This window comes from Emys orbicularis, chromosome 14 (assembly GCF_028017835.1).
Source record: "Emys orbicularis isolate rEmyOrb1 chromosome 14, rEmyOrb1.hap1, whole genome shotgun sequence".
Lineage (NCBI taxonomy): Eukaryota > Metazoa > Chordata > Testudines > Emydidae > Emys > Emys orbicularis.
Genome location: NC_088696.1, coordinates 44,969,743 through 45,040,883, shown reverse-complemented (window position 1 = coordinate 45,040,883; position 71,141 = coordinate 44,969,743). Strand labels below are relative to the sequence as shown.

At 51.2% G+C, this 71,141-nt stretch overlaps 1 protein-coding gene across 1 annotated transcript; it reads right to left on the bottom strand.

Moving 5' to 3' along the window:
* Positions 1-48,092: 48,092 nt before the first annotated feature.
* Positions 48,093-62,488, bottom strand: LOC135888736 (C-signal-like). The gene is made up of 6 exons (XM_065416513.1): positions 62,243-62,488; positions 60,861-60,912; positions 60,014-60,201; positions 50,202-50,360; positions 49,357-49,476; positions 48,093-48,309 (listed from the first exon to the last, which is right to left on the bottom strand). The coding sequence occupies exons 1-6, from the start codon at positions 62,387-62,389 to the stop codon at positions 48,196-48,198; spliced, it is 780 nt and encodes a 259-aa protein (XP_065272585.1). The 5' UTR covers positions 62,390-62,488; the 3' UTR covers positions 48,093-48,195.
* Between the last annotated feature and the right edge of the window lie 8,653 nt (positions 62,489-71,141).

Genomic DNA, 71,141 nt, shown 5'->3' with positions numbered 1-71,141 from the left:
TTGACATTTGCTCAGTTTTGCTCAGATCTTGAGTACAATCAACTATAATTGAGTAATATTTGGCATGTTTCAAATTCGATAAAATTTCATTACGCACTCCATTAGAAATTAATTCTATTATCTCATTTTGTGTATTTTTAACCAAATAATGGGTGTGAATCTCTCCATCTTTCACTCTTGGTACTACTGAGCCATAACATTATCAAATTTTGCCAATAACTCAACCAATTTTAAGAAATTTCCATTGTTATTCTCATATAAAATATCCGAGGATCCACAGAATGCGAGGCACAGTTCGGCTAGGAAATTAATGATTGCCAGGAAACGTTCCAACACTGCTTGCCAACGTAGAATTTCTGAATTTAGTTGACGTTGCTGTACCGCATCGATTGTTGTACCGGTACGTAATCTGTTTGACAGCTCAATCCAATTTGTCAATGAGCGTAAATGATTTTTTGATGTTTCATGTTCTTTCAAATGCTGATGCAAATTTTGCCAGTCATTAAAACCTGCAGTTGCCAGAAGAATGTCCGAGTTACAGAACAGTTTGCAGCAAAAACAAAAAACTACATCTTTGGTCTGTGAATACACTAACCACGATCTATTAATTTGTTCCCCATTTTTCATTTTTTTCTTCATACTGGATGGCATAAATCGACGATTCGACTCATTAAATGGATATTCAAATGTAGGATCTAGTTTTGAAGGACCTTTTCTCACAATAATAATTCGCATTGTATCAGTAATTATTGTCGGCCATTTACTTGGATCCGATCCTATGTCAGTCTCTCCACCTTCCAATAATTGTTCTTCAGTTTTAGATTTGGATAACAGTTCTTCATTTCTGGACTCTTCAGCTGAAGTAGTAAATCTTTGGATGGATTGTGATTGTTCATCTTTATCAGTTAGTGAAGATAATCTTTGGTCAGATTGTTGTTCATCTTTGGTTCAATCGGTCTTCATCAGTTGATGAATAATCACCTTCAATGCATTGTTTAGAGCTTTCTCCTTGATTGTCGACTTTTTTAAAATACTTTTTTGAAGTACGAGATAGTTTTTCTAATTCTTTTTGCCGTTTCTCTCTTTGTTGCCGGTAAGCAGCATCAGAAAGTCGTTTTTGTTTTTGTCCCGGCATTTTAGCCCTATAACCACTGGCACCGACGCGAAACGGAAATTAGCGCAAATGGCGCCGATAGTGCAGCACAGTACACACACGTAATCGTGATTTGAGTGACCGTGTCACAACGTGACATGATATTTTTCACATCACACTCCTATTGCACTACTGTACTTGCCGTAGGTAAGGCGCTAGTCATTGGGGCGAGAGAGCTCCCCACGAGCTCGGATACACACTGGACCCAGCCCTGCTGGCGTTTTCCCAGCGCTGAGGCAGCCCAGCTGGGAGCCCGAGGGGCATGCAATGGAGAGAGCTCTGTGGCTGGAGGAGCCAAGGAAGAGGTGCTGGGCTTGCTGGACAGATGCTGCCCCTCTCTGCCAGGTCGCTCGCCCCCTGCGGAAGGGGAGACAGAAGGAGACTCCAGGCACTGGAGTGCTGTGAGGGGCTGGGGAGGGAGGCAGCAGCCTCTGGGGCTCCAGCAGGCAGAAGCCCCCAGGGGTCCTGGGGACCCTCCCGCCTGGCCCGACTCTTACCTTGCTGCGGATCTGGCCTGAGGTGGAGTCATCTCCGGTTACCGCCGCTCCCAGGGCCAGGGGTTGGGGCTGCTGCTGGATCCCAGCCCTGCTCATCCTTGGGCTTCACCTTGGCACTGGCATGAGCTGGGCTCAGCCCGGGCTGCCACTCCGCCCCCCTCTCCCCTCCCCTGGCAGGAGGCGGCGCAGAGAGGAGGAGGAGGAGGAGGAGGCAGAGGCGGGGACAACCTGAGGAGGAGCGGACCGCCCGGAAGCCATGTTCCCCCATCCTCTGCAGACGGAGCAGGGCCATGCTACCGGCTCCCGCCTGGGGGGTGGGCGCTGACCGCGGGAGAGTGGCGCGAAGAAGCCGAGGAGCGGCCCGTCCTCTGAAGCTGGGGCAGAGCCGCGCTACCGGCTCCCGCCGCTCTCCTGCTGTCAGCACCCACCCCCCAGGCGGAGCCAGTAGCGCGGCCCTGCCCCGGCTGCAGAGGACGGGCCGCTCCTCAGCTTGTTCGCGCCGCTCTCCCGCGGGCAGCAGCCACTCCCTCCCAGGCGGAGCCAGTAGCGCGGCCCTGCCCCGGGTGCAGAGGACGGGCCGCTCCTCAGCTTGTTCGTGCCGCTCTCCCGCGGGCAGCAGCCACTCCCCCCCAGGCGGAGCCGGTAGCGCGGCCCTGCCCCGGCTGCAGAGGACGGGCTGCTCCTCAGCTTGTTCGCGCCGCTCTCCCGCGGGCAGCAGCCACTCCCCCCCAGGCGGGAGCCGGTAGCGCGGCCCTGCCCCGGCTGCATAGGATGGGCCGCTTCTTGGCTTGCAGAGGCGGGGACAAGCCGAGGAGGAGCTGTCCATCCTCTGCAGCTGGGGCAGGGCCGCACTACCAGCTCCTGCCTGAGGGGGGGGGGGTGGCCGCTGCCCGCGGGACAGTGGCAGGGACACGCTCCCCACTTAGCCGGCTCCGTGCCCCGCCACACCCAGCAGCACAACAGGATCCAGCCCAGGACGCTGCTTGAGGTGAGGCCCCAGCATTTTGCTGACCCATACATTTTGCCGCCCTAGGCACCTGCTTGTTTAGCTGGTGCCTAGAGCCGCCCCTGGGCACCAGGCCAAACTTCCACTTGAGGTTTGATTCTGTTCCCACACTCTGAACTCCTATCTGACTGAAGCAGATCCGTCGAGTGGGGAGGTGTCCGATAGGAGATCCCTGCCTCTGCCGTCAGTGTGATTGGCAAAGATGTGGTTTATTTTCCAGGCCGCTCTGAACATGGTGACAAGGTGCCTGGCAGCAGAGCTCAAAGATGCTGGGATCTTGTGCACTGCCATCCATCCTGGCAGGGTGAAAACAGACATGGGGACAGAGAAGGTAGTGCCCAGCGAGGTGCCAGGCTGGCATGCTGACAGCGCCTCTTGGGAGGTGTATTCCTCATGGCTCGCTTCAAAACAAGCAGCCCCCACTCCAGCAGTCCCCTGGTCTCCCCGCAGTGAAGTGCCCTGGGAGGTTGCTTCCGTTCTCAATGCAGCACTGTGCCCTGTAAGGCCGATGGCAAGCGTGTGACCCAGTCCGAGCGACTGCTTTGAATTCAGCCTCCTTTAGTTGCAGGAGAGTCGAGTTTCGGGAGCAGATCAGCTGATGCTGGGGCGGGAGCACTGAGCCAAAGAGTCACCTACCCCACAGTCCAGGCAGCACACGGATACAGCATTCCCCAGGCAAGACCGGCCCATGACCCAATGGCGCTCAGGCAAGGAGCGTCCTCGGTTTACCCCCCCATTTGTAAAACATTTGAATACCTAGTTTTGTGTTGCATTGGGAGCTCATTTCACGACTTAGATGCATGATTTGCAGGCATGAGTTATCCCGGTCAGATAAGACTATACATTTGTTAAGAACAAAAGCAGCACCCCGAGCCTGGTGCCCCCGCCCCAGTCCAGCACCCCAGGCGGTCGCCTGCGTCGCCTGCCCCTAAATCCAGTCCTGCCTCCAGGCGAGCCCAGGAATCTCGCCTCAGCCTTCATCCCACAGGCCATTGCAGTAGCACACTGGGCTCCCGCTCCCGTTTTCCCCCCGGAGTCCTTTCCAATGGCAGGTCCTGCGCCCCGTACTCACAGGGCACAGTGCTCTGCTCCGGGAGCCGCCCAGTGAAATCCAGGGGCTGCGTGGGCAGCGAGACCCTACCAGTGTGAGGAGGGGGCGGCTCAGCTCTGGAATATCGAATCAAACTCCTCCCTGGTGCCTCTCCATGTCCAATGCCCTTACCCCAGACACGAGTCTGTCTGACACAGTGCTGGGCCCCGCTGGGCCTGGGCCCTCCTGACTCCTGGGCCTGCTCTAGAATGATGGGGCAGCAAAGGGGTGTGGCAGCAACCTAAACACCCTGTTGGGGAGGAGCAGCCAGAGCACCTGCGACTCTGGGTGGGGGAGGGAGTCTGTTATGGCAGGGCAAGCTGAGACGCACGGCTTGGGGCATGCACGAGAGGGATACACTGGGCCAGATCCTCTCCTGTGATGGGGCAGCCGTAGGATGATATCCCCAGCCCCAGGGGCGGCTCCTTGGGATAAAGCCACCATGCCTGCTCCTACCCCCTCCACCCTACAACTGGCCCAGGGCACATGGCTGAGGGAAGGGGAGTGTGGCTGTAACAGCCCCCGGTGCAGAGCAACCCCAGGACAGGGGAGGCCCCCCAGAGTTGCACTGAGAGATGGGCCCCACGTGTCTTTCCAGGCCACACCAACCTCAGGTCTCAGGTATTGACCTTTGTCACCCACAGGCCCCTCTGACCGTGGAGTGCAGCGTGCAGGGCATCCTGAGCGTGCTGACCGGCCTTTCGCAGGCAACCACTGGGGAGTTCCTGGACTGGGAAGGGAAGAGCCTGCCCTGGTGAGGGGGCTCCTGGCCAGCAAGCTCCAGCAGACCCGGTGCCCTGAACAGCGTCCCTGCCGTGTGCCACTCCCGAGCTAGTGGTCTGTCTTCCCTAGCCATGGGTAACCTCCAGCATCCCCTGCTCTGCTCTGGTCACGCTCAGCCTCTTGGCAAAGCTCTCTCTGCTCCCGCCCCATGAGGCGCCACGCGTCCTTATGAAATTTCTCCTTCTTCCCTGCTCCTGCTGTAGCCACCATTCTCCCCCCCACCTGCTTGCTACCCATTTCCTCTTGGATTAATTACCCTCATTAACTGTTTGTATCAGTGTAATGCCTCCGAGTCCCAGTCCTGGCCCAGGGCCCGGCTCTGCTGAGTGCTGCACAGTCACCGAACAGAGAGACGCCCCAAAGAGCTTCCAGTCTCTCTGTGAGACAAGAGACAGTGGGCGGGGGGTACAGACAGACCAATGGGGGGGCGTACTATTAACAATGACTCGCTATTGGCCAGCGTGACAGGCCGGGCTCTCAGCTCACCTGCAGCCTGCCCCTTGTTGAGTGCCTGGCTGCATCGCAGCACGGGAGAGTTTGAAGGGGGGATTGGAAGGAGGGACCGGTGCAGATGTTTGCAGGGAGCTCTTCCCACGCACGAGGGGCAGCATGAAGGTGAAAATTCACTAAGTGGGCCGGGAGGCTGACAGCACGGGCAGAGCAGAGGGGAGCGACCATAGGGCGGGTGGGGTCAGGCCATGACAGAGGGGGAGCCATGGAGGGGTGCAAAGAGAGGGGTGATGGGCTTAGAGTGCCGGGCTAGGAAAAGGAACTTTGCAGCAGATTCTGTCTGGATCTGAGCAGGGCGAGATTGCACTGGTCCCATTTCCATCTGTTAAACCAGGCCAAGGCCGAAACCGTTTCCTCCCCCACTTCTCCTCCTCGCTTTCCGCTCCTTGTCAGTTAATGACGCTCCCATCGGTTGCTGTCACCGCTAGGAGCAGGGAGTATCTTTGACCTGCAGCTTTCTCTTTCCAGCCTGTGTCCCATGCGGCTGGACCTTGCAGCTCCCCTAAATATCCGATGCGACTGCAAGTCACCGGCCCAGGAGCTTGTCACCCTGCCCCTCAGGTTCTGCAGTGCTCTGTCCACATCTCCCAGCAGACTCTCTCCAGCCGGCCAGGCTGGTCCCAGCCCATGAGCTTTGCTGTCCCTGCTTCACATCTCTTCACGTCCCAGCTCGCTCTGCATGGGCGCTCTCCCCTGTCTAACCATCACCCACCATTTCCCAGTGGCCCTGCCCACCTGCCTTCTCCCTTTTATTTCTGCCCGTTTGTAAAGCCGGCCAATTGCAGCTTCTAGGCACAACTGTGCCCAGCGACCCGCTGAGGAAGGTGACCCGGTGCCAGCTAAAACAAAGTCCCCTCCCAGCTCCCTCCTGCCTTCCCAGTCCCCGTCCCTCCCCTCCTCTCTGGACCTCAGCAGCTCCAAGTCACACCCTGGTCCTCTCAGGTCACACTCCCTGGCGCTCTCCCCTGCTCTTTCTGCAGCTCTATCAGCGGGGTGTGCCCCTGCCCCCCGAGACTCTCTCTCCTTCCCTTTTCCAAATGCTGGAGCCCTTTGGGGGCTCATCGTTTTCTCAAGCCCTAGGACAGCTCCAGTCCTCCCACCTGGCTCTCCATGGGCAGCAGGCTGGCTTTGGTGGGTGGTTATTGGGGTGTCCCTCTTTGGGGCCCAGCCCCCCCACCCAGCCAGTCAGATGTAACTGCCGAAGAGCACCAGGCCAGCACACTCGGCGCGTCCGTCCTCCCCTTTCCCACCCGCCCCCCTGTTCAGCGTCTCGGTCTTGTGCCTGGTGCTGCTTTCAGCAGGATGAAGCCCATAAATTCTGCCCACAGCAGTGGCCTCTCTAGCCCATCTAGTCATGTCTCTGTGGTTGCGAGGGAGGCTCGGTGCCCCCATGGCTGCGTGGGGCGTTGCTATGGTTACAGGTGGCTATGGCTCTTTTCAGAGCTGGAGGTGGGGAGGAAGCTTGGGTTGAGTGCCCCTCCCCCAACAAGCCTTCCCAGTCTTCCCGCTGCCCAGTGCTGCGTGGGGAGCCCCAGGCCGCGTCCCATGGGTTTGGGCCACGTGCTCGGTTCCACCTTCCTACCATTCCCCTGTACAGCGCCTCTGCCGCGGTGAGATAGCCACTGGGTGCCGGAGGTGTGGTGTCCCCGGGGGGGCGCTCTGCGGCGTTAGAAACACTTCCACTGGTTTGGGATTTGGCTTGAAGAGCTGAGCACAAGGAATCCCGAGCTCCCCAAGGCCAGACGTCTGTGAAGGGTTCAGAGAGCAACCGCGATGGGGCAGGGTGCAGCCAGGCGCTGGCAGTGGGGAGCCCTGGAGCCGACCCAGCAGGCAGCGTTTCTCCAGGGCACCAGGTCGGTCTGCCATGGGGAGAGAGTGTCTGGTCACTAAGTAAGTTATCCCACAGCCCACCTGCAATAAACCACTCTGGATAGGCCATGGGGCTGCCTAGGGGCAGGCTCAACATGCACCATGGCTTGAAAATGCACCATGTTATCACAGTGCAGGGCACCTGTATTCCCCCAGAGGGGACACCTCCACTAGCCTCCAGGTGCCTCGCTGTCACCGCTCTTGGTTGGGGCCACGTCTCTCTCCCCTCTGAGCGGGGTGTTTTCCGGCTGCACAGCTCCCTGCCTACATTTGCTATCCCCCAGCTAGGTAAATGCCCTGGTTAAGATACCCACAGATCTTCCTGCTGCACATTTATCCTTCAGGTGAAGCGTCAGAGAAAACAACACAAGATCCCACACGTGTGCTCACCAGAGACCACCCCAAATCCTACAAGGGCTGTGGTTAAAGATCTGTCCTCTCCCCACGTGTTCCCTAGGAACTCCCCCCAAAGTTCAGTCTGTCTGGTCCATTGTTTTAAAAGCGGCCTCGAAGCACATCCACTTCCCAGTGTTTGCATTCGTCCTGTTTCCTCAAAAGAAGATACGTCCCAGCCCATGATAATACAGAAGCATTTATATTTTTAACACGACAACCTCCTAAGATACTTGAGGTTAATTCAGTAAGGATTGGCATATCTGTCACACTAACATGCATACCGGCCGAGCAGAGAAGGGTGGGCTTCGCTCCCCATCTCCGGGACCCACCGGGGCACCACTAGGCTCTTTGGGGGGAAGTGAACTGAGGTGTGGAGCTGAGAGCCCACGACACGCAGGCAGGACAGAACGAGCCCCAGAGTTCACAAAGGGATGGAGGGTGTTTCCGCACTAGGGTTGGGACACGTTCCCAGTCCCTCAAGTGGCCATGCCCTCATGTCGGGGGAAGGGGAGGTGCTAAGGAGGCCACAAGTGTAGGTAGAACCTAACCCCCCCACACGTTATTTGTCTGGCTGGAGGGACAGAGAGGTGAGGGCTGGTGCATCTCACACCCACAGACCCTTCTGTGCAAGGGGAGTTGCAGATCTATGGGGAAGACGCCCTCCAGGAGAGACCAGCAGCAGCAGCAGCAGCTCCTTCTCCTCACCCCACAAGAGAACACTGGGCCCTACCCATCCCAGTGCTTAGCCTGTGGCCTCGGGAGCCCTGGCTGGGACCGAAGAGAGCTGCCTGGACTCCTGCTGCTGGCTCCGCTCCTTGCTGCCTGAGCTCGCGTCGGCCATACGTTCACCCAGCGGCATTTCCCCGTCCCGCTGTCTGCCCGTCATGGGAACATGTTTGAACACCGCATCGATCTGCCCCAAACGTCAGGTAATGTTCCAGACATCCATGGGCAGAGCCTCTTGTCCTGGGGCCAGTCGGCACATCGAGCTGGGGACACGGAGCTGCTGGCCTCCCTTGATGGCACCATTAAACCCTGCAGCATAAGGACAGCCCCTGCTCCCCCGCCCAGTGGAGGGTAGCCCTGGCACCCTGCATGAGGGAAGAGAAGTCAGTGCTCTCCCTGCTGGGAGCCCGAGGCCCGTAGGACCCGCCAGAGGAGAAAAGAGACGAAAGGTCCATTCATCCCTGCCTCCTGCTTACATCCTGCACCCTCAAAGGTGGGGGAGAGAGGGCACCAGCCACCCACCCACCCTTCAATGGAGGAGGGGAGGTACCTGGGGCAGGGGAGACCCCCAGACCCCCTGGCGTGATTGGGAGACTGGTGTATTGGGGGAATAGAGCCCCTGGCATGGCAGGGAGAAAGGGGACAGCAGGGATAGATGTACACAGAATCTCAGGTGTGTGGGGGGAGAAACTGGAGGATCCTGGTATAGGGAAAGGGAGGGTCACACAGAACCCCTGCCATGGGAGGTGTCATAGAATCATAGAATATTAGGGTTGGAAGGGACCTCAGGAGGTCATCTAGTCCAACCCCTTGCTCAAATCAGGACCAATCCCCCCGTCGGGGATTTCTTTTATCCCGGACGGCTCAGATTTCGTTGTCCGACCGCAAAGAGACAGGCAACGACCAGCAAAGATCCAACCATCAAGCTCTTTATTGTAGGCATGCAATACAATAGAGGACCACTACCCATCTCCATAGAACCAGCCCCCTCCCCTCTGCAGATGCAAACTATCTTTATTAGCCACTTCGCCACGTCATCACTTACGTCACGTCATCACTATATTTTCCCAGCTATATTTTCCCAGCATACAAGAGAGGAACAAAGAACAACTGTTATGTTTTGATAATCTTCATGGTTAGACAAAGAAATAGAAGTTACTTCAAAAAGCGTCTGCAAGCATTCTCCCCAGCCTCTGCAAGCATTCTCTTATCTAGCAAGGTCAAGCAACCAAGCGCCTGACTGTTTCAGCTAGTATATTTTTTCAGTAGGCTTCGCTGGTTGCTAAGCAGAGCAGGCCATCAAGGCAAACTCATCAGAGGTAAGAGGGGGATGGAGGGCATGGGGGAGTGGATATGGGGGTGCACACAGATGCCCTGCCATTGGGGATGTGAGGGGAATGGAGGGCATGGGGGAGTGGTTATGGGGGTGCACATAGAGCTCCTGCCGTGGGGGTGGGTCAGAGAGAGAAAGAGGACATGGGGGAGTGGTAATAGGGGTGCATGCAGAGCCCCTGCCATGGGGGGGGAGAGTCCCTGGTGGGGGGGAGATTGGGGGAGTTCCAGGGAGTCCCTGAAATAGAGGGGATGGGAGGGGGCTTGTGGGTGGACTGGCAGGGCACTAACTATCGTAACTTGCATCTGAAGAAGTGAGGTTCTTACCCACGAAAGCTTATGCTCCCAATACTTCTGTTAGTCTTAAAGGTGCCACAGGACCCTCTGTTGCTTTTTACAGATTCAGACTAACACGGCTACCCCTCTGATACTATCGTAACTTGGGCTTTCCTTGTTGGCCATATAAATGTCTGCTCCCTCTTTGACTCCTGCTAACTCCCTGTCCCTGAATCCTTGTCCACAGCGGTGCAAAGCTCTCTCTGCGTGCGTGCGTGTGTGTGTGTGTGTGTGACTGCTTTGTCACTCCCAGAGGTGGGAGCGATGGACCCCTGCTCGGCCTGCACTCTGCACAGGTGGCAGTGACGGCACAAGGTGACAGGCTGGGGGGAAGCCCTGGCCACAAGCGGTTTGTCTGACCATCCCTGGGGCTGGAGCTGTTCCCCACAGAGGGGAGGGCAGCGGCAGAGGGCTGGGTTTCTCCCTGCAAACAGGAAGCAAAGGGCAGAGTCTATAAATTTATGTTTTTGCGAGAATGGAAGAATACAGCAGACAAGTACAAACCTGAAAGTCCCCAGCGTGCGCCTGGCCGTCAGTGATAAAGGTGCTGGAGGCCGATTAGAAAACTCAGTTCCTGGTGTGGGGTTCACTAATCGCTCAGCTCAAGGTGCTGGAGAAATCCTCTGTATTCAGCCAGGCAGCTCCAACTCCCTCTGCCTCACAGGAGGAGGCTCGGCACCCCCTCCCCAGCCTGCTGGCCTGCGAGGCTAACCCAACCCACTGACAGGTACAGGTCCCCACCGCACCTGAGAGCTAAACTCAACTGCACGGGCAAACTGGAGCAACCCCCGCCCCTGGCTGGAGACACTGAGCCCCTCGCTCTGACACCACCTGCCAGAGCGCCCAGCAGGAGGGGCGGGTCCCAGCTTCCTACCAGCCCAAACTGAGCAGCAGAACATTGTCCCGATCAGCTGCTGGGAGCCAGTGACTCGTTCGCTTGGGCACTGGCATCCCCACGCCCTCAGCTGGCCCCAGAGTCAGGGTAAAACAGGTCCTGCAGAGCAGCTCATTTGAACCTCCTGTGCAGAGAGCCCTGCCAGCATGAGCCCTCTCGCCCTGCAGCTCCCTCCTGTCAGCCCTGGCCTGGCCCAGCGTGGAGCTCCCTCCCTCCCGTGCGCGTACATGGGTCAATGCATAGCTCCATGCATGGCTCCAGCGTGGCTGCTGTCAAGGGCTGTGCCATTCCGTATGACCAAGGCTGCGCTGGCAGCTTTGTATTGTTCCAAGTCAGGCCGCTGGCCCGTGCAGCACCTTGTCTTTGGGAGATTGGCTAACGGCTATTGGAGCTTCACCCCCATCTCACTAATCCCAGGGACGAAGCTGCATGTGGTGCAGGAAGCTGGCCTGGCCCAACCCGGCCCGGCCCTGTGTCCTGTGTGTGTGTGGCTGAGAGAGGGCAGGGGAGAGTTTGCCGTGTTCTTTGGAGAGCCAGTGCCAGTGTCTAGTTCCCAGCCCAGAAGCCAGAGGGGCTGCACCGTGGTGCAGGGGTTGAGGACCCGCCTGGCATGGACGCTCTGTCTGGTGTCAGGGGCGAGGCGCTGGGCAGAGACGTTACAGGGGAGAGGTGCTCGATTATTGGCACGAGGTCCTTGGCAGCCAGCTGTAGCCAGGCAGAGAGCGGCTCTAACCCCACAGACTGCCGGGCAGGAGCCGAGCTGCATTGGACAGAGAATGGTTCTCCCCAGCGTTGCCAGCCCCTCCTTCGTGGGCAGGTTTCCAGAGAGCCCGTAGCTCCCGCTCTCACTCCAGCCCCCTGGCTCTGCCGTAGTACTGAGCCCAGGCTCTGGTCTCCATACGCTTAGGGCTGCCCCGGTGCCCCTGCAGCAGCTGGCATCTCAACTTGCTCTCTAGCGGCATCCCCGGCCCCACCCCTGCCATTCGCTGGCTCCCTGCAGCCCGCTTTGTCTCTCGGACTCTTTCAGCAGGAAGTTTGAAACCAGCTTCCTGACCACCTGGCTCCTGCTGCCCTCCAGGTGCTGAGCTGCCCTGATCTCACTCGCCACGGTCATGGCACCGGCACAGCACCGGCGTTGGGAGTCCAGCCTTTCTGCTCTGCTGGACATAGGGGGGTTAGCGCTTGCCCAGCTTTCAGGCTGGCTAAATGCTACAACCTCAGCCAGTGGAGGCCAGGCCAGGCCAGGCAGGGCCCAGGCAGGACTGTTGCGTTAGAACAGTGGGTTTATTGAGGACACCGGCACAGCTGATGGCACGGTCACTGGAATGACCTGGCCCAGGGCTCCTGTTGCGTTGCTGGGAGACGTGTCACCAGGGAAGAACTTTCCCTTCCCAGCTCACAAAGGCCCCGTTCTCCTTCTCGGAGAGTGTGGGGATCCCTCAGACACTCATATCCACCGTCAGTGGGGCCTGCACAGGGCAAAGGAGAAAGAGGGGAAGGAGCCTGGTGGGAGGGGAGAAAAGAGCACCCATGGGGTTAGCTTAGGAGAAGGGAACCTGTCACAGGGTGACTGGCCCTCTAAGGCCTGGTCTACACTACGACTTTAATTCGGATTTAGCTGCCTTAATTCGAATTAACGCTTGACCCGTCCACACAACGAAGCCAGTTAATTCGAATTAAAGGGCCCTTTAATTCGATTTCTGTACTCCTCCTCGACGAGAGGAGTAGCGTCAAAATCGGTATTATTAATCCGAATTAAGGTTAGTGTGGCCGCAATTCGATGTTATTGGCCTCCAGGAGCTATCCCACAGTGCACCATTGTGACCGCTCTGGCCAGCAATCTGAACTCGCATGCACTGGCCAGGTGGACAGGAAAAGCCCCGGGAACATTTGAATTTCATTTCCTGTTTGCACAGCGTGGAGAGCACAGGTGACCACAGAGAGCTCATCAGCACAGGTAACCATGCAGGCTGATAATCGAAAAAGAGCACCAGCATGGACCGTACAGGAGGTACTGGATTTGATCTCTATATGGGGAGAGGATTCAGTGCTAGCAGAACTGCGTTCGAAAAGACGAAATGCCAAAACTTATGAAAAAAAATTTCCAAGGGCATGATGGAGAGAGGCCACAATAGGGACACAGATCAGTGCCGCGTGAAAGTCAAGGAGCTCAGACAAGCCTATCAAAAAGCAAAGGAGGCTAACGGTCGCTCCGGGTCAGAGCCGCGGACATGCCGCTTCTACGCTAAGCTAAATGCATTTCTAGGGGGGGCCGCCACCACTACCCCACCTCTGACTGTGGATTCCGAGCTGGGGATAATCTCATCAGGTACACCTGATGATTCCGTGGAAGGGGAAGAGGAGGAGGAGGAGGACGAGCTGGCAGAGAGCACCCAGCTCTCCGTTCTCCCCAACAGCCAGGATCTGTTTCTCACCCTGACTGAAGTACCCTCCCAAGCCTCCCAAGCCAGCACCCAAGACCATGACCCCATGGAAGGGACCTCAGGTGAGTTTACCTTTTAAAATATAAAACATGGTTTAAAAGCAAGCATTTTTAATGATTAATTTGCCCTGAGCACTTGGGATGCATTCGCAGCCAGTACAGCTACTGGAAAAGTCTGTTAACATGTCTGGGGATGGAGCGGAAATCCTCCAGGGACATCTCCATGAAGCTCTCCTGGAGGTACTCCAAAAGCCTTGCCACAAGGTTTCTGGGCAGTGCAGCCTTATTCCGTCCTCCATGGTAGGACACTTGACCACGCCATGCTAGTAGCAAGTAATCTGGTATCATTGCCTGACAGAGCCTGGCAGCGTATGGTCCCGGTGTTTGCTGGCATTCAAGCAACATCCGTTCTTTATCTTGCTGTGTAATCCTCAGGAGAGTGATATCGCTTAGGGTAACCTGGTTGAAATAAGGGAATTTAATTAAGGGGACAGAGGTGGCCGTTCCTACTGGGCTGTTTGCCTGTGGCTGAAAAGAAATCCTTCCCTGCATTTAGCCAAGTGCAAAGGGGGGGGGGGAGGATTGGCCCAGAGCTTTTCGCGTTTTGCTAGCAGGGATCTTCCCTGATACCAGCCACGCGGTGGGGGGAGGGAGAAAGCACTCATCCCAGAGAATTAATGGCGGGTGGGGGGGGGGGTGTTGTTAGTTTGGTTCCTGCAGGGATCTTCCCTGATACCAGCCACGCGGTGGGGGGAGGGAGAAAGCACTCATCCCAGAGAATTCATGGCGGGTGGGGGTGGGGGGGTTAGTTTGGTTCCTGCAGGGATCTTCCCTGATACCAGCCACGCGGTGGGGGGAGGGAGAAAGCACTCATCCCAGAGAATTCATGGCGGGTGGGGGGGGGGTGTTGTTAGTTTGGTTCCTGCAGGGATCTTCCCTGATACCAGCCACGCGGTGGGGGGAGGGAGAAAGCACTCATCCCAGAGAATTCATGGCGGGTGGTGGTGGGGGGGTGTTAGTTTGGTTCCTGCAGGGATCTTCCCTGATACCAGCCACGCGGTGGGGGGAGGGAGAAAGCACTCATCCCAGAGAATTCATGGCGGGGGGGGGGTGTTGTTAGTTTGGTTCCTGCATGGATGTTCCCTGATACCAGCCACGCGGTGGGGGGAGGGAGAAAGCACTCATCCCAGAGAATTGGATGGGGGGGGGGGGTGTTAACCTTCAGCAGCAGAAAACAAGCTAACAGGAAAACTGCAGCACAACGGGCTTTGCTTGGTATGTGGGAAAGCAGGGCGCAGAAGCCTAAAGACAGTGGCTTACCATGGCAGCATGCAAGGTGAATTCTGTTGCCCGGACCTGCGTCTGTGATCTCTAGCAGCAAAGCCACAGGCACTCAATATTAAGAGGCAAAATGCGACCTTGCACAGAAATCACATGTGCTATGTAATGTGAATAGTATACACCGTGAAAGAGTATAAGCATTGTTCTGAAAAATGTATCTTTTAAAAAAATTCTCTCCTTTTTTCACTCCCTCCAGCAGGTGCAAATGTTTCAAGCCTCCCTCCTCCTTCCCGAAGGCTATCCCAGATAAGGCGTCGTAAAAAAAAGACGAGAGAAGAGATGTTTTCCGAAATCATGCAATCCACCAGGAATGAAAGAGCTCATCTGAATGAGTGGAAGGAGACGGTTTGCAAGTATAGGAAAGAAGCCAGTGACCGTGAGGACAGGAGGGACCAACGTGAGGACATGAGGGACCAACGTGAGGACAGAAGGGACCAACGTGAGGAGAGGAGAGACGCTCGAGATGAGAGGTGGCGGCAGGAAGATCAGAGGAGTCGGGAAGCAACGCTGGGGCTGCTGCGTGAGCAAACAGACATGCTCCGGCGTCTGGTGGAGCTTCAGGAACGGCTGCTGGAGAACAGAGTGCCGCTACAGCCCCTGTATAACCCCCCTACCTCCTCACCATGTTCCATAGCCTCCACACCCAGACGTGTAAGAACACGGGGGGGGGATGCTCCGTACACCCTCCCATTCCACCCCAGTGGACAGCCCAAGCAAAAGGCTGCCATTTTTTTAACCTTTTTTTACTGGGCTTTTCCTTCCCGCAGATCCTCCTCCCAAACCCCACTCAGGTTCTGTGCCGCTACAGCCCCTGTATAACCCCCCTACCTCCTCACCATGTTCCATAGCCTCCTCACCCACACGTTTAAGAACACGGGGGGGGGGGGGAGGCTCCGTACACCCTCCCATTCCACCCCAGTGGACAGCCCAAGAAAAAGGCTGCCATTTTCTTAACCTTTTTTTACTGGGCTTTTCCTTCCCGCTGATCCTCCTCCCAAACCCCACTCAGGTTCTCTCCCTCTTTTTATAATCAATTAATAAAGAATAAATGATTTTTAAACAATGGTGACTTTATTTCCTTTGAAAGCAAGCTGGGGGAAGGGGGAGGGTGGGTTCCTTACAGAGAATGAGTCAATAAAGGGGGCGGGTTTTCAGGAAGGATAAACAAACATAAATTTCACACTGTAGCCTGGCCAGTCATGAAACTGGTTTTCAAAGCTTCCCTAATGCGCAGCGCTTCATCGTGTGCTCTTCTAATCGCCCTGGTGTCTGGCTGCGAGTAATCAGCAGCCAGGCGATTTGCCTCAGCCTCCCACCCTGCCATAAAGGTCTCCCCCTTGCTCTCACAGAGATTGTGAAGCACACAGCAAGCAGTAATAACAATGGGGATATTGGTTTGGCTGAGGTCTGAGTGAGTCAATAAGGATCGCCAGCGACCTTTTAAACGGCCAAATGCACATTCTACCACCATTCTGCACTTGCTCAGCCTGTAGTTGAACAACTCCTGACTCCTGTCCAGGCTGCCTGTGTATGGCTTCATGAGCCATGGCATTAAGGGGTAGGCTGGGTCCCCAAGAATAACAATTGGCATTTCAACATCCCCCACGGTTATTTTCTGGTCCGGAAAGTAAGTCCCTTGCTGCAGCCGTTTAAACAGATTGGTGTTCCTGAAGACGCGAGCGTCATGAACCCTTCCCGGCCAGCCCACATGGATGTTGGTGAAACGTCCCTTGTGATCCACAAGTGCTTGCAGCACCATTGAGAAGTACCCCTTGCGGTTTATGTACTGGGTACCCTGGTGCTCCGGTGCCAAGATAGGAATATGGGTTCCATCTATTGCCCCACCACAGTTAGGGAATCCCATTGCAGCAAAGCCATCCACTATGACCTGCACATTTCCCAGAGTCACTACCTTTCGTAGCAGCACCTCCGTGATTGCTTTGGCTACTTGCATCACAGCAGCCCCCACAGTAGATTTGCCCACTCCAAATTGATTCCCGACTGACCGGTAGCTGTCTGGCGTTGCAAGCTTCCACAGGGCTATCGCCACTCGCTTCTCAACTGTGAGGGCTGCTCTCATCTTGGTATTCTGGCGCTTCAGGGCAGGGGAAAGCAAGTCACAAAGTTCCATGAAAGTGCCCTTACGCATGCGAAAGTATCTCAGCCACTGGGAATCGTCCCACACCTGCAACACTATGCGGTCCCACCAGTCTGTGCTTGTTTCCCGGGCCCAGAATCGGCGTTCCAAGCCTATAACCTGGCCCATTAACATCATAATCTCCAAAGCACCGGGGCCCGCGGTCTCAGAGAATTCTGTGTCCGTGTCCATGTCCTCATCACGCTGGTCGCTGCGCTGCAATCGCCGCCTCCTCCTCCTTGCCTCTTTTTTCTGGTCCTGTGTAAGCATAAACTCCACGAGAAAGCGCGAGGTGTTTATAATGTTCAAGACTGCGTTCTGGAGCACAACGGGATCCATGCTTGATGCAGAATGGAGTCTGCAGAGTTCACTCAGGAAAAAAGGCGCGAAATGGTTGTCTGCCGTTGCTTTCAGGGAGGGAGGGGGAGGCTGTACCCAGAACTACCTGCGACAATGTTTTTTGCCCCATCATGCACTGGGGTCTCAACCCAGAATTCCAAGGGGGGTGGAGACTGCGGGAACTATGGGATAGCTATGGAAAAGCTACCCACAATGCAACGCTCTGGAAATCGATGCTACTATGGTAGCTTGGACGCACACCACCGAATTAATGGTGCCTAGTGTGGCCGAATACATTCGAATTTATAAAATCGGTTTCCTAAATTCGAATTATATAAATTCGGATTAATCCTGTAGTGTAGACATACCCTAAGGGGAATTGGGCCCAGCCCCATCTCTGGCTGATCAGCTGCAGCTGTGGGGCAGAGATCAGACAGTTTGGAGATCCCCTGGTCCTCGCAGGAGCCAGCAAGTGCTCAGTTAGCGTGAGAGCGCAGGGAGGGGGCAGGGTCCCGCAGGGGAAAGAAGCCGGTTCATATGTGACTCAGGCTCAGTGCAGTGCTGCTGGCAGCAGGCTGGGAAGGAGAAGAGAGCAGAGAGGGTCGGCTGGAGGCCCAGGCACATGAGCTGTGGACAGGAATCCTGTAGGGGTAGCCAGGTCCCTGCAGCAGACTCTGGGCTGGGGAAAAGGCCATAAGTGAGATGCTGAACTTGTGTTAAATGGTTTGATTTGGAAGGGAAGGGAATGGAGCACAAGGACCTCAGAGCAGCCAGTCTTGGCCATTCTGCCCCATGGACCCAAATGTGACACAGGCCCCCGCTCTCATACCTCTACACCCCTTATGACAGCCGAGGAGAGTCAGTGCCGGGGGAGCGCCATTGCCGAGTCTCCTCTCACCCCGTTCCAGCCAAGGCCGGCTAGACCAGCTGCCATTCTGGGTACACAAACCCTGCCTGCTGCAATGGCTCTAACAGCCCCGTCAGCCTGACAGCCCGGGCGTCCCTGCCTCACACTGCCCTGTGCTCCTGACACAGATCCCTTTCTTCTCCTGCCTCTCGGCCAAGGAACTGAGGACGAGCTCCCAAGGGTCCGGGAGCAGAGATTCAGAGTGAGTCCCGAGAGCTGCCCTTGCAGCTGAGACTCAGGTTCTTGGCTCGGCCAGGACATCCCTGGGCCCAGGCAGCCACCACTGCTGGGGAGCGATAGGGAAAGCAGCTGGTGCCCTCGCAGAGCTGCAGCTCAGCACACACTGCACTCACTTCACAGCAAAGTTAGCCTGTCCTGTGAATGGCACCTAAGGAAGGCTGGGCTGCTGCTGGGAAGAGGTAGAGGGAGAAGGGACCAGAGAGGCTGGGTAACCTGAGACAAAAGCTAACCAGCAATAGATGCAATTGGCACAGAAGGGGCCCTTGCCCCCCAAAGCCCCCTTTCCATCATGCTTGCTAATTATTCCATTGGAGACTATTTGTCATGGAGAAAGGATACACTGGAAACCATCACCACCCTTTGCTTTAAGGGGACGGAATCTACTATGGGAGCTGGACTCTACTGGCTTGTAGCCATGCCGGGGCAGGCTGGGGGAAAATCCACAAAGGGATTTAGGCACCCAAACTCTGGTTTTAGGCCCCCTAATTCCAGATTTCGGCCACACTGCAGCCCATCAAACCACTGCTCAGCTGTCACCTCATCCCGTGGGAGCCTGAATTTCTGCTGGAAAAGTTCCCTGGCCCCTAAGTGAGACCTAAATGGACACAAGTCAGATATCAGGAATGGCAATATACAAAAACCTGTAGGAGAACACTTCAACCTCCCTGGCCACACAATAGCAGATGTTAAGGTAGCCATCTTACAGCAAAAAAACTTCAGGACCAGACTCCAAAGAGAAACTGCTGAGCTCCAGTTCATTTGCAAATTTGACACCATCAAATCAGGATTAAAAAAAGACTGTGAATGGCTATCCAACTACAGAAGCAGTTTCTCCTCCCTTGGTGTTCACACCTCAACTGCTAGCAGAGGACCTCACCCTCCTTGATTGAACTAACCTCGTTATCTCCAGAGTGATTCTGGCCTGCATATTTATACCTGCCTCTGGAAGTTTCCATTACATGCGTCTGACGAAGTGGGTATTCACCCACGAAAGCTTATGCTCCAATACATCTGTTAGTCTTAAAGGTGCCACAGCACTCTCTGTTGCTTTTTAAGTGAGACAGGCTCCTAGAGGCCCCGGTGTGGCTGTTCTTATAACGTACCTGGGTCTGTGCATCGCATCGCTCTTCCCCTGGCTCTCTCGGGGCCTAGGAGTTCGGGGGTGGAACGCTGAGCATCACAACACCTTCGCCACTTGTGGATCTGGGCCTACAGGTCCATTTCTCAGGTGGGATGGGCACTGCCCCCACCCCGGGGCCCTGCCCAGATTGGCTCATTGATCCCGTAATCAGTGCCAAAGGGAAGGGAATTGTCTCAAACCTCATTGCAGCCGGCAACGTGCCCTCTGTCGGGGCCCTTACCTGGCTCACCAGCAGGGGCCCCGTCACGTTGGTTGCGTACACCAGGGACATGTCCTCTGGTGTCTCAGACTCTACTGTTTTCAGCTTTATCACCCCAGCGTTGTTTATCAACAGATTCAGCCCTGAGCTTTTCAGATGCTCCTCGACTCTGGTTGCTGCCGCCTTGATGCTGGCTGGGTCGGTAGCTTCTATAGAGACAGAGCAGGGGGTTCAAGTGCGTGATTCCTCCTCCCTCATGACACCCCATAGCACACCCCTCTTCCAGGGGCCAGGGCACTTCTTACCACCGTAGTAAGGGGGGGGTGGCAATTGGGGAGAAGCTGCTGCTGGGCCCAGAGAAGTGGGGTTGTGGGGGGGCGGCAGCAGGGAAGGATAATTGAAATAAAAACTCAGACCCAGCTGTCTACACTGACGTAACCTTTATTGAAAATTACTTGGCAAACTCGATACAGAGGGAGGCTACTCCGTGTTTCCTGGATGTTCATTTTCCTGCTCTATTTCATACCCCGTGGGCAGAGGGGCCCTGGGGGTTTGGTGGGTAACTAGGAGGGGAGAGTTAAGATAGGGATAGGGATTGGATGGCAGTTCCTCTCTCTCAAGGGTGAGTAACCAGGGAGAGATGTGCATGACGGATGGACTCTTCCAGCTGGGATTCTCCTCACATACACTGGCAGAGGAGTTGGGGGAGCTGAAAAATGAAAAGAGGCTGAAAAACCTGATTTGATGTTTAAGGTCTCAAGATTTAAGGCCCAATCGCTTGATTTGGGGGGGGGGGGTCTGTCTGATGGGTTGTGATCTCTGTGGGTGGCAGTTCTGAAGGCGGGTGCTGGGGCTTCCTGAGGGACCCAGGAACCCTGGGGTGCGAGGGCGTAAGTGCTGGGGGAGCCTGGCGCATCCCGGGACCTTCCCCTTGCACTGCAGCTGCCGCCTCTTCCAGCCGCCCCTGCCTCCTGGCTGCTTCTTCTTGGCCCTGATGTGACAGGGAGAGGAGGTGCCAGGCAGCTGGCTCAGGAGGTTACACAGCACTCTCTAGTGGCCAACTGGGACAACAGCAGGCAACTGACAACTCCCTTGCTGCAGCTCTGCTGGATGCATGAGTGGGAATGCATGACAGAGCTGCCCAGGAGTGATTGTCACACGAGGGGCCTGGCACATGGTGGCCCTGGGGCTTTTCCAGCCCACCCAGGGCTATCCGACCCCTGCAGGGCTCCCCACTCACACCCTCTGGGGCTGGGTAAGGAGTCAATGGGCTCTGAGTGATTATTGACTCTGGTTCTGTTCTCCCCACTGAGATCTGGAGGGCAGGGAAGGGGGATATGGAGGGGCACAGGGAACGGGGAACAAAGGGACACAGAGCAAGGGAGCCTCAGCTCTCTGAGCCCAGGGCAGGGCACCCACCAAGCACAACGATCACCAGCTTTGGATGCCTGGACGCCAAGTTCTGTAATTCCTGAAACAGAATAAAGTTCATAGATTCATAGATTCTAGGACTGGAAGGGACCTCGAGAGGTCATCGAGTCCAGTCCCCTGCCCGCATGGCAGGACCAAATACTGTCTAGACCATCCCTGATAGACATTTATCTAACCTACTCTTAAATATCTCCAGAGATGGAGATTCCACAACCTCCCTAGGCAATTTATTCCAGTGTTTAGCCACCCTGACAGTTAGGAACTTTTTCCTAATGTCCAACCTAGACCTCCCTTGCTGCAGTTTAAGCCCATTGCTTCTTGTTCTATCCTTAGAGGCTAAGGTGAACAAGTTTTCTCCCTCCTCCTTATGACACCCTTTTAGATACCTGAAAACTGCTATCATGTCCCCTCTCAGTCTTCTCTTTTCCAAACTAAACAAACCCAATTCTTTCAGTCTTCCTTCATAGGTCATGTTCTCAAGACCTTTAATCATTCTTGTTGCTCTTCTCTGGACCCTTTCCAATTTCTCCACATCTTTCTTGAAATGCGGTGCCCAAAACTGGACACAATACTCCAGCTGAGGCCTAACCAGAGCAGAATAGAGAGGAAGAATGACTTCTCGTGTCTTGCTCACAACACACCTGTTAATACATCCCAGAATCATGTTTGCTTTTTTTGCAACATCATCACACTGTTGACTCATATTTAGCTTGTGGTCCACTATAACCCCTAGATCCCTTTCTGCCGTACTCCTTCCTAGACAGTCTCTTCCCATTCTGTATGTGTGAAACTGATTTTTTCTTCCTAAGTGGAGCACTTTGCATTTGTCTTTGTTAAACTTCATCCTGTTTAACTCAGACCATTTCTCCAATTTGTCCAGATCATTTTGAATTATGACCCTGTCCTCCAAAGCAGTTGCAATCCCTCCCAGTTTGGTATCATCCGCAAACTTAATAAGCGTACTTTCTATGCCAATATCTAAGTCGTTAATGAAGATATTGAACAGAGCCGGTCCCAAAACAGACCCCTGCGGAACCCCACTCGTTATGCCTTTCCAGCAGAATTGGGAACCATTAATAACAACTCTCTGAGTACGGTTATCCAGCCAGTTATGCACCCACCTTATAGTAGCCCCATCTAAATTGTATTTGCCTAGTTTATCGATAAGAATATCATGCGAGACCGTATCAAATGCCTTACTAAAGTCTAGGTATACCACATCCACAGCTTCTCCCTTATCCACAAGACTCGTTATCCTATCGAAGAAAGCTATCAGATTGGTTTGACATGATTTGTTCTTTACAAATCCATGCTGGCTGTTCCCTATCACCTTACCACCTTCCAAGTGTTTGCAGATGATTTCCTTAATTACTTGCTCCATTATCTTCCCTGGCACAGAAGTAAAACTAACTGGTCTGTAGTTTCCTGGGTTGTTTTTATTTCCCTTTTTATAGATGGGCACTATATTTGCCCTTTTCCAGTCTTCTGGAATCTCTCCCGTCTCCCATGATTTTCCAAAGATAATAGCTAGAGGCTCAGATACCTCCTCTATTAGCTCCTTGAGTATTCTAGGATGCATTTCATCAGGCCCTGGTGACTTGCAGGCATCTAACTTTTCTAAGTGATTTTTAACTTGTTCTTTTTATTTTATTTTATCTGCTAAACCTACCCCCTTCCCATTAGCATTCACTATGTTAGGCATTCCTTCAGACTTCTCGGTGAAGACCGAAACAAAGAAGTCATTAAGCATCTCTGCCATTTCCAAGTTTCCTGTTACTGTTTCTCCCTCTTCACTAAGCAGTGGGCCTACCCTGTCTTTGGTCTTCCTCTTGCTTCTAATGTATTGATAAAAAGTCTTCTTGTTTCCCTTTATTCCCGTAGCTAGTTTGAGCTCATTTTGTGCCTTTGCCTTTCTAATCTTGCCCCTGCATTCCTGTGTTGTTTGCCTATATTCATCCTTTGTAATCTGTCCTAGTTTCCATTTTTTATATGACTCCTTTTTATTTTTTAGATCATGCAAGATCTCGTGGTTAAGCCACAAGTTAATGATTATTAACAGATCCGCCAGCCCCAGGCCATCTGCATGTGGGAGGGAGGCTGCCCCCAATAACGTTGGCTGCCACCTTCCACAGTTTTCAATGAGACTGAAGCCCAGAGGCAAAATGGCCCAGGGGGCTGGTCAGGGCACAGGGCCTGTGAGGAGCAGCAGAGACCCTGTGACTGGGGAGGCACAGGGCACTGGGGGAGCAGGAGGCAGGATTGGGGGTGCAGGGAAATGCGGGTCAGGGGTCATGTGGAAGGCAGGAGGGAGGCTGAGGGGGGTGTAGGAGATGTGGGGGGGCAGGAAGGAGACTGAGGCGAGTGCAGGGGAATGTGGGTGGAGGGAGGAATGTTTTATATCCAAGTAATCCACCAGGCTCAATAATTATTCATTGAAACTTAACAGTCTTTATTGGATACGTAGGTAACAGAGCATCTTAACTCCCAGATATCTGTCAGTCTAACCTCAAACCAACAGCCTCCTCCTGGTGGGATGAGGGGTTTGGGGTGCAGGAGGGGGCTCCAGGCTAGGGAGTGGGACCGAGGGGTTCAGAGTGTGAGAGGAGGCTCCGGGCTGGGTCAGGGGGTTGGGGTGTGGGAAGGTGTGAGGGGTCTGCCTGGGAGTGCGGGCTCTTGGGTGGGGCCAGGGATGAGGGGGTTTGGTGTGCAGGAGGTGGTTCCAGGCTGGGGCTGAGTGATTTGGAATAAGGGTGGAGTCCCAGGGCTGGGACAGGGGGCAGGGGATGTGGGTATGGGAAGGGGTGTGGGCTCCAGGAAGGAGTTTGGGTGTGGGAGGGGGCTCAGGGCTGGGGCAGAGGGTGGGGGTGGGGGTGGGGGTTCGGATGCAAGCTCTGGGCAGTGCTCTCCTCAGGAGGCTATCGGAAGTGGCCAGCATGTCTCTCCAGGTCCTAGGCAGAGGTGCTGCCATGGGGCTTTGCGCAGGTGGCCCCCGCAGCTCCCATTGGCTGCTTCCCAGACAATGGGAGCTGTGGAGCTGGTGCTCAGGGTGGTGTCTGCAGACGGGGGCAGCTTGCGGAGCTCCCCTGGCCACCCCTCTGCCTTGGAGCTGGAAGGACATGCTGGCCACTTCCAAGGAGCTGGGCACAGAGCCTGCCTGCCCTGCTGGCGCTGTGGCCAATCAGACTTTTAGCAGCAACCCAGGCGTTCTGGTCAAAAAACGGAGAGTGGGCAACCCTAATGCATGGCACTAGAGCTGAGAGAGGGCTGGGGCAGCAAGAGAAAAGGGGGAGCTATAGCCAGGGAAGTGGTGCTACTGGGTCCCAGGCACAGACGTGTTGCTCCTGGGTGAAGACAGGGATAGGAAATGGAGGGCGGTTCCCCTGTCTGAGGGGAGAGAAGGTAAGTGAAGTCTGCAGCTGAGCAACCAGGGAGTGGCTACATTTCTGTGTGCACTAAAGGCTGATGGTTCAACCTGAAATTCTCTCTCTCTCTCTCTCTCTCTCTCTCTCTCACACACACACACACACACACACACACACAGCGTGGGGGGGAGTTAAAGTCAAAAACGGGCAAAAATTATTTTAATTTAAGGAAATCCAATCTTCTGACTTTGGGAGTCTGACTCATGATTTTTACTCTCCCAAGGTAGGCAATCCGGGGAAGGTCTTGTGACAAAACATACCCCTGTATTCACACCCTACACACCATGGTAATAACCTCTGTACAAAGTACATTAGAAAACTCATACTTTGCTGGTCAGTATTGTCCTGGTAAAATTTGTGTGGCAACATTGTATGTGAAGGTGCAAGAGTCCCCTGTATGGTGTTATTAACACATGTTCCAAACCCCACAGCCCTGCCCACACAGAAGTTGGCAACAGATCTTTCATGCGTTATTACTTGAACTCACTTCAAATCTCTATCTTTGTAGCTAATATACTTGTTTTACTGGTTTATCTAATTCAGTGTGTTTAAATTGGAGTGTTTGGATAACTATTTAAGGTAATAAAATGGCATCTTATTCCCTTAAAGAAATACCAGACCATATATCTGTAGTGTCCAGGAGAGGGCTGGGCAGTATAGCACATACAGTTCTGGGGGAAGATCTGGGACTGGGGGTATGAAGGGGTCACCCTGCTGTATAACCAAGGCTGGTGAGAGCCAGAGTGTAGCAGGTAGGTGCAGTTACACACAGACCCTCAGGGTGTGGCTTGCATCTTCGAAGGCTGTTTGTGAGCAGCCCCGGTGGAAGCTACCACAGCAGGGCATTGTGAAGCGCTGTAGGGGTGCGGGACTCACCCCTGCGGCGCCTCCTGCTGGTCGTGCATGGGAATTAGCTCATCCCAGCTCCGGAGCGCCCTCTGCAGGCCGGTAAGCCGCATTACCGCTGGCCCCCATGTCCCTCCCAGGACCCCAGTGCCCCTTTCTCCGGGTGCTGCCCCCTGGCAGTAACCCCTCTTTCTCTCAGGGTCTCCCTACCCAGGGGAACCCCCAACCCTCTATCCCCACCTTGCCTCATTGGCTACTGCCAGTCACTAACTAGCCCCTGCACCCTGGGGCAGACTGCAGTGTAAGTGCTACTCATCACAGGCCAGGTTGGGTTTGGACCTGCTGCCTTTGCCTACCCCTGGGCTGCCCTCTGCAACCCCCAGTACCTATTAGCCCAATGCTAGGCCGCAGCCTGGGGCTTTCCAGGCTGGAGCTCCCCAGCTCCTCTGCCTTTCCCCAGCCCTGTCCCCCTCAGGTACCCTGTCTCTAGCTCCTGCAGCCAGGCCCTTCTCTCTCTGAATGCAGAGAGAGAGTGGTGAGCTCCTGGCTCCCAGCCTCTTATACAGGCCAGCTGTGGCCTGATTGGGGTGTGGCCCAGCTGCGGCCGCTTCCCCAATCAGCCCAGCTTTTAGAGCTGCAGCCCTCTCCAGGGCTGCTTTCAAGCTCTTCCAGGCAGGAGCGGGTGTCCACCCCGCTACAGGCACCAAGGTTGCAGGGCAAGGGTGACAAGCCCCCCACTGCTCTGGATTGTGTCCCAATATGTCACAGGTCTGTACCGCAATCATGTATAAGTTACAAAGATGCAGCCCGAACCCCTTAGTAACTATGTGTGCAGTTAGCCCTGCAAATACAGTGCACTCAGCCACAATTTCACAGTTGTCCTGCTTCAGCTACTAGATGAAAGTTTTCATGGGTGTATCTACAAAACCAAAGGCTGGTCAGTGTCTGAGGTCCTCTGACTGCAGTTACGTCAGCTCCTTGCTCAGATTCCTCCAGGACGCACAGTTTGTTCTGTCTCACCTCATCCCATTCTGACCTGTGCTCCCTCTGTGTCCTGGTAGGTCACAAAGACCCACTCTGGTGGGTTTAATTTCCCCACAAACTGCTTGACAAGCTCCAGGCTGACTCCTCAGTTCGTCCCAGTACAAGAACGCTGCGGACATTAAAGCCAGCCAGGGTCCCTCGCCTGCCTGTGCCCCAGCTGGCAGTGCCTCTGCTCAGTGAGAGCTGAGATAGCTGCACCCACTCCCCCTCTGTTATGCTCACACAAAGCACATGGGATCTTTTCAGGGAAAAGGCAAATACGCCGCATTTATTGAAAATACAAGTTAGCATATGCTTCTCTCTCTCTCTCTCTCTCTCTCTCTCTCTCTCTCTCTCTCTCTCTCTCTCTCACACACACACACACACACACACACACACACACACACACACACACACACACACACACACACACACACAGAGTCCTGCCAGTTGATGTTCATAGTTACCAGTCTGTTGTAGCTCGAGTCAATCTAATGGCCAGTTAGATGGAGCACGAGTGTGGAGCTGGGTTCTCTCGGTCGCGATCCGATGCTCCGAGGCTTTGCAGGACTGAACCCAGAGTTCCATGGCAAAACACCCCAGCTTTATAGTTGTAAATTCCCATTTGAGTCCATGCATTTTGCAATGTTATCCTGTAATCATTAGTCCTTAAGTGGTGTTATCATTTGATGGTTGTTCTCGGGCTTCCCATCGTTATCTCCTATTTGTTGTCTCGCCTTTGGGGGTGCCTGCCTCACCTCTGAGGTCATCAATGCTGCTAACATGTTTAGCATCGGATACAATGGATGTTTTCTGATTGTCTCCTAATCTTTCCAAGTCTCTCTTTTTTTCTTGACCATCTGGACATTTATGATGGCTTTCACACCTTATCTTTTCCTGATGCAGGCATTCCTCATTCACACAAACAATCTCTTACAGAAACCTTCAAAGGTATCTGTGATGGGTTGGATCACAGAAACCCCCTTGGGAGCTGCCACCCAATGTACCAAGACTACTCCTGCTTCTGTTTTCCCTGCCAGCTCAGGACTGCAGCACCCTGTCTTGCTGAGCCAGACACTCCAGTCTGCTCTAACAAAGACTCAGGGTCTGAATCACTTGTCCCAAAGCTGCAAGTTTATCTGAAACCAGCTCACAGGAGTGTGCTTGTCTTTAGCACTCAGATGCCCAACTCCCAATGGGGTTTAAACCCAGATAAATCTGTTTTACCCTGCATAAAGTTTATGCAGGGCAAACTCATAAATTGTTCGCCCTCTATAACACTGATAGAGAGATATGCACAGTTGTTTGCTCCCCCAGGTATTAATACATACTCTGAGTAAATTACTAAATAAAAAGTGATTTTATTAAATACAGACAGTAGGATTTAAGTGGTTCCAAGTAGTAACAGACAGAACAAAGTAAGTCACAAGCAAAATAAAATAAAATGCGCAAATCTATGCCTAATCAAACTAAATACAGATAATCTCACCCTCAGAGATGCTTCAGTAAGTTTTTCTCAGACTGGACACCTTCCAGGCCTGGGCACAATTCTTTCCCCTGGTACAGCTTTTGTTGCAGCTCACGTGATAGCTAGGGGATTCTTCATGATGGCTTCTCTCACTCTCTGTTCTCTTCCACCCCTTTATATATCTTTTGCATAAGGCGGGAACCCTTTGTCCCTCTGGGTTTCCACCCCCCCCCCCTCACTGGAAAAGCACCAGGTTAAAGATGGATTCCAGTTCAGGTGACATGATCACATGTCACTGCAAGACTTCATTACTCACTTGCCAGCACACACATATACAGGGAGACTCACAGGTAAACACAGTCATCTGCAGACAATGGTCCTTGTTAATGGGAGTCATCAAGATTCCAAACCATCATTAATGGCCCACACTTTACATAATTACAATAGGCCCTCAGAGTTACATTTTATATTTCTAGTTTTAGATACAAGAGTGGTACATTTCTACAAATAGGATGATCACACTCAGTAGATTATGAGCTTTGTAATGATACCTTACAAGAGACCTTTTGCACAAAGCATATCCCATTTGCATTATAGTCACTTATTATCAATTTTTTTATAAAACTATCCCAGTTACATAATATTCACTTATTATCATGTTTTTATAAAACCATGTAGACTGCACAACGTCACAGTATCCAAACAGCAGTATTTTATATTCAGCAGAATACATTGTAAATCAAGCCTTGCTAAATCTTATAACTAAAACAATTCACATTGGGGCTTCAGGCCCTCAACATTCCTCTAATCTCCTTAACATAGATACAATACAAGATCCTGTCTCTTACTTACTAAAACTTTAAAACAAAGAAATGTATATTTAACTAGAGTGCCTAATTTGTAATACATAAAGGAAACCATAGTAGACATTATAGCTTATCCTAAAACAAAAGGGTGACCATAATCAGTCATAAGGATTGTTCTGGTCTGTCATTCCTTTCTGCTATTCAAAAATGGTGGCTGGCAGGATAAAATCAAATCATACATTAATTCTCATGGGGCATTATAAAATCCTGCTCCTACACCTCCCCCCGACAACTGGGGTTAGCTAAGGGGAGCTCCAGGGAAAGAACTCTCTGCCACCAGCTAGCGATGAGACAGGAAGAGATGGAAGGAGCCAGACCTTATTTGTCTATTTGTTACCCAGCATCTCAGGGAGAACAGTCTGTTTGGTTTGGTTACTAGTCAGTGAAGTTCTCAGAGCAGAGCTGGTGAAATGTTGTTCTCCTCATTGTGTGTGAGAAAGGGCAGCACAACTGTACCCAACATGCCCTGAATGAGGAGCAGCCACATCTAGAACCTCAGTCTGACACAGCTGGGCAGTGGAACCAGAAACAAAGCACTAGGCAAAGAGTGGCACAGGAGGTCAGGAGCAAATATCAGGGGATAAGGATCCCAGTGTCCTAAAGCTCTTTAATCTCTGCAGTGCTAAGTGACTTCTAGTAAGGAGCTGGATCGAGTACAGTGGAACCCCGCTATAATGCAATCATTGGGGTCCAAAAAATTCAATCGCGGTAAATGCGGGGTCGCGTTATAGAGGGGTTCCACTGTACTTGTGTTCAGTTTGCAGCAAAGTGTGCACCCTGGCTAGCAGGAGGGAGGGAGCGGGGGGAGAGAGAAAAGGGGGGCGGCCAGCAGGGCCGGCTTTAGGCCGATTCGCCCTGGCGGCGGTCGTCTTCGGGGGGCCGCGCTCCTCTGGCCAGAGCGCCGGCCGGAGCGCGGCAAGCCCCACAGCCCCGCTCTCCCGGCTGGAGCTCTGGCTGGAGTGCGGCAGCCCCGCAGCACCGCGACGCCGGCCGGAGCGCAGCAGCCCTGCTCTCCCAGCCGGACCGCGGCAGCCCCGCAACCCCATGACCCCGGTCATACCGCTGGCCGGAGCACGGCAGCCCCGCAGCCCCGCTCCGCGACCCCAGCTGGACCTCCGGCTGGACTGCCGCAGCCCCACAGCCCCGCAGCAGCCCCGCTCTCCCAGCCAGACCACCGGCCTGAGCACAGCAAGCCCCGCAGCCCCGCTCTCCCGGCCGGACCGCCCGCTGCAGCCGCCGGGGACAGAGGTGAGAACCCCAGAGGCCAGCTGGGGCTGCAGGGAGAGTCGCTCTTGCTGCAGCTGCCGGGGAATGGATCCCAAATGCCCCGTGCCCGCTGCAGCCACCGGGGCCAGACTCGCCCCGCGTTAGAACCAAATTTGCGTTATCACGGGGCATGTTATAACGGGGTTCCCCTGTATTTTAGAGGCAGTGGCAAGGTGCCCTGGTCCAGCCCTGCTACAGTTATAATGGATCTCAGACTGTAGCAAGAGACAATGCAGAGGCAGCGCTAAGGAATCCAAGTCATCTTTTCCCTAGAGGGGCTGCAGACAGACCTACCTGAATGCACTGCACTCCCGGGTTTGGCTACTTCATTAACTACTAAGGAACTGTGAGTACTGTGTAAGGGAGGGGAAACCGAAAGGACTGTCCAAGGTACCGAGGTGTGGGTGTCTTACTTAGTACTGGCAGGAACGTACAATGGATTTATTGTTCCTTTCCCCTTAACACAGTTTTCCTTGTTTTAGACACTGATTTGGTGTTTGCGCGTGGGGAAGTTTTGCCTGTTTAGGGCACTGTTGTGATAACCGAGCCTACAAATGTACCTGAATTGTAAAATCAACTGTGAGAAGTGGGTAAAGGTTCATGCAGTGACACAATGAGCTGTCATATCAAACTGTGTGGGGAACAAAACAGGGTCTACACATAACACATCTCCTTAGTGGTAGGATTATGACTGGTAAACAAGAGAAGCAGAGGATGGAACCAAAATCAATGTCTTGAAAGTTAGGCCTAATTGGTGGACAAAATAACGGGAGGATGGATTATTCCATCCATCGCCTGCTTGGGGCCATGAAAAAGAGACTTTGGGGGAGAACAGAAAAAGAACATTTACCGTCACCATGGCTGTGGGGGCAGGACTGTTGCCATGACACCAGACCTTGTGGGAGGACACCAGACCATTGTCACGTATTCAGTGACGACCTCAACCTGACACTTGAAATATTTGTGATGTTCGGTGTAAGTGAACATTTGTCACTAGTCATTTTTTGGGTGGCGAGATAGACTGGGGAGTTTAAGGGGGCTGTCTGTGACTCCATGGTAAGACTGTTACAGCGATCCAGGAGTTCCCATTTGGTACTCGCTTGGTGAAATCTAATTGTAGAGCACCTCACCAGATCGGGGTCTCTGACCTGCATCTGACAGCCTGCCCTGAGGTAGGAACGTGGGCGTGAGCCGCTCCAGACAGCGTAACATGCACAGATATGATGCTGTGGGGAGAAGTGAGGGCAGCGTGCCACTGAAGCTGCAGAGGGTAGCAACAGAGCAGAGTGAACTCCAGTGAGGGCCCTTTCCCCTCCATGGCCTGTGGACAGTGAGCCGCAGGGGTAGATGGCCCCTTGCCTATGCTCCTGGGGCGGGAGAAAGGCCGTGAGTGAGATGCTGAACTTGTGCCAAGCAGTTTCCTTTGGAAGGGAAGGGAAGGGAAGGGAAGGGAAGGGAAGGGAAGGGAAGGGAAGGGAAGGGAAGGGAAGGGAAGGGAGGGGAGTCGGTCAGCTGGAGAGTATTCTTCAGTGCAGGGCCTGGTTCCTTCGCCCGCCAGCTCACGGAGCCATGTTCCTCCTCAGAGCTCCCGGCGCCAGCACAAAGACCTCACGGCAGCCAGCGCTGGCTGTTCTGCCCCATGGACCCAAACGTTACACACGCCCCGTGTGTGTGGGGGGGCAATGAGTCTCCTCTCACCCCATTCCAGCCAAGGCCGGCTAGACCAGCTGCCATTCCAGCTACACAACACCAGCCTGCTACACTGGCTCTAACAGACTGTAGCGGGGTTGTCACCCCGCTCCTGCCCGGAGGGGTTAAAAACAGCCCTGGAGAGGGCTGTGGCTGGGGAAAGGCTGATTGGGGAAACAGCCTCAGCTGGGGCCACGCCCCAATCAGGCCGCAGCTGGCCCTATAAAGGGGCTGCTAGGCTGGAGCTAGGCAGTCTCTCTCTAGCTGTTGAGAGGGATGGGCCTGGCTGCTGGAAGCTGAGCTGGGTACCTAAAGTGGAGCAGGGCTGGGGAAAGGCCAGAGGAGCTGGGGAGCTCCAGCCTGGAAAACCCCCAGGCTGCATGCCTTGTTAAAGGCTAAGAAGGTACTGGGGTTGCAGAGGGGCAGCCCAAGGGTAGGCAGAGGCAGCAGGTCCAAACCCTCCCTGCCAATGATGAGTGGCACTTACACTGCAGTCTGCCCCAGGGAATGGGGGCTAGATGGTGACTGGCAGTAGCCCAAGACTGAGGCGAGGTGGGGAGAGTGGGTTGGGGGTTCCCTGGGGAGGGGAGACCCAGTGAGTCTGCGGGGTACTGCAGGGGGCAGAACCCCGAGAGAAGGGGCACAGGGGTCTGGGAGGGACATGGGGGCCAGTGGCAAGGTGAGACACCGGCCTGCAGAGGGTGCTCCGTAGGCTGCCATGCTAATTCCCTGGACAACCAGCAGGTGGCGCCGCCAGGTGAGTCGTCGCCTTGCTACACAGACCCTTCCATCTGGGCCCCTCCAGCCTGATAGCGTGGGCATCCCTGCCTCACACTGCCCTGTACTCCTGACACGGCTCCCTTTCTGCAGCTGAGACAGGTTCTCGGCTCGGCCGGGCCATCCCCTGGCCCAGTCAGCCGCTATTGCTGGGGAGGGTCAGGGAAGCAGTCATGGCCATTGCTCACTGCAGCCCAGCACACGCTGCACTAAATTCACATTGAGTTAACTCCTCTGCTGAGTTGCACCTAAGGCAGGTGAGCTGCCCCGGGAAGAGAGATGTCGGGGGAGGAGGGTCTAGAGAGGCCATGTAGCCTCAGACAGACTAACAAGCACTAAATGCATTTGGCACAGGAGGTAACCCTGCCTCTGAGAACCCCCTTCTCTCTACACATGCTTGTCATCTTGAGGGACTATTTGTCAGAGGAAGGATACAGTGGAGACCCCTCACCATCTTTTCTCTAGGGAAATGGACCTTACTGCGGGAGCTGGACTCTTGGTTCACACCCCACCGGGGCAGCACTAGGGGCTCTGGGTCCATTTCTTGGATGGTTGCAGTCTGTGACATTCTGTACCTCGTGGGAACACACTACAACCCCATGTTCATCCTTATAAAAATGATTGTGTGGCATCCAATGCAAAGTTTGTCATGTCGGGGGTCTTCGGAAGGCTCGTGATGCACTGAGCATTGTTGATATAGTGATGTTACAGGTTGTAATTTCATATATATAGTTATGAAGCTGAAAATGTGTCCTCATGGCTTAAAACAGGCCCAGGCAAAACTCTCCAAGAGCAGAGGGGCAGTTCACACCTCATCAGGACAGGTATGGGACAAACCCAGCCCAGCCTCACAGGAACAAAGGACACTGACCTAGGCAGCAACAAAGGATCTGTTGGACTCTTGAGTGAGTCACCCCCCTTCCTTTGGACAGTTTAGGACTGCAATGAGGTAATGCTCACCTGATCCTGAACGGGGGGGGGGGGGGGAGGCAAAGCCAAGAGGGAAGAAAGAACATGATAAAAGAGGAAGACGTTTGCCATGCTCTTTTTCTCTCTTCCACCTCCATCTACAGACATCACCACCAAGCGACTGAAGCGCTGATCAAAGGGGAGAGCCTGGCTGAAGGGCAACCAGCCAGCCTGTGGTGAGAAGCATCTAAGTTTGTAAAGGCACTGAAAGTGTTAAGATCAGCTTAGAATGCGTTTTGCTTTTATTTCATTTGCCCAAATCAGACTTGTTATGCTTTGACTTATAATCACTTAAAATCTATCTTTATAGTTAATAAATTTGTTGGTTTGTTCTACCTGAAGCAGTACGTTTGGTTTGAAGCGTGTCAGAAACTCCCCTTGGGATAACAGCCTGGTGCATATCAATTTCTTTGTTAAATTGATGAACACAATTGAGCTTTCCTGGGAACGTTCAAAAAACAAGTAAACAGTGGCATTGGCCTGCAAAAAGCTGAATCAATCAGACATATGACTTGCCCAAGTGGCTAGAGACCCCATCTTCTGGTTGTGATGTTGCACAAGAGAGAGGATATAAAAGCCCCTGAAAGCCCCTCCATTTTGTCTTCATCTGACTCCGAAGATAGCCTCTCCAACCCAAAGAGATGCCTGAAAGAAACTGGAACAAAGGCCAGTAACTACGGGGGGTGAGTGATTGCTGGACCCAGACTAGGAGGAAGTCTAGTCTGTAAAAGAAGCTTATTGGAACATCTCTGAGGGTTCGATTTACCTGTATTTAGTTTCCTACTGTATTAGGCTTAGACTTGCATGTTTTATTTTATTTTGCTTGGTAACTTATTTCATTCTGTCTGTTATTACTTGGAACCACTTAAATCCTACTTTTTATGTTTAATAAAATCACTTTTTACTTATTAATTAACCCAGAGTAAGTAATTAAATCCTGGGGGAACAAACAGCTGTGCATATCTCTCCATCAGTGTTATAGAGGGTGAACAATTTTTGAGTTTACCCTGTATAAGCTTTATACAGAATAAAACAGATTTATTTGGTTTTTGTATCCCATTGGGAACTGGGTATCTGGGTGCTAGAGACAGGAGCACTTCTTAAGCTGTTTTCAGTTAAGCCTGCAGCTTTTGGGAGACATGGTTCAGACCTGGGTCTGTGTTTGTAGCAGTCCAGCATGTCTAGCACAACAAGGCAGGGTACTGAAGTCCCAAGCTGACAGGGAAAACGGGCTCAGAGGTAGTTGCCTCTCGTACTGAGGTTACCTCTCCGGGGGAGGGAACTCCAGTTGCTAGGAAAAGGCAGGTATTAGTATTGGGAGATTCGATCATTAGAAACGTAGATAGCTGGGTTTGTGATGACCGGGAGAACCGTATGGTGACTTGCCTGCCTGGTGCGAAGGTTGCGGATCTCTCGAGGCATCTAGACAGACTTATGTGTAGTGCTGGGGAGGAGCCGGTGGTCGTGGTACATGTAGGTACCAATGACATAGGGAAGGGTAGGAGAGATGTCCTGGAGGCCAAATTTAGGCTGCTAGGGAAGAGACTGAAATCCAGGACCTCTATGGTGGCATTCTCAGAAATGCTCCCAGTTCCACGCGCAGGGCCAGGTAGGCAGGCAGAGCTTCAGAGTCTCAATGCGTGGATGAGACGATGGTGTACAGAGGAGGGGTTTACATTCATTAGGAACTGGGGAAACTTCTGGAATGGGGGGAGCCTATACAGGAGAGATGGGCTCCACCTAAACCAAAGTGAACCAGAGTGCTGGCACTAAACATTAAAAAGGTTGTAGAGCAGTTTTTAAACTAGGAGATGGGGGAAAGCCGACTGCTGCAGAGGAGCATGTGGATCAGACAGAGACTTCTCTTAGGGGAGAGTCTAATGATAGAGATTCTCCAGGTTCTAGTCAGGAGCAGAGGATGGAAGAGGATAATGTAAGGGCCAGATCAGATGAGAAACATTCACATAAAAAAGAATCTGACACATCAGAAAAGGGCAGACAAATAAACAGTGACAAGTTTTTAAAGTGCTTGTACACAAATGCTAGAAGTCTAAATAATAAGATGGGTGAACTAGAGTGCCTCGTGATAAAGGAGGATATTGATATAATAGGCATCACAGAAACCTGGTGGACTGAGAGCAATCAATGGGACACAATCATTCCGGGGTACAAAATATATCGGAAGGACAGAACAGGTCGTGCGGGGGGGGGGGGGGGGAGGGGGGAGTGGCACTATATGTGAAAGAAAATGTACAATCAAATGAAGTAAAAATCTTAAGCAAATCCGCATGTTCCATAGAATCTCTATGGATAGAAATTTCATGCTCTAATAAGAATATAACATTAGGGATCTATTATCAACCACCTGACCAGGATGGTGATAGTGATGATGAAATGCTAAGGGAAATTAGAGAGGCTATGAAAATTAAGAACTCAATAATAGTGGGGGATTTCAATTATCCCCATATTGACTGGGAACATTTCACTTCAGGACGAAATGCAGAGATAAAATTTCTCGATACTTTAAATGACTGCTTCATGGAGCAGCTGGTACAGGAACCCACAAGGGGAGAGGCAACTCTAGATTTAGTCCTGAGTGGAGTGCAGGAGCTGGTCCAAGAGGTAACTATAGCAGGACCGCTTGGAAATAGTGACCATAATACAATAGCATTCAGCGTCCCTGTGGTGGGAAGAACATCTCAACAGCCCAACACTGTGGCATTTAATTTCAAAAGGGGGAACTATGCAAAAATGAGGGGCTTAGTTAAACAGAAGTTAAAAAGTACAGTGACTAAAGTGAAATCCCTGCAAGCTGCATGGGCGCTTTTTAAAGACACCATAATAGAGGCCCAACTTCAATGTATACCCCAAATTAAGAAACACAGTAAAAGAACTAAAAAAGAGCCACCGTGGCTTAACAACCATGTAAAAGAAGCAGTGAGAGATAAAAAGACTTCCTTTAAAAAGTGGAAGTCAAATCCTAGTGAGGCAAATAGAAAGGAGCATAAACACTGCCAAATTAAGTGCAAGAATGTAATAAGAAAAGCCAAAGAGGAGTTTGAAGAACAGCTAGCCAAAAACTCCAAAGGTAATAACAAAATGTTTTTTAAGTACATCAGAAGCAGGAAGCCTGCTAAACAACCAGTGGGGCCCCTTGATGATCGAGATACAAAAGGAGCACTTAAAGACAATAAAGTCATTGCGGAGAAACTAAATGGATTCTTTGCTTCAGTCTTCACGGCTGAGGATGTTAGGGAGATTCCCAAACCTGAGCTGGCTTTTGTAGGTGACAAATCTGAGGAACTGTCACGGATTGAAGTGTCACGACAGGAGGTTTTGGAATTAATTGATAAACTTAACATTAACAAGTCACCGGGACCAGATGGCATTCACCCAAGAGTTCTGAAAGAACTCAAATGTGAAGTTGCGGAACTGTTAACTAAGGTTTGTAACCTGTCCTTTAAATCAGCTTCTGTACCCAATGACTGGAAGTTAGCTAATGTAACGCCAATATTTAAAAAGGGCTCTAGAGGTGATCCCGGCAATTACAGACTGGTAAGTCTAACGTCTGTACCAGGCAAATTAGTCGAAACAATAGTTAAGAATAAAATTGTCCGACACATAGAAAAACATAAACTGTTGAGCAATAGTCAACATGGTTTCTGTAAAGGGAAATCGTGTCTTACTAATCTATTAGAATTCTTTGAAGGGGTCAACAAACATGTGGACAAGGGGGATCCAGTGGACATAGTGTACTTAGATTTCCAGAAAGCCTTTGACAAGATCCCTCACCAAAGGCTCTTATGTAAATTAAGCTGCCATGGGATAAAAGCGAAGGTCCTTTCATGGATTGAGAACTGGTTAAAAGACAGGGAACAAAGGGTAGGAATTAATGGTAAATTCTCAGAATGGAGAGGGGTAACTAGTGGTGTTCCCCAAGGGTCAGTCCTCGTACCAATCCTATTCAACTTATTCATAAATGATCTGGAGAAAGGGGTAAACAGTGAAGTGGCAAAGTTTGCAGATGATGCTAAACTGCTCAAGATAGTTAAGACCAAAGCAGACTGTGAAGAACTTCAAAAAGATCTCACAAAACTAAGTGATTGGGCAACAAAATGGCAAATGAAATTTAATGTGGATAAATGTAAAGTAATGCACATTGGAAAAAATAATCCCAACTAAAAATACAATATGATGGGGGCTAATTTAGCTACAACAAGTCAGGAAAAAGATCTTGGAGTCATCGTGGATAGTTCTCTGAAAATGTCCACGCAGTGTGCAGAGGTGGTCAAAAAAGCAAACAGGATGTTAGGAATCATTAAAAAGGGGATAGAGAATAAGACTGAGAATATATTATTGCCCTTATATAAATCGACGGTACGCTCTCATCTCGAATACTGCGTACAGATGTGGTCTCCTCATCCGAAAAAAGATAACTGGCACTAGAAAAGGTTCAGAAAAGGGCAACTAAAATGATTAAGGGTTTGGAACGGGTCCCATATGAGGAGAGATTAAAGAGGCTAGGACTCTTCAGCTTGGAAAAGAGGAGACTAAGGGGGGATATGATAGAGGTATATAAAATCATGAGTGATGTGGAGAAAGTGGATAAGGAAAAGTTATTTACTTATTCCCATAATACAAGAACTAGGGGTCATCCAATGAAATTAATAGGCAGCAGGTTTAAAACAAATAAAAGGAAGTTCTTCTTCACGCAGCGCACAGTCAACTTGTGGAACTCCTTACCTGAGGAGGTTGTGAAGGCTAGGACTATAACAGAGTTTAAAAGAGAACTGGATAAATTCATGGTGGTTAAGTCCATTAATGGCTATTAGCCAGGACGGGTAAGGAATGGTGTCCCTAGTCTCTGTCTGTCAGAGGGTGGAGATGGATGGCAGGAGAGAGATCACTTGATCATTGCCTGTTAGGTTCACTCCCTCTGGGGCACCTGGCATTGGCCACTGTCGGTAGACAGGATACTGGGCTAGATGGACCTTTGGTCTGACCCGGTTCGGCCTTTCTTATGTTCTTATGTTCTTAGTCCCAGCACATCAGGTGGCAGTCCCAAGGAGGTTTCTGTGACCCAACACGTCACACCCGTGACTAAAGGTGAAGGGCTATAAAAGGGGTTGTAAAGTTTTTAACAAGTGTGGGGTTGTTTCTGGGGAGTAGGCTCAGTGTTTGAGTGCAGAACAGGGCTAGGTAGCTCCTGGTTGTTGGTGAGTTGTGCTGAACGAGTTCTACCTTCATAACAAGGTGGCATTTGATTCAGTGTTCCACTTGTCCTGTGCCCTATTCCCCAAGGGACATGCACTATCTGCAAAAGTGGATGTCGAGTGTGTGCACTATGGGCCTACCAGCTCATCACTCAAAGAGGGCAGAGTTAAGGTTATGTGGCTGTTCAACCTTCATTTTGCAGAGGTTTCAGTTTTTCTGAACTAGATGTTCTGGACGGACAAGCGATACTTCCGGGCAAATTTAACGCTGCATTAATGACCATTTTTGTCAGCAAATGTCTTAGTTTTGTCTTTTTCACTGAAAGAAATGTTTTGTTGTATGAGTTAGTGGTCAGCTACACAGGTGTAGGTCTCATGTGGGGTTACAATTGATACTCTACTGTGGCTAGGCTATTACAAAAGACCTAGCTTTTACCTTGCACTTTCCATTGGTCAATCTCAACAAACTCGATATCATTCTCCCTGTTTTACAGATGGGGAAGCTGAGGCAAGGAGGGGTGAAGTGATCTGTCCAAGATCACCCAGCAGGTCAGTGGGAGAGAGAGCCAGGAATAGCCCCAGTTGAGTGGTCTCTCCCCTAGGCCATATGGTTGCTCTGAGATTCCTCAGTACTCCTCTCCCTCCTCTACGTTTTGTTACAGTGGAATGAGGCCAATGGTTGTGCTTTGAAATGTCTGGCCCCAGTCACCAGAGCTCTGCTGACATTGCCCTGCAGGGAGAAAGCAGGAGCTGAGTGGGGTTGGAGGTGCTCGCTGGTTACGTTCTCAGGAGCAGGGTGAGCAGAGGGGATGGGGTTTTGAAGTACAGAAAAGGAGGTGCACTGGGGACGTGAGGAGGTGGCCAGGAAGCTGTGGGAGTTGGCTGGGTTCACGGGGCGACCTGCAGACTGGGCAGGGTTTTCACGTTCTTGTTAATCTGTCAGAATGTGGGCAGGCTGACGCTCAGAGTGGCTGATCTCATTCTCCTCTCTCCAAGGGGCACCTGGGGGTGGCTTTCAGCAGCTTGTGGCACATTGGCACTGGAGTTGTTCCAGGCAGGGATCTGCAGCGCTGACACCCTCCACCAGATCGCAGCGTTAGGGTCGCACAGTTAGAAACCACACAGGGTGAGGAGACCCATAGTTGTGGGTCCTACCTGTCATGGACGCTCCAAGTACACTCCATCCACTGGATCACCCTGGTCCACATGCTTGTTGATCCTCTCAAAAAAATCTAAAAAATTGGTGAGGCATGATTTCCCTTTACTAAAGCCATGTTGACTATTCCCCAGCAAATCGTGTTCATCTCTGTGTCTGATCATTCTGTTCTTTACTATCGTTTCAACCGATTTCCATGGTACTGAAGTTCGGCTAATCAGCCTGTATTTGCCAGGATTCCCTCTGGAGCCTTTTTTAAAAATTGTTGTCAAATTAGCTATTCCCCAGTCACCTGGTATAGAAGCTGATTTAAATGATCAGTTACATACCACAGTTACTAGTTCTGCAATTTCATATTTGAGTTCCTTCGAACTCTTGGGTGAATATCACCTGTTCCTGATGTCTTATTACTGCATAATTTATCAAATTCTTCCAAAACCTCGATCTGGGGCAGTTCCTCAGATTTGTCTCTTAAAAAGAAAAGACCAGATGTGGGAATCTCCCTCACATCCTCTGCAGTGACAACCGATGCAAAGAATTCATTTAGCTTCTCTGAGTGCTCCTTTAGCATCTTCATCTTCCAGGGGTCCCACTGATTGCTTGGCAGCCTCCTGCTTTTGATGTACTTTTTTAAAAAATTGCTGTTAGTTTCTGAGACATAGTTTCTATGTCTACACTACGAGAGTAGTTCGATTTTAGTTAAATCGAATATGTGGAATCGATATTACAAAGTCGAACGTATGTGTCCACACTAAGGACAGTAATTTGACTTTGTGAGACTTTGTGAGTCCACACTAACGGGGCAAGCGTCGACATTGGAAGCGGTGCACTGTGGGCAGCTATCCCACAGTTCCCGCAGTCCCCGCTGCCCATTGGAATTCTGGGTCGAGCCCCAAATGCCTTCTGGGGCAAAAAATGTGTCGAGGGTGCTTTTGGGTGCCTGTCGTCATCCGTCCGTCACTCCCTCCCTCCCTCCCTCCCTCCCTGAAAGCGCCGGCGGGAAATCAGTTCGCGCACTTTTCTGATCAGTGACAGCGCGGACGCCACAGCAGTGCGAGCATGGATCCCGCTGCGACCATCGCTGCAGTTGTGGCAGTTCTCAACGCCTCGCAGCTTCTCATCCACCTTTACCAGAGGCAGCTGCAGAGAAATCAGGAGAGGAGGCTACGGCACCACCGTGAGGGCATGAAGTCGGAGAGTAGCTCAGAGCTCTCAGAAACCACGAGACCCTGCGCCCAGGACATCTCGGTGTCACTGGGTCTTGTGGATACTGTGGAACGGCGATTCTGGGCCCTGGAAACAAGCACGGACTGGTGGGACCACATAGTGCTGCAGGTCTGGGATGAAGGGGACTTTCCTCGAACTGTGTGAGTTGCTGTCCCCTGCCCTGAAGCGAAAGGACACCCGGATGCGAGCAGCCCTGACTGTCCAGAAGCGAGTGGCCATAGCCCTCTGGAAGCTTGCAACGCCAGACAGCTACCGGTCAGTCGCGAACCACTTTGGTGTGGGCAAGTCTACCGTGGGGGTTGCTGTCATGCAAGTAGCCAAGGCAATCGTCAAGGTACTGCTATCAAAGGTAGTGACCCTGGGAAACGTGGAGCTCATCATAGATGGCTTTGCCGAGATGGGATTCCCAAACTGCGGTGGGGCTATAGATGGGACTCACATCCCTATCCTGGGACCGGACCACCAGGCCAGCCAGTACATTAACAGAAAGGGCTACTTTTCTATGGTGCTGCAAGCACTGGTGGACCACAGGGGACGTTTTACGAACATCAACGTCGGATGGCTGGGCAAGGTTCATGACGCTCGTGTTTTCAGGAACTCTGGTCTGTTTAGACGGCTGCAGGAAGGTCTTTACTTCCCGGAGCACAAAATAAGTCTTCGGGATGTGGAGATGCCTACAGTGATCCTCGGGGACCCTGCATACCCGCTAATGCCCTGGCTCATGAAGCCCTATACTGGCACCCTGGACTCAGAAAAAGAACTTTTCAACTACCGTTTGAGCAAGTGCAGAATGGTGGTGGAGTGTGCCTTTGGCCGTCTCAAGGGGAGATGGAGAAGCTTACTCACTCGCTGTGATCTCAGCGAAACCAATATCCCCATTGTGATAGCTGCTTGCTGTGTGCTCCACAATCTGTGTGAGAGCAAGGGGGAGACCTTTATGGCGGGGTGGGAGGTTGAGGCAAGTAGCCTGGCTGCTGATTACGCCCAGCCAGACAGCCGGGCGATTAGAAGATCCCAGCGGGACGCGCTGTGCATCAGGGAGGCTTTGAAAGCTAGGTTCCTGACTGAGCAGGGTCTCCAGTGACTGTTTAGTTTGGGGACACAGATGCTGAACCTGCCCCCGTTTCTTTACCCAGTTACTGTTGACTATCCTTCCAAGTTACATACCCCCTTCACCACCTTCCCAACAAATAAAATCTGTTCCGTTTTGTTAATGAACAACGTTCTCTTTCTTACTGTTTTCGCGGGAATGTTTTAAACCGGGGACGCAGACTGTGGCGGGGGGCGGGTTTAGTGTTCTGATGCAAATGATGCTTCTAAACTCCGGGAATGACAGGCTCCGCAGTGGTGGATTGGTTGTTTCAACGGAGCCTGCCAGCAGTCCTGGGCGGGACTGCGTGTATATGTCGGCCAAGTGACTTTCTGGCAGGGGGCGGAGGGTTACAGACCCCCTGCTGCGTGGCTCTGTGATCCAGGATAAGGACCGCGGCATAAGTTCTCTAACTGCCCTCCCCCGCCACAAAGTCACAGAGCAACCCCCCCCCCCACAGAACATGAAAACCACCTCCCAGACTCACCAGGGTAACTGGTGACTGCACTGTGTATGTGTCCTGATGCTGGACCTGCCCCCGCCTCTGTAGCCTCCTTAAGGTGACTGTCCTGTCCAATTACCAAACCCCTTCCCCCCCTTCAGACAGAATCTCCTCTAAAAGAAAATCTTGGAAACAGTACTTAACAGAAAAAAATATTTTATTATGAACCGCACATGAAAAGGGGGGGGGAGAAAACTTGGACGGGGGCTTGTGTGAGATGGGTAGGAAAGGACTTTTCAAACTTTGTGGAACGAGAGCCTTCTAGTGCAACAGCAGTCTGCAGGGGTTGACTGAAAGTTTTAACGGCCCTTGCCGCCCCTCCTTCTTTGGACTTTTGGTGAGGGGGGTGTGGGACTTTGTGGCGGGGGAGGGCGGTTAGAGATAGACTGCAGCGGGGCTCTGTCCTCCTGCCTCCGGTCTTACAGAACATCCACAAGGCGCTGGAGCGTCTCCGTTTGCTCCCTCATTAGTCGAAGCAGGGTTTGAGTAGCCTGCTGGTCTTCCTGGTGCCACCTCTCCTCCCGTTCCATGACTGCTCGGTGCATTTGTGACAAGTTCTCCCTCCACTGTGTCGTCTGGGCTGCCTGCGCTCGTGAGCAGTCCATAAGTTCATAGAACATGTCCTCACGCATCTTCTTCTTCCTCCTCCTAATCTGCGCTAGCCTCTGGGAGTGTGATGCCAGGCTGGGTTGGGAGACAGTCGCAGATGTGTCTGTGGGAATGGGAAAAAGGGAGTGAATTCCTGAGACAGATAAATGAAGTTGCTAACAAAGAACATAGTCTTTCTCTGTGAACAACACCATGCACTGCACCTTTCACATGCGCACTCAGGACAAGGTCGAATTTTTGGCCCTCGCCTTCAGTGCCTGGGGTCTTGCAGTTGCGATCTGAGAAGCGTGGCAGGACACCTCTACTTTTGTAGCAGGAAAACATGATAAGCCGTAGACTTGTGGCAGCTTAAAACTTTAATAGTAGCACTGGGCTCCTTTCGCACTGAAAGCAATGCCACTCTCTGCTGGCAGCAATCAGGGAAGCATGAGCTCTGCCCCTGTCCCACCACCTCGCGGCTGTCCCAGGGAAAGGTCCCTGTATGCTGCCCCTCTGCCGCCTCCACCGCGTGGCTGTAAAGCAGTCCCAATACTAACATTCCCCTCCCTAATTCAAAGCAGGGCGTCATGTGCGACATTACGCTGATGAGGATCTCGGAGAGCGACAGGGGACGGATGCTTGGGGAGAGCATGCAGAAGCCAGGGCCGTATGCCGCCATGCTCTGCCGTGCTATGATCCCGGACTACTTGATAGAGTCATGGCGTGGGAACGTGTCCTACCACGGTGGACCTAACAAGATCGCCCTGCCAAGGAACCTGATGCGCAGGCTTGAGCAGTACCTCCAGGAGAGCTATGCTGAGCTCTCCCAGGAGGACTTTCTGTCAATTCCCGGACATATAGACCGTATTTTGGTGTAACTGCACTGGAAGGGACTACAGAGTGGAGCGTCCTGTGGTTGCCTAATCATGAAAATCCGGACATTATTTGATTTTTTTTACATAGTTGGAACTAAATAGTTGCCTAAGGCAAAGAAATCATGAACACCCAATTGCTGATATTATTAATATTCCTGTTGTCTTATAAATAAAAGTTTCTATGTTTAAATGAGTGAATGAAAACCCCATTGTTAACAATATAAATATTCCAGTTATGTTAAAAATAAATGTTTAGATGTTTAAAGCACTCACTGCTTGATCCTTCCCCTGATTCGGTGTCCGGGGTAACGGATGGGGACGGTTGGTAGGGGATCTCGGTAAGGGTGATGAAGAGCTCCTGGCTGTCGGGGAAATCAGCGGTGCAAGCGCTGTCGACTGCCTCATCCTCCTCATCTCCTTCCTCATCTTCCCCGTCCGCTAACATTTCCGACGAGGAACCGGCCGTGGACAATATCCCATCCTCAGAGTCCACGGTCAGTGGTGGGGTAGTGGTGGCGGCCGCACCTAGGATGGAATGCAGTGCCTCGTAGAAACGGGATGTCTGGGGCTGGGATCCGGAGCGTCCGTTTGCCTCTTTGGTTTTTTGGTAGCCTTGTCTCAGCTCCTTGATTTTCACGCGGCACTGCGTTGCATCCCGGCTGTATCCTCTCTCTGCCATGGCTTTAGAGATCTTCTCGTAGATCTTTGCATTCCTTCTTTTGGAGCGCAGCTCTCAAAGCACGGACTCATCGCCCCACACAGCGATGAGATCCAAGACTTCCCGATCAGTCCATGCTGGGGCCCTCTTTCTATTAGATTGCACGGCCATCTCTGCTGGAGAGCTCTGCATCGTTGCCAGTGCTGCTGAGCTCGCCACGCTGTCCAAACAGAAAATGAGATTCAAACTGCCCAGACAGGAAAAGGAATTCAAATTTTCCCGGGGCTTTTCCTGTGTGGCTGGTCAGAGCATCCGAGCTCGAACTGCTGTCCAGAGCGTCAACAGAGTGGTGCACTGTGGGATAGCTCCCGGAGCTATTACCGTCGATTTCCATCCACACCTAGCCTAATTCGATATTGCCATTTCGAATTTAGCGCTACTCCTCTCGTTTTCGAGGAGTACAGAAGTCGAATTTAAGAGAGCTCTATGTCGAACTAAATAGCTTCATGGTGTGGACGGGTACAGGGTTAATTCGATGTAACGGCGCTAAATTCGACATAAACTCCTAGTGTAGACCAGGCCTGAGTCTTTTGCTAGTTGCACTTCAAATTCTTTCTGGCCTGCTATGTCTACTTTTACACTTCACTTGCCAGAGTTTATGCTCCTTTCTATTTCCCTCAGTAGGATTTCTCCTTAAATTTTGAACGGATGCCTTTTTACCTCTAACCACTTCTTTTACCTTGCTGTGTACCATGGTGGCACATATTTGGTTCTCTCACTATGGTTTTTAATCTGACCGTTTATTATGGCGTTTTTAAAAAGTTTCCATGCAGCTTGCAGGCTTTTCCCTTCCGTGCCTGTACCTGTGCCCCCCTCCACCCCAAAGGATGTTAAATTAAATTATATTATGGCTGCTACTACTGAGCAGTTCAGCTATATGCGCCTCTTGGGGCACGTCTTCACTACCCACCGGATCGGCGGGTAGCAATCGATCTATTGGGGATCGACTTATTGCGTCTAGTGAAGACGCGATAAAATCGATCCCCGATGGCTCTGCCGTTGACTCCGGAAATCCACCGCGGCAAGAGGCGGAAGCGGAGTTGACGGCGGTGCGGCAGCGGTCGACTCGCCACCGTCCTCACAGCCAGGTAAGTCGACCTAAAATACGCAACTTCAGCTACGCTATTCACGTAGCTGAAGTTGCATATCTTAGGTCGACCCCCCCCCCGTAGTGTAGACCTAGCCTCGGACCAGATCCTGTGCTCCACTTAGGACTAAATCAAGAATTGCCTCTCCCCTCCCGCCTCTGGTTTGGCTCTTTCCCGCCGAGTGCAGAGCAGGTCCCCTCGTCTCCCAGAAGGGCTGAGTCCCCCCTGTAGGCCTGTGGGGAAGCCCCTCTCTTTTGTGTTGGTGCCTATCCTGGGGAGATGGATTCTTCCTAAAAGTGGAGGTCACAAGGCCCTGCCCCCCTCAGGGCCCCACCCCTACTCCTCCTCTTCCTCCCAAGGCCCCGCCCCCTGACCAAGCTGGAGCCACGCTGAGGAGATCAGGTCCCTCCACCTGCCTGGGGTGGGGAGGCTCAGGGTAGGTGATGGGTCTGCGGCTCCCCTCAGATGCCTGCGTCACTCATACCTGGACCCAGCTCTGGTTCCAGCCTGGCATGGGGATGGGGGCTCGGGGCCGAAGAGCCGCAACTGGACCATGATAAGAGCTGCCCGGGAAGCTGTGGGTAGCCATGGACCCTCTACCCCAGGCAGCTAGAGGGTCTGCAGCTCCCCACAGCTGCTCGGGCTCCAGCTTCTGGCCTGGCCAGGGGTCAAGGCCTCGGCCGGAAGAAGAGGGACAGGGGGCAGGGCCCACAGCACAAAGTGGACTTCCAAAAATGGGAGGGCCATGGCAAATAATAAATGGAGATATACCTATCTCAGAGAACTAGAAGGGACCCTGAAGGGTCATTGAGTCCAGCCCCCTGCCTTCACTAGCAGGACCAAGTACTGTTTTTGCCCCAGATCCCTAAGTGGCTCCCTCAAGGATTGAACTCACAACCCTAGGTTTAGCAGGCCAATGCTCAAACCACTGAGCTATCCCTCCCCCCACCTTGGCCCCCCTTGTTACAGCACCCCTGTGCCTCTCCCTCTCCTGGCTGGTCTCACCCTGTGCTTAAAGCCCTCTCAAGCTCCATGAGCAAACCGACCCCTCTGGGGCCACACAGTGTGTGTGTGTGCAGATCCTCCAGGCTCTCCTTCCCACACCCAGGGAAAGTGTGACACCCTCCAACCCCCACCTCCCAGGGCACTTCCCTCCCCCAACCAATGGGCGCAGGCAGGGAGGACTCGCCCATCCCCAAGGGGTCCCTCGCCCCATGAAGAGAAAGAGATGATATAACCAGAGGCTACTGGCCGCCCCCTTCCCAGTGCCCTCTGTGCTGTTTGGGGGTAGGGCCATCTCAGATCAGGTTACAGAGCATCGGCCTGTATATCTCAGCCTGGCTAACTCAATACACTGCACTAGAGTGGGGGAAGGGGTGTGTGTAACGTCCTGTGGGGTCTCCCTGGGATCTCTTCCCTGCGGCAGTGACTGCTCAGTGTGGTGTCTGTTCCAGGGTGCTGGCTGGTGAGTCCTGGGTGTCTGGCTGGTGAGTCTTGCCCACGTGCTCAGGGTTTAGCTGATCGCCATATTTGGGGTCGGGAAGGAATTTTCTTCCAGGGCAGATTGGCCGAGGCCCTGGAGGTTTTTCGCCTTCCTCGGCAGCGTGGGGCACGGGTCACTTGCTGGAGGACATAGGTTAGGGGTTTGTTACAGGAGTGGGTGGGTGAGATTCTGTGGCCTGCGTTGTGCAGGGGTCAGACTAGATGATCATAATGGTCCCTTCTGACCTTAAAGTCTATGAGTCTGAGTCTATGAGTGAGGCAGCTGGAGATGGGTGGCTGGAATGGGGCGTGTGAAGGGGAAGCCCCCACCAGGCTGAGCCCCAAGGACAAGATGGCAGCAGTGGCATAGACACAGGTTCAGGGGCAGTATCAGGTTCAGATCGGATCTGGTTTCAAAACAACTTGACATTCTTGGACTGGTGCGGGTCTAGTTGGGCTTAAAATTTTGCCGAAACTATCAGATCTGGCCAAGTGCTGGTCCAGGCCACTAGGTGCCCATGGGTGAGGCCAGGATCTCCCTGGGTCCAGCTGAAACCATGAGGGGCCAACCCAGGTCACTGTCCACTGATGCTGGGTGGGGAGCTGGAGCAGGATCCCCATGCAGACGCTCTCCCCAGATGGGGGGTTGTGACTTAGTCAGAGGTTCAGGACGTGGGACAAGGAGACCCCATAACAACTCCTGGGTCCCCTCCAGACACTCTTGAAACCCAGCTGCAGTTGGCCTGAGAGAAACCATCCCACAGGATGTACCCTGGGGACCTGAACAACCTGGTGTTTTTCCCACGCCTGGCGGCCACAAAAGCCACCCCCAGCCCGCCCTCCCAGCCAGCGACCCACTCTCCCTTCTCCATCCAGCCCACCCCCAGCTCCTCCCACGCAGGCCAGCTCTGGGCTTTGGCTGTGGTGGGAGGAATCAGTGAGGGTCTCCCCAGTGAAAACCATCACATGGAGCTGCCCCCCACACGGCAGCTCCACCTGTGGCGTAGCCTGTGGCTGTCAGGCCAGGCCAGGCGAAGCAGGGCTCAGGCAGGGCTGCTGCGTTAGAACAGTGGGTTTACTGAGGACACAGGCACAACTGACGGCACGGTCACTGGAATGGCCTGGCCCAGGGCTCCTGTTGCATGGCCGGGGGGGCGTCTCACCAGGGAAGAACTTTCCCTTCCCAGCTCACAAAGGCCCCATTGTCCTTCTCGGAGAGCGTCGGGAGCACGTTCAGGATTCCTCGGACACTTGCATCCACTTTCAGGGGGGCCTGCACGGGGCAAAGGAGAGTGAGGGGGAGGAACTTGCCCTGGGGGCGGCCAAGGACACCAGGGGTCCAGGGGAAAGACCAGGATCGGCTCCGGGGTGGGCCAGGGGAAGGGATCTAGAGCCTTGCAATGAAACTGGAACCTGAAGGGTGTCGGATTTGGGTCAGGTGGGGTCTGAAAACAACCTGACACACTCTGGCTGGGGTCTGGTGGTCTCTCGTTACCTTCTCCTGCCATGGGATTGGTGAGGTGGTGGCTGCATTTCTGTGCTCCTGCTGGCCACCACCACCTCACCACGCTGTGCATGCTGTGGAGCGAGTGTGCTGATTACTGGCAGCCCCTCTCCCCTGGCAGCACACATTGCACAGCGAGGCGGTGGTGGCTGGCATGAGCAGGGCATACAGCCACTGCCATGCTGACCCCACGGGCGTGAGGCAGCTGGAGACGGGTGGCTGGCATGGGGCGTGTGAAGGGGAAGCCCCCACCAGGCCGAGCCCCAAGGACAAGGTGGCAGCAGTGGCATAGACACAGGTTCAGGGGCAGTGTCAGGTTCAGATTGGATCTGGTTTCAAAACAACTTGACATTCTTGGACTGGTTCGGGTCTAGGTGGGCTTAAAATTTGTCTGAAACTATCAGATTTGGCCAGGTGCTGGTCCAGGCCGCTAGGTGCCCATGGGTGAGGCCAGGATCTCCCTGGGGACAGCCGAAACCATGAGGGGCCAACCCAGGTCACTGTCCCCTGATGCTGGTGCCCATGATGACCAGCTCCCACCTCCCCCAGCTCCCCATGGCAGCAGCTCTGCTGACGTTTGCTTTGCGATGCCAGGAGCCGGAGGAACCAAGGAAGTGGCAGCAGGGGGATCAATGCCCAGGACACAGCGCTGAATCCCCAGGAGGTGGGAGCCGATGACAGGCTCATTGCGACAGTTTTCCTCCATACAGGTCGGAAGTGGAGGGGGCGACAGGTTACGGCGTAACCATTCCCCCTACGATGAACATCTGCCCATGACATGAGGCTACAACTGGCCTCTCCCAGCAAGGTATATACCGTGAAGGTGGTTGAGCTCCCCATGTCAGTCTGCACCCAGCCAGGATGGACAGCGATGCTCAGGATCCCGTCTCCTCCATACCCCAAGGATTGGCACTTGGTGAGCATGTTCAGAGCAGCCTGTGGGCGAGACACACCATGAGCAGAGACAGCAGCACATGGAGAAGGGGAATGAGCCCTACAGGAAATGATCCCAGATCCTGAGGGCAGGGAAGGGAGAGACAGACAAGAGGGTGAGGACCCTGGTGTGAGCTGCAGTCTCTGATGCTCGATGGGGACAACAAGGTGCTCTCGGGGGTATGACCATGGGGAAGGGGATGTAGCTGTACTTCAATGAGCCACAGCTACTGTGTGGCTTCAGGGGGGCTGTGACAGCTGAGTACAAGTTAGAGGAGTGCTGAGGCTGCTCTAGGTTATGCATGATCTGGGGGGCAGAGGGAAGTGTAAATGTGGCATCGATTCTCCTTTGTTTTCCCCCCAGTGTTTCACCAGCAGAGGATCTGGTCCCCTCGATTTAAACCTAGTGACGGTCTCTCAACTGTGTATATTCGCCCCTAGGAAGGGCTATAATTAATAGCTGTTTAGTGGCCCTCCCCTGTCTGTGCTGAGACTGGCTAGTCTAGTGTTGGGGAGCCCCATGCGCCTCCCCGTACGAGGATTTCCCTGATGGGATACACACATGGTGGAAGGTTCCTCACTGAAGGGGAACTGCGGGAGCTGATCTGAATTCCCGGCAGCTGAACAACAGCTGGTCCCACCTGACATGGTGGTGGAAGCTAGAACGGCTGGGCAGGAGGGCGGAGAACATGGGGAAAGCACTGAGTGACACTGAGCACGTCCTGTACCTTGCTGCAGCGATAGGAGATAGCTTGGCCCACATGCCAGATAAAGACATTCTGGATGGAGCCAGCCTCACTGGACATGTTGACAATGGCTGCCTTGCTACAGCTCAGCCCTTTCTGGTTGCTTCCCTGGGCAGCCTTCTTCAGCAAGGGCAGGAACGCCTGGGCAATGGGGAGAAAAGAGCACCCCCGGGGTCAGCTTAGACGAAAGGAACCCGGGTTGTGAGTCAGTGGCACTGGAACAGAGAGGGCCAAGGGGCCGTGGCCCTCCCACTTTTGAAAGTGGATGGGTCTGGCTCATTCACTTTTTGCCACGGGCCCAGTCCCCTGCTCCTCCTCTTCCCCCTGAGGCCCCGCCCTCTGGCCAGGCTGGAAGCTGGAGCCTGGCCGGGTAAGGGTGGACTGGGGAGCCACGGACCCTCCACCTGCCCGGGGTGGGGTGGGAGGTGGTGAGAGCAGCCACCGGCTTGTGTCCCTGCCCCTCGGACTCCCCACCCAGGGCAGATGGAGGGTCCGCGGCTACCCACAGCTGCCGAGGCTCTTACCAGGGCCCGGCTGTGGCTCTTCGGCCACCGAGGCTCCGCCCCAGGCCAGGCCAGAAGCCAGAGCCAGGTTGGGGTAAGGGTCATGGGGGCAGCTGTGGGCCTTCCACCCGCACCGGCTCCCCAGCCCAACTACGGCTTCCGGCTTGGCTGGGAGGCGGGGCTTTGTGGGGAAGAGAAGGGGCAGGAGCAGGGCCATGGAGGGGGTGAGGCCTTGTCACTCCCCCAATTTTAGGAAGAATCCGTTGCCCATGTTGTGAGGCTCCTCACCACCACCTGCCCTTAGTGTGAAGCAGTCTTGTCTGTACCGGCTGTGGAGCAGCTTCCTGAAACCACCAGCTTCTGGCAACACAAACCGGGCCTTCCAGGCCTCCATAGGCCTCGCTCTCTATACAGGTTAGTGATAGACACACACTGACTCCAGAGCCCTCCGAGTATTCCCTGCAGTGTCCAGCCCCTTGGCCACTGGCAGAAATACCAGGGCTGCTGTTCCCAGAGGAAAGGACGCACCAGCCAGTAAGATTCAGCTCAGGATCATCACTTTGCTTAGCACCCTAGCACTTAGATCTATCTATAGTGAAAACAAGGATACGTTTATTATCAAAGAACAGAAAGTCAGTGAGTGAGAGTAAGAATTTAGGAAACAAATGGTTACATAGTGTCATAACTATAAAGGGAAGGGTAACAGCCCTCCTGTGTACAATACTATAAAATCCCTCCTGGCCAGAGACTCCAAAATCCTTTTAGCTGTAAAGGGTTAAGAAGCTCAGGTAACCTGGCGGACACCTGACCCAAAGGACCAATAAGGGGACATGATTCTTTCAAATCTTGGTGGGGGGAAGGCTTTTGTTTGTGCTCTTTGTTTGGGGAAGTTCGCTCTTGGGACTAAGAGGGACCAGACATCAATCCAGGCTCTCCAAATCTTTCTGAACAAGTCTCTCATATTTCAAGCTTGTAAGTAAACAGCCAGGCAAGGCATGTTAGTTTTATCTTTGTTTTCTCAACTTGTAAATGTACCTTTTACTAGAGTGTTTATCTCTGTTTGCTGTACTTTGAACCTAAGGCTACAGGCGATTCCTCTGGGCTCTTTAAGTTTGATTACCCTGTAAAGTTATTTTCCATCCTGATTTTACAGAGATGATTTTTACCTTTTTCTTTAATTAAAAGCCTTCTTTTTAAGAACCTGATTGATTTTTCCTTGTTTTAGATCCAAGGGGGTTGGATCCTGATCCACCAAGAGTTGGTGGGAGAAAGGAGGGGGGGGGGTTAATTTCTCTTTGTTTTAAGATCCAAGGGGTTTGGATCTGTATTCACCAGGGAATTGGTGAAGAGTCTCTCAAGGCTACCCAGGGAAGGGAATTAGCACTTTGGGAGTTGTGGCAGCGGACCAGATCTAAGCTGGTAATTAAGCTTAGAAGTTTTCATGCAGGCCCCCACATTTGTACCCTAAAGTTCAGAGTGGGGAAGCAGTCTTGACATGGTGGCAGAGCGGTGGGATCATTTTAAACCAAAAGCCAGTAAGATTTTTTTTTCTCCTTTCTAGCTGCTTGGAAAGCAGAGCTGAAGGTAGATGCATATCTGATCTCTCCTTGCCTGAAGGCAGAGGTGTTAAGTTTTTTTAACAAGGGTCTTTGTTAAGAGAAGGGTTCAAGGAGTGAGCAAACAGCTGGCAAAAGGAATTTACAAGCTGAATTGTTTTTTTTTTCTTTCTACCTCTGGGGATAGCTAGTTAGAAAGTCTCTGTTACCTAAGCAGCCTGAGCTGAGTGCATCCCAGTTTCAGTGAACTGCAGAGGGGGTGTGACCCAGCACAAGAAAGCAGGAAAATGACTACCAGTGAAGCAGTTAACAAACTAGAACTGGCCAGACTAGAAGCAGAAGAAAATGAAAAGAAACATCAGAGACTGCTCCAATTAAAAAACTCAAGAAAGAAGCTGCTATGAAGGAGAGAGAAAGAGAAGAGAAAGCCAAAGAGGAGGCCCACTGGAGAGCTATGGAGCAAAAAGAAAAAGAGATGGAGCTGAAAGAAAAAGAGATGGAGGAGAGAGAAAGAGAGAGGAAGCATGAACTGGAATTAGCACGGGCTAGGCCGGATATACCAGCCAATCCTAGCAAACCCTCTCCAGGTACCACTTCCCATCCCAGAAAATTCCCCACCTACAAGGCAGGCGATGATACTGAGGCCTTCTTAGAAAATTTTGAAAGGGCCTGCCTTGGGTACAGCATCACTACAGACCAGTACATGGTAGAGCTGAGGCCGCAGCTCAGTGGACCCTTAGCAGAGGTGGCGGCTGAAATGCCTAAGGAACACATGAACAGTTATGAACTTTTTAAAAACAAGGCCAGAATCAGAATGGGGCTAACACCCAAGCATGCCCGTCGGCGGTTCAGAGCCCTAAGGTGGAAACCCAATGTGTCATTTACCCGACATGCCTACCACATTGGGAAAAATTGGGATGCCTGGATATCAGGAGCAAATGTTAAATCTACAGAAGAGTTGCCCTTCCTAATGCAAATGGAGCAGTTTTTAGAGGGTGTTCCTGAGGAAATAGAAAGGTACATCCTCGATGGGAAGCCCAAAACTGTAACCGAGGCGGGGGAGATTGGAGCCAAATGGGTGGAGGTGGCAGAAAAGAAAAAAACTAGTAGCAGTTGGAGCGAATATCAGAAGGGGCAACCCGAAACAAAACCTTACCACCGGGGACAACCCAAGGCCCCACCTACCTCCCAAGGGAAACCCCAGACGCCTTCTCACCCCACCACACCAGTCTCCACCAAGCAACATCGCCCCGGTGATACCTTAGCAGGGCGATGTTTTAAATGTAATGAACTGGGACATATAAAGGCCCACTGCCCCAAGAACCCCAACCAATTACAGTTCATTACACCACAATCGCACCAAAGATCCCCAGGCCCAGATGCCTCTCTCATACCCTCGGAGCGAAGGGAAACCTTGAGAGTGGGCGGAAAGAAGGTTATCGCTTGGAGGGACACTGGGGCACAAGTGTCGACTATCCACCAATCCCTAGTGGACCCCAAACTCATCAACCCAGAGGCTCCAGTGATAATTCAACCCTTCATGTCACAGTCTGTAACCTTGCCTACAGCCAAGTTGCATGTCCAGTACAAGGGCTGGACAGGAATGTGGACTTTTGCAATCTATGACAATTATCCCATCCCCATGCTGCTGGGGGAAGACTTGGCCAACCATGTGAAGCTAGCCAAGAGGGTGGGAATAGTCACCCGCAGCCAGGCTAAGCAAGCTTTCAAACCCATCCCTGTTCCTGAGCAGTCCACCAGGGCCCCGTCTGGGTTACCAGAGACCCAGACAAAGGTGGTGGAACCGGATCCCCTGCCAATGACTGCAACAGCTGTAGTGGATCCAATCCCAGAGACCCAGCCAAAGCCAGTCCCAGAACCGGAACTGGCAACACAACCAGCGCCAGAACCATTGCCAGCACTGAGTACAGCGTTTGCAAACCCATCTACAACTCCAACGCCAGAGGGCACCACCAACCTGAACTGGCAGAAGCAGCAGATAACCCGACCCAAGAGGCTCAGCCAGAGCCTGAAATACAACATAGTGCACCAGCGGACAGCGGTTCACAGTCAACGGAAACAGCCCCAGCACCTGCATCGCTTCCAGAGGGACCAAGCCCAAGTCCACAGTCCAAGGAGGAACTGATGTCTCCAGCATCAAGGGAACAGTTCCAGGCTGAGCAGAAAGCAGATGACAGCCTTCAGAAAGCTTGGGCGGCGGCACCGATCACCCCACCGCCTCTCAGCTCTTCTAACCGATCCCGGTTTGTTGTAGAACAAGGACTTTTATACAAGGAGACTCTTTCTGGTGGACACCAGGAAGACTGGCATCCTCAAAGACAGTTGGTAGTTCCCACTAAGTATCGGGTAAAGCTCTTGAGCTTAGCCCATGATCATCCCAGTGGCCATTCTGGGGTGAACAGAACCAAAGACCGGTTGGGGAAGTCCTTCCACTGGGAGGGAATGGGCAAGGACGCTGCTAATTATGTCCCGTCTTGTGAGGTGTGCCAACGAGTGGGAAAGCCCCAAGACCAGGTCAAAGCCCCTCTCCAGCCACTACCCATAATTGAGGTCCCATTTCAGCGAGTAGCTGTGGATATTCTGGGTCCTTTCCCAAAGAAGACACCCAGAGGAAAGCAGTACATACTGACTTTCATGGATTTTGCTACCCGATGGCCAGAAGCAGTACCCTTAAGCAACACCAGGGCTAAAAGTGTGTGCCAGGCATTAGCAGACATTTTTGCCAGGGTAGGTTGGCCCTCCGACATCCTTACAGATTCGGGAACTAATTTCCTGGCAGGGACCATGGAAAACCTGTGGGAAGCTCTTGGGGTGAATCACTTGGTTGCCACCCCTTACCACCATCAAACCAATGGCCACATCCCCATTTAGGGTTTTCACCATTTGAACTTGTGTATGGCTGCGAGGTTAAGGGGCCATTACAGTTGGTGAAGCAGCAATGGGTGGGGTTTACGGCTTCTCCAGGAACTAACATACTAGACTTTGTAAGCAACCTACAAAGCACCCTCCGACACTCTTTAGCCCTTGCTAAAGAAAACCTAAAGGATGCTCAGGAAGAGCAAAAGGCCTGGTATGATAAACATTCCAGAGAACGGTCCTTCAAAGTGGGAGACCAAGTCATGGTCTTAAAGGCGCTCTAGGCCCATAAAATGGAAGCGTCGTGGGAAGGACCATTCACGGTCCAGGAGCGCCTAGGAGCTGTTAACTATCTCATAGCATCCCCCACCTCCAACATAAAGCCTAAGGTATACCATGTTAATTCTCTTAAGCCCTTTTATTCCAGAGAATTAAAGGTTTTCCAGTTTACAGCCCAGGAAACAGATGACGTGGAGTGGCCTGAAGCTGTCTACTACGAAGGAAAAAGTAATGGTGGCGTGGAAGAGGTGAACCTCTCCACGACCCTTGGACGTCTGCAGCGGCAGCAGATCAAGGAGCTGTGCACTAGCTTTGCGCCAATGTTCTCAGCCACTCCAGGACGGACCAAACGGGCATACCACTCCATTGACACAGGTAATGCTCACCCAATTAGATCCCCACCCTACCGGGAGTCACCTCATGCACAAACTGCTATAAAAAGGGAGATCCAGGACATGTTACAGATGGGTATAATCCGCCCCTCTAACACTGCATGGGCATCTCCAGTGGTTCTAGTTCCCAAACCAGATGGGGAAATATGCTTTTGCGTGGACTACCGTAAGCTAAATGCTGTAACTTGTCCTGACAACTATCCAATGCCACGCACAGATGAGCTATTGGAGAAACTGGGACATGCCCAATTCATCTCTACCTTAGACTTAACCAAGAGGTACTGGCAAGTACCACTAGATGAACCCGCCAAGGAAAGGTCAGCCTTCGTCACCCAGGCAGGGGTGTATGAATTCAATGTACTCCCTTTCGGGCTGCGAAATGCACCCGCCACCTTCCAAAGACTTGTAGATGGTCTCCTAGTGGGATTGGGAGAATCTGCAGTTGCCTACCTCGATGATGTGGCCATTTTTTCTGAGTCATGGGCAGAACACCTGGAGCACCTGGAAAAAGTCTTCGAGCGCATCAGGCAGGCAGGACTAACTGTTAAGGCTAAAAAGTGTCAAATAGGCCAAAACAGAGTGACTTACCTGGGGCACCAGGTGGGTCAAGGAACTATAAATCCCCTACAGGCCAAAGTGGATGCTATCCAAAAGTGGCCGGTTCCAAAGTCAAAGAAACAGGTCCAATCCTTCTTAGGCTTGGCCGGATATTATAGGCGATTTGTACCACACTACAGCCAAATCGCCGCCCCACTGACAGACCTAACCAGAAAGAAACAGCCAAATGCAGTTCAGTGGACTGATGAGTGTCAAAAGGCCTTTAACCAGCTTAAGGCGACACTCATGTCTGACCCTGTGCTAAGGGCCCCAGACTTTGACAAACCGTTCCTAGTAACCACAGATGCGTCCGAGCGGGGTGTGGGAGCAGTTTTAATGCAGGAAGGACCGGATCAAGAATTCCATCCTGTCGTGTTTCTCAGCAAGAAACTGTCTGAGAAGGAAAGCCACTGGTCAATCAGCGAAAAGGAATGCTACGCCATTGTTTACGCGCTGGAAAAGCTACGCCCATACGTTTGCGGACGGCGTTTCCAACTACAAACAGACCATGCTGCGCTACAGTGGCTTCATACCGCCAAGGGGAATAACAAAAAACTTCTTTGGTGGAGTTTAGCTCTCCAAGATTTTGATTTTGAAATACAACACATTTCAGGAGCTTCTAACAAAGTGGCTGATGCACTCTCCCAGGAAAGTTTCCCAGAATCAACTGGTTAAAAGTTGTTCTTGGAATGTGGAACATATTGTTAGTTTTTATATAATCAGTAGTATGTCTAAAGGTGCATGTGTCTTATTAACTCTGTTTTCTCCTAGTGCTCCAGGAAGAAATCACAGCCAGTGTGGAACCGGCTGTCCAACACTATCTGTGATTTGGGGGGCATGTCATAACTATAAAGGGAAGGGTAACAGCCCTCCTGTGTACAATACTATAAAATCCCTCCTGGCCAGAGACTCCAAAATCCTTTTACCTGTAAAGGGTTAAGAAGCTCAGGTAACCTGGCGGACACCTGACCCAAAGGACCAATAAGGGGACATGATACTTTCAAATCTTGGTGGGGGGAAGGCTTTTGTTTGTGCTCTTTGTTTTGGGGAGTTCGCTCTTGGGACTAAGAGGGACCAGACATCAATCCAGGCTCTCCAAATCTTTCTGAACAAGTCTCTCATATTTCAAACTTGTAAGTAAACAGCCAGGCAAGGCGTGTTAGTTTTATCTTTGTTTTCTCAACTTGCAAATGTACCTTTTACTAGGGTGTTTACCTCTGTTTGCTGTACTTTGAACCTAAGGCCAGAGGGGATTCCTCTGGGCTCTTTAAGTTTGATTACCCTGTAAAGTTATTTTCCATCCTGATTTTACAGAGATGATTTTTACCTTTTTCTTTAATTAAAAGCCTTCTTTTTAAGAACCTGATTGATTTTTCCTTGTTTTAGATCCAAGGGGGTTGGATCCTGATCCACCAAGAGTTGGTGGGAGAAAGGAGGGGGATGGTTAATTTCTCCTTGTTTAAGATCCAAGGGGTTTGGATCTGTATTCACCAGGGAATTGGTGAAGAGTCTCTCAAGGCTACCCAGGGAAGGGAATTAGCACATTGGGAGTGGTGGCAGCGGACCAGATCTAAGCTGGTAATTAAGCTTAGAAGTTTTCATGCAGGCCCCCACATTTGTACCCTAAAGTTCAGAGTGGGGAAGCAGCCTTGACACATAGAAAACAAAATCAATAACACGCTTTCTAGAGATGAAACTTAACTAGCAAGTCTCCTCCTGTCTAAAGAAGCTTGTCTCACCCAAAGTTCTCTCCAGTGTTTCCAACCAAGCCTGGCTGGGATCCCTTTTTCATGAAGCAAACTCCCTGCCTGTTTACTTCCTCAGTGAAGGATTTCACCATGTCTTCTTTGTCCCCCAAATATACTCAGGCAAACCTTTGATGTGCACCTTAAGATGGTGTACACATGGACGCACCCACACACGCCGCTTGTGTTTTCCTGTTACTTTTCTGTCTTTGAAGGTTTCACAATCCTTCATTAGCATTCAGTTCAGACTGGTGAAAGGAGACCCACTGGGAACTATACAATACTTAGTTTCCATGGAAACTGCCAGGTAGATAAACATTGCTTTTCTGACAAGAAACCTGTGTACGGACATAACACCTTATCCAGCATCTGTATGTGCATTTCACAATTATATTGACGCCCAGGGTGACACCGACTTTTATTGGAGACCTCACATGCCACTCTTTGGTGAACAAGAATGCACACACCAGACTCATCAGGACCCTGTAATCTCTTGCCAGTTGGTGTTATGAGGTTTCTGTGTCACTGTGGGTGCCCTGCACCTGAGGGTCAAGCTCTTGGCTTGGCTTGCCTACACTTTGGACCCTTGTCATCTGCCACTTCTGGGGAGGTTCGGAGGAAGCAGTCACTGCGTTGCTCAGCCGCAGCTCAGCACACACTGCACTACATTCACAGTTAAGTGAGACTCATCTCGTGAACTGCATCTAAGGAAGGCTGAGCTGCTGCTGAATCGGGAGCTGCAGGTGGAGGAAGAGTCCAGAGAGGCCTGGGAGCCTTAGACAGAATCTAACAAGCAATAGATGCATTTGGCAAAGGAGGGAAACTCACCCCTGAGAATCCCCTTCCTACTACTCTACTGGGGACTATTTATTGAAGAGAGAGGGTATGCTGCAGAACCGCCCCCCCCCCTTTTCTTTAAGTAATTATTCTACTGGGGACTATTTGTCATGGAGAAAGGATACACTGGAAACCATCACCACCCTTTGTTTTAAGGGAATGGAATCTACTGTGGGAGCTGGACTCTACTGGTTTGGAGCCCCACAAAGGGCAGAGCTAGGGGTAAATCCACAAAGGGATTTAGGTGCCTAACCTCCAGATTTAGACACCTAATTCCCAGTTTTAGTCATTGCTGTGATCCACAAAACCACTGCTCGGCTGCTGCCTAATTGTGCAGGTGCCCAACTTTCTGCTGTAAAAGTTCCCTAGGCCCCCAAGTTTCTCATTCTGACCATGCGCCCTGTAGCCTCACTCCCCGCATCCAGACACCATCTCCTGGCTGAGCTCCAGAGCGATCCTCAAACCCAGAGAAGACAGGCATTCCTCCGCTTCCCTTGCCTGCGGGGCCCGATCCGCTGGGCATGCTCAGAGGCCACTTAACTCCACACAAAATGGCGGGGGGGGGGAGGAGATAGAGACCTCTCTTATAAGCTAACTCGGGCTTTGTGCATCACATTGTTCTTGCAGTGATTGTCTAGATGCTTAAAAGTTAGGGATTGAAACACTGAGTATTGTGAAGCCAGTCCATGTGTAGATCTTGGCCTATGGATTCATTTCTCAGGTGGTTAAAGTCCCACAATCATAGAAGATTAGGGTTGGAAGAGACCTCAGGAGGTCATCTAATGCAAACCCCGGCTCAAAGCAGGACCAACCCCAACTAAATCATCCCAGCCAGGGCTTTGTCAAGCTGGGCCTTAAAAACCTCCAAGGCCCTGCAGCGTGCGGTGTAAACAACCAAGGCCCCCACATTGATCCAGTAACTAGAATCCAGGGGAAGGGAAGATTTCTGGCCTAAGCAAAATCAAACCCAAGTGCAGCCGGCGACATGCCCTTGGTCGGGGCTCTTACCTGGCTCACCAGCAAGGGTCCCGTCACATTTGTTGTGTACACCAGGGACATGCCCTCCAGAGTCTCAGACTCTAGTGTATTCTTCCTTACTATCCCAGCGTTGTTTATCAACAGATTCAGCCCCGAGCCTTTCAGATGCTCCTCAACTCTGACTGCTGCCGCCTTGATGCTGGCTGGGTCTGTAGTTTCTATAGAGACAGAGCAGGGGGTTCAGGTGCATGATTCCTCCTCCCTCATGTCACCCCATAGCACACCCCTCACCCAGCGGGAATGAGAGGTAGGAGAGGGGGTGGAAGTTGGGAGGAAAAGTTGCTGCTGGGTCCAGAGAAGTGGAGTTGTAGTGGGGCAATAATAGGAAAGGATAATGATATTAAAAAATAATTATGAGTTATTTGGACAATCTTAGTAGGAGATTTAAAAACCCTAAATGTATTGTGATTAGTGAATACTTCAGCTATGTGTAGTTGATCTAAATTAGACAAAGAACTGGAATGATCTAAAACTATTTTTGAATGCATTGTAGGTGAGAGAACTGATCAGCTGGATGCGTGAAGCTCCATCCCAGAGGTGGGAATGCATGACAGAGCTGCCCATGTGTGATTGTCACATGAGGGACCAGGCACATGGTGGCCCTGAGGCTTTCCCAGCAGGGCTCCCCACTCAAACCCGCCTTCTCTGGGGCTGGGTAAGGAGTCAATGGGCTCCGAGTGATTATTGACTCTGGTCCTGTTCTCCCCACTGAGATCTGGAGGGCAGGGAACGGGGATATGGAGGGGGACAGGGAATGGGGAACAACGTGACCCTGAGCAAGGGAACCTCAACTCTGGGCCCAGGGCAGGGCACCCACCTAGCGCAACGATCACCACGTTTGGATGCCTGGACACCAAGTTCTTCAATTGCTGGAAAAGAATAAAGTCGATGATTATTGACAGAGCCGCCACCCCTGGAGATGGCCAGGCTGGGCAGCGTCTTTGACTCTGCAAAGCCCCCACGTGCAGCATCCAGCTCTGGCTTTCTGCCTCTGTAGGAGGCGTCTGTCTGTCTCCTGAGCATCTAAAACACCATCATCTAACTCAGTGCGATCGAGTCAGGGACACAAACCATTTCCCTGTCAGTAATGCACCTGTGCTCCCTGTCCTCTCCCTTCATGCTCTCTGGGAGTCTGTGACGCCGGGGGCTGGTCAGGGCACAGGGACTGCGAGGAGCAGCCGGGACATTGTGAATGAGGACACTGGAGAGGAGCAGGGCCCTGGGGGGCAGGAAGCAGGTTTAGGAATTATATGGGAATGGGGGGCAGGAGTGAGGCTGAGTGGTGCAGAGACAAGGATGGGGTTGGGGGGCAGCTCCCCTACCATGGGGCAGTTGTGGGGAAGGGGAGTCCTTACTCAGGAGCCAGGGGAAGGCAGTGTGGCAGTGTTGCCAGCTCTCGTGAACTGGTTGTGAGTGAGGATTTTGGCAATGACACAAGAAGGAACTCTGATTCTGCAGTTTTCCAGGGTGGGCATGTGGGCAGAGCTCAGTGCAAGAGCCTGGGGGCTCAGAACACAGAGCAGCCCTGCCTCTATGTAAGCATGGCCCTAGAGCAGACAGAGGGTCTGGGGCAGGGGCAGACAAGGGAGGGGGGAGTCAGGGAAGTGGTGCCGTGGAGGCCTGAGCAGAGAAGTGCTGCTGCTGGGTCAGCACAGCCATAGGAAATGGATGGCAGTTCCCCTGTGTGAAGAAGGGGAGTGGAGTTGCCATCGGAGCAGCCAGGGAGTGCCGTGCATTTTGTGCGCATTAAAGATTGACTTTTCCACCCGAAATGATCCATGCACACATTGACAGAGGAATAGAGGGGAGTTACAAAGTCACAAGACAGACTAAAAAACTGATTTTGTAAAAAGGTTCATGATTTTGGGGGTCGGACGCATGATTTTGTCTCTCTTGAGGCCGGCAGTACTGGGTATGTTTACACCGCAATCACAACAGGTATACGCTGTACTTGCCGGCCCGGAACCCCTGGGGAATTACTCAAGAGCCAGCCTGTGCTGCCGCATCCTCACTGCTCTGGTACTCAAACTACCTCTGTTAAAGCTAACTCGGGTGTAGCTACAACCCTCAGGCTGGAGCTGTGTCTGCAATCCCCTTCTGCTCCAGCACGTTGCTCTCGGAGCCGAAGGTGTCTTCAGATTCCCCTCCCTCCCCACCACCATGTACAGCTAACTCCATCTCACCTCGCCCCGTTCTCACCTGCGCTCGCTCTCCCTCCGGGTCCCGGCAGGTCGCAAAGACCCACTTGGGTGGGTTTGATTTCTCCAGAAACTGCTTGACGAGCTCCAGGCCGATTCCCCGATTGGCCCCAGTCACCAGAACGCTGTGAACATTAAAGCCAGCCATGGTCCCTCGCCTGCCTCTGCCCCAGCTGACAGTGCCTCTGCTGAGTGAGAGCTGGGCTAGTTCTAGCCGCACTTCCCCTTCATCTGGGGTTATATAAAGGTAGCTCTAGGGAATGAGCTCTATGCTGCCATCTAATGGTGAGATGAGGTAAAGATGGAATGAGCCAGACCTTATTTGTTACCCATCATCTCAGGATGAACAGTTTAGTTGTTTTGGTTACTATTTATTGAAGTTTTGGGTGCAGGGCCTTTGAAGTGCTGGTCTCCTTATTGTGTGAGAGGGCAGCACAACTGTACTCAACATGCTCTAAGGAGTCACCACAACCATGATCTGTTTTCCACAGCTGGGCAGGGGTGTTGGAAACAAAGCAGGGAGAAACTGGGTGGGGGAAAGGCATATGCTTGTATGAGATATGAAAGTAAGGACTTTGCTCTAGAAATCTATGTGATGTTTAATTTTCTCTACAAAGTGACAATAAGACTGCGTGAACTGGGAAAGGTAAACTCTGGGAGGGAGGGATAGCTCAGTGGTTTGAGCATTGGCCTACTCCACCCAAGCTTGTGAGTTCAATCCTTGAGGGGGCCATTTAGGGATCTGGGGCAAAAATCTGTCTGGGGATTTGTCCTGCTTTGAGCAGTGGGTTGGACTAGATGACCTCCTGAGATTCTATGGTAAGGATGTAGATCTGTAATTGTAGAGGCAATGACAAGTGGCCAGGTGTCTGTACTGTAGCCTGATTTGGGGTGTGTTAGTAATGTTGATTTAATTTTATTTAATTAATTTTACTTAGTTAATTAATAATATTAATAATTATTATCGATATTAATTAGTATGGGTTTAGGCACACCAATTTGTTTGATCAGAAGATAAAAGTTCATCCTGAATCAGACTTCACAGAGTTTATAAAAGGACCTTCGGGGGTATGACAGGAAGCTCACACTGAGACAGATATAGTTATAAAGACCTTTTATTAAAATCAATGAAATAGTAAGCAAATGGTAAAACAGTTAGAATTGTATTACTGTTATTCAAGAGATACATATGATAATACAATATTTTGTGCTGCAAACTTTGGTTAATACTCACACTCTGTTTTAATAATCCGGTGTTGGAAGATACGGGACCACGCCTCTGGCGGTTCCGACTTCACACCTCTAGCAGAGGAAGCTAATGCAGAGCTGTTAAAGCTGTTTACCCTTTAACTTAACTCAATAAGCCTTAAACTGAAATAAAGCGTAGGGAAACCAAGCTTAGCCTAGTCCCCTTAAAACTTAAAGTTTGAAAAGAAACAAAGTACGGCCTATTAATAGTTAATAGCCGTCGTAGATGGGTAGCATCAATACGTTCTTGAAGATGGAGACAATGAAGAGTAGATGGGTGGCAGATTGCCTCCCAAAATGGCGAGATGAATTGCCTATTCATAGGGCATTGGTTAGAAATCCTTCCTCTTATGCCCAAATTTCATCCTTCCCCCACAGAAATGTTAGGGTACACTTACCCCATAGGCTAGTGTGTATGTGTGTATGGATGACAGGTATGTACGCACTTGTGGTGTACTTGTTAAGTCTGTGGGTACAACATTGAAAAATCCCCTCTGCCATCCTTCATTGTCTATTGGGTTAGGTAAAGGTCTCTAGACATCTGCGTGGGTGTTTTAGCTATTGAGTCATCTTTAATTTTAGGAAAAGGTCCCAATATAGATATGCTAACTTTGCCTTAGCTTAACGTACAGGGTTTTAGCCTGTAGGTCTCTTGCATTACAGCCAAACTTATTTTTAATATAAATCTATAAACCTACTACATCAAATACTCAAATTTATAAGAAAAGATATATCTATGCAAGCAAGCAGATTAAACCTTAGGGCTACAGTACCCAGCCCTGCTAGAGCTGTAGTACATCTAACACTGTGGCAAGAGGCAAGGTAGCGTTATTGGCAAGGCATCTCTTCCATAATTCAAGGTAGCACTTCCCCTGAGGGACTGGAGACAGACCTGCCTGAGTGCGCGCCCATGCTTGGGAAATTCACTAACTACTACTAACAAACCATGAGTGGGGTATAGATGGGACGAAGGGGATATTTGTCCACTGGCCATTCACACAGGCTGGTGGGGAAATTGAGACAAAAGTCTACTGACCAAGATACTGGGGAGGTCGGTATTTTACTTACAATTCATCTAAGGACACGATTGATTTATTGTTGTCATGTTTTCCCGACTGAATGCTGTGTTCCTTTGTCTTGTGTCCAGACTCAGTGCGTGCAAGAAGGTGAGTATTGCCTAGAAGAGCACTGTTGTATTAATTTTGATGGAATATGTAGGCCCAAAGAGTCAAAGGTGTTACCATGACCCTGTTATGTTCAACATTTAACAGTTGTAAAGAAGGTTCAGTGTTTGGTACCCAGAGACCTTAGCCAGCGTAATACCATTGAAAATCCTTGGAAACCCTTATCAGAGACAGAAAAAGGAGGAAAAAACAGTTATAGCATTTGATTTGTAAAATATTAAGATCAGCTTTTATTTTAACAACATCCCTTGTTCTCTTTCCCTTTGGCTGGAGAGAGTTTTTAGAAAGAACCCCTTCCCCCCATATTTGAGGGTTGTATATGTCGGAGAAAAACAGAGTTCTCACTATTTGTTTGGGTACAGCAAGTCAGATGCTTTATTAACTCTCACAATTGCGCAGAGGGAGAGAGCTAAGCAGGTCTCTCTCAACAGGTAAACAATTACAGCAAGCATTTATACCTTTTGTTACAGACAATAATGAGCAACAGCTGCATTTTGTTTATACATAGGTCATTCTGATATCTTGTTTTGCTCACTAATGTAGACTCTTAGTCTACATTCCATATTATCTACACATTATCTACACAAGGTCGCAACAACTTCTCACACAGTTCTTTCCCACTCGCCTCACACATTCCTCGCTTCTACAAATCTCGCGTTATTAGGGTTACAGTTAGCCTAACTCTTGCTAACGAACTGTCATGCATTGCAATCCCCTTCCTGTCCGTTCTTTCTCTGCTTCCACAACCCCCCCTTTTGTACTACTAGTACAACAAACATTTTCAAATCTCTATTTGCATTAAATCTCGGAATTCAGATTCTACATCAGATGCTTCAACCTTAGGGGTTTTGATTGGATGTAATGACAATACATGATGAGCATGGACATGAAAGGTATTACTATTATTACGTCCGTTACAACAACAATAACATACTCCTGCACAACACAAGCAATAACATTCCCATAGCGATAATATGATGGGGTTGTTGTACAATCTTAGTCATATAACACAATACATCATACTTAGTACATAAGGTGGATACCCTATAAGCTGTCTGAAAGGCACACTTTTTAACTTGATATATATTTTGAAGCATGTGAATTTGCCCTTATACTTCAGAGATTTTCTGAACCTCTGGTAACAGTGAAAGCAAAATTTGAAATCGATCAGGTACTAAACTAGTCCAATTAAAGGGTATCTGGAACTTAAGGACTACTTGCAAAATTCTATCTGCAGGCCAGTAAATAATATGATTGCCTGCAGTGGTAATGAGATTAAAATGTATGTCTTGCAATGTGGTGGCTTTAACATACACACAGCTATCATTAGCTTGAAAAAAAAAAAAGTGTCCTGTCAGGGTAGTTCCTTGTCCCCTACCCTCCCAGCAAACGTAGTCATGAAGAGTAACAACTTCTCCTGGCTTCAGTTTACAGATACACTGAAGCAGTGGGGGTTGTAACGGCCAAAATGTCCATTGACTCCCTAACCCCATCCAAATGTCAGATGTAATCCCAGGAGCACTGACTAAAAATCGATTGGGCATACCAGGAGGTCTAATTTCCCAGATGTCTCGGTGAATTACCCAATCCCACATGCATCCTCCCCATGGACCCGGCAGGATTCGGTATGTGGGAGCCCACACCCCCCCCCCAACCGGTCCATATGCTTGGAAGGAGCACTGAGAATGTCTGCACTTCCACCCAGAAAGTCTCCAAGTATGTCTCCATGGCCACAGATCAGATGGTACTCCTGATGTGTCTGTAAGGGCAGTGGGCCAAGCCTGATGCTCTAGATCATTCCGAATGGCCATTAGCTGGTCATTCAGGAAATCCTGAATTTCTGAACATGCTAGATCCCACTGCAATGCCTTCCCAGCCTCAGTGATATTCAATACCATCTCTGTTAGCAACTTCTGGGTCATTGAACTAAGGGCGGAAATAACATGTAACTCACCAACTCCAGCCTGTACCTGGGTTAGTTGTACTCCAGAAACAAGGCCAATGGCCTTCTCTAGTTGCCCCAATTTCTCATCATGTTCTTGGTTCTTAAAAATATTCCAAACTGCTGCTGCACTATTGGCCCCATCCCAAAGGGATCCGGTCAAGTCTCTCTTCTTTCTAGAGGAAATAACCCAAGCCCTCTGTTGTGCTAATCTAATGGCAGCCCTCTTTGAACAATTTGGGTATGTAGAGGTAATCTGGAAACTGGATAAGGGCAATGAAAATTTAACAGTCCCTAGTGTAGTGTTAATCACAGTCCATTGATATCCTAATACATCTCTCTTTGGTGTAGTACTATACCACATCTGTTGGTTGAACACCTTTATGTACTTCCGGGAGGCATTGATATTAATTGCAATAAGGTACAGGTCACATTATTAGTCACTGGAATAATTTCTATGCAGGTAAAATTTCCAGTGGCAAAACAAACTCTGGGTATTCATTTGATTGTTCACTAATTGGGTGACCAAATAACAATAAGGGCCTCTCTCATTTAACACAGTGCAAATTCCAGGAACATTCACTATAGAACCCATCAATTGTAATTACAGATTCTTGGGGTTCACTGGTAGTGATATCATATACTTTTATCTCCACTGATCCATTCAATTGTTCGCTTATATGGGATATCCTGAACCTTAAAAATATATTTTTTCAAACAATATTTAAATAAATCACTAAAGTGTGAAGGCCTTAGTCATTGGTTTTATCAAATATATGGCATTGTCTGTATTTGGATGGGTTACAGGGGTAATAGTGTAATGGAGGAGATGGCAGGGGCAATGGCAACAAGGTGCCTTTGGTACTTATCATTTAAAATCCAATTAGGGAGGGCAATACATGCTGAAGGACTTATCCAAAACACAGGGCGCAGCCTGTAGAATAAACCCCAAAATCCAATCAATACCACATTCCCAAGCATGGGTCCCACAAGTTTCTTCCTGCCAGTGTATAATTCTTTGTTTCTTCACCAGGGTCAGTTCTTAATGTCTCTTGTAGTCAGGAATCCCTGGACTTTGTGGTTTCAATGAAGCAAGTGTTCCTTCTTCTCTTTTCCTGAAACAGTGTGGTTTAGCATCATACAGGGGAGATGTTACTAGCACATCACCCTGTAATGGTTTTGCTTCTTCTAGGAAAATCCAAAGGCACAGTAGGTCTGTCAGTGGACAAGGGAGAGGTTACTAGCACTTCACCTTGTCTTTTTATTTTTTTTTCTCTCTCTCTTTTTCCTGCTGTCCAGAAGACACAGCAGAGCTAGAAGGAGAAATAGGCTTATCATCAGTCGGAGAGTCCTCCCGAGGTGGAGGGGTCTTTTTACAGTGAGAAGCATGGGTCCAGGCAGGTAGTCCTTGGCACTTCACAGCGGTGTTGGTGATTAACAGGACTTGGAAAGGGCCTTTCCAGCATGGAGCCAAAGCAGTCTTTTGTTGATGGACTTTATGTAGACTCAGTCTCCTTGTTTCAATGAATGGCAGGGCTGCTAGGGTCTTTGGGTAGCACTTCTTTTATCTGTGATAAAAGAAACCTAACACATTTCATTAATGCCTGGCAGTGTTTTGCAGATCTCATAGTTGCTTGGGCACATTCAGGCCCCCCTTTTCTTGGCTGTCAGCCAAGTCTTAGCTGTGGGTAGTATCCTTGGATGGGGCCAGCGTCTTATCTTTGGACTGAGCTTGCTAGCTATTTTTTCCCTCAGTTAACTCATTCTATTCTTTTTCCTTCTCCCCTTCTTGGCTTGTTTTAACCTACAAAGGAAACTTCCACTCTTCACTCATACACCTTTTCCCAACAATGAACACATACACATTGCCATTATACAGTACATTAGTCTTATTATTCAATGTATGCCATGTACACCCTTCCAGTAAAATAACTTTATTACAGAGCTTTGGAGCAACAAACCAGGACAAGCACACCCACTTTTGAGGAGTCCACTTGGTACAACCTCTGGTGTCCAATAGCTTTCCTCCCTCCGCAGCCCTCTGGCTAGAAATCTGAGGTAGCCAGAAGGATCCCATGGGCAATATGGGGAATGGGTTAACCTTCCATGTCCTTGCTTCCAAAGACTGTTGGTATGCAAATTTTAACAACAATTTTTTCAATTAAAAAAAAATCTGGCCAATGAAGTTTCTTTTTCTTACTTAAGCAAATGTATTAGACTTTAGTATATCACATTTTCCTGATTTATCCAAACACTTTGTATTCCAAGTTGAATAAAACAAGTATCTGCTTTTTGATTTAACCCTTCTATTTAATTTTGAACTAGACTGTCTTATGAAATTATTAAACCCAACAATTCTGGCCACAAGACAAACACCACAAGACAGGACAAAGAACACAAAAATAATTCCTATTGTACCAGTAAATGCATGGTACGTTGAATGCTGTTCAGCTGGCATCCCTTTTCTCTGATGATCTGAAAGACAAAAGAACAGAGGTCTACCCCTTCTGGGTAGTCAGTCATTGCTTAATATATTTCCTTTATATACACATACTCTTGTTGATTTTAGGCAAAACAGAGGAATTACCCCATATTTCCTTGTATTTGTTTCATAGGCAGCCCAGGTTTCAGTGGCTTCTACCTTATTAGCTAGAAAATTGCATTAATACAGATGCTTTCTGGCTTGCTTCCAGATCCAAAGCTATCCACAACTTAAAAAGGGTCACAATTAACTTTCCCAGACTTTTGATTGCCTTTTACTTCTAACTCCTGCTTTCAAACACCCAGTGATCTGAAAGAGACAACACAACCTATATTGGTAGGTTTGCATTTCTTTTACCTCTGCTACAATATACACTGCACATGTTCTGGGGAAAATGCACATCCTATCCACAATTCAATTTCCACACATTTTACCATTCCAATTATTATCCTGGGGATTTGAAATCCCCATGCTTATAATTACTTACTCCTTTCCTTCCACTATGCCCTCAAAGTTTCCAACCTGTTTTCCAATCTCTCTATCTATTGCCTGCCCGCTTGGGCCCGATCCTGCTTTTCTCGCTGAACCGTCCCTTCCATGGGCACCGGCTTTTTCACTACCAATTTAGATAGGAGGGTGGGCTTCTCAACTAGCCCCCACCCTTCCTGGTCTCTTCTCTTAAACATTCTTACTCACAAAGCTACCCGAGTCCTCCCTCGTGAGGCTTGCCACTTGGGCAAAACGCATGGGCCCATTGGCGTTTAACTATTCAATTTTCTCTTGTGGCAAACACACTGCTGTTACAGCATATGCAAACACAAATGGTTAAATTCTGACAAGTCCCTGAAGGACCGGTACTTGCTTAGCCAGTGCTTCCTTTTCTGCCTGGAAGTCCTGTCTCAAGGCTTGCAACTTGCCCTGGGCGTAGGTGTGAGTTGCTGCCTGGTTCATGATCTATGCTCTTAATTGCTCAATTCTAGTTATCAAGTACACAACTCTTCCCTTTTCTCCAACTTCTCTATTGCCCAGTCCTGCTACGACTGGGGTAGATCCACCTGACACCCTTCCCGGTCAACCGGGGTGGAGAGAGGAATGCTAAATCCCTCTCCAGTTCTCAGACTTACTACGGCTGAAAGTAGGCACACTTTCATACTCACACACGTACGTCCAGACTGGCCACGTCTGTGTATAACGTTCAGAGAAGGTGCTGTGCAATCTCCAACTTGCTTCCTCTCTTGGGAGGGCAGTTCTTTTACACCCTGAGGTCTCCTGGGGCATCTTTTCAGTGATTCCAGTCCAGGCCGGCTGCCTGTGGCTTCTTCAGCGTCCCCAAACCACGCCGGCTCCAGGGTCGCAAAGGCAGACTGTTGGATCTCACTGGACAGTTAAGCTTTGCAAATGTAATCTCAGCACTGTAACTTGTATTGCCTTTGGTTTGACTATGTCTATATTTTTTCACAGCCAGCTGGGGCCGAAAGCAGTTTTTCTTTGTACTTAGCCTGGTCTGCATTGATTCTTGACCTTGAATGCAGATTAACTTTCTCTTTATCTCTGGACCAAGCTGAATTTCAAATTAACCCGTTCCTTTCCTCAATAGACAAATTGCTCCCATTGTGTGTCAGAGGCTTTTTGGTGATTAAAAGCTCCTCTGAGATGTATGATCTTATCTAGATTGAAGGTACCTTCTAGTGGGCATTGTTTAGATGAATTTTCACGCGTGTAATGATTCCAATTCTCTAAATACCTGCAGGTTTTAGGACCATAATGTACGTACATGAAATAAGCTGGGGTACCCTTAGGGGGTGAGAGGGAATCCTTAAACTGTCCCCCACCCATTTTCCAATCACACACACAGGGAGGATGCCCTGTCCGCTCTAGCGGCACATAAACTAAGCTCTCCCTACAGGGTACTCACACAGGAGAGGCTAATGAGGATGGCCACGACCCTCCTACACCTCCCTTCAGCAAAGAGCGTCGGCTAGTTTCAGAGAGACGGCGCCGCTTACTCTGTTGCATCCAGTGAGATGATCAGACTGTCAGTGGC

What these genes read in the sequence shown, in the direction of transcription:
- LOC135888736 (XM_065416513.1), bottom strand. Translation starts at nt 62,389, where the DNA reads ATGGCTGGCTTTAATGTTCACAGCGTTCTGGTGACTGGGGCCAATCGG. An exon ending in CGTGGTGATCGTTGCGCTAG is followed by an intron (nt 60,202 to 60,860) that starts GTGGGTGCCCTG and finishes CTGTCTCTATAG; the next exon opens with AAACTACAGACCCAGCCAGC. An exon ending in TCTCCTATCGCTGCAGCAAG is followed by an intron (nt 49,477 to 50,201) that starts GTACAGGACGTG and finishes TCTCGCCCACAG; the next exon opens with GCTGCTCTGAACATGCTCAC.